Raw genomic sequence first — 66,002 nt, 5'->3', positions numbered from 1 at the left:
AATCTGCCCATTGTTTACCCCCCTTCTTCCCAGCTAGAATGCAAACCCCATGAGAACAGGGATTTTTATCTGGCTTATTCCTCTGTGTCCCCTGAGACTATGATTCTGCCTGGCACACAGTAGGTACTCTGTAAGTAGGTCCTGAAGTGAAGGAGCATCTGCTGTGTTCTCATTAGAACTCTTTCTTCTAATTTTGTTGTTTCTGCCGAGAGGAGGCCATGTTGGCAAGAGCCATCTGATTTAGAGAGGTGGGAGTGCCACACTGGCTTTATTTAAGAGAGACCTATTGGTTATTTCTCTGAGCCAGGCCCTGGGAGGGGAGCTGATATAGGATCTGAAGCCCATCATGAGACTGCACACCAAGGTTAGTGATTCAGACCAGAAAACAGGGCCCCTTTTTTTGTTTTTATTAATATTGCATGAAAAGTGTGTGTGTGTGTGTGTGTGTGTGTGTGTGTGTGTGTTGTACAAAGTGAAGTTTCTCACCTTGACTTTCTATGTTCTACTTCTCCCCATAGGCAACCCCTGACGATAGTTTTCTGTTTGTACTTCCAGGGATGTCTGATGCATATACAAGCACATGGTGCACTCTTCAGCATGCTCTTCTTTCACTTAATAGGTCTTGGAGGTGTTTCCAGCCCAGAGCACTTCCCTCTAGAAAGGCCACTGAGTACTCCATTAGGTGGAGAGAGCATAATGGAATTAACCCTCCCATACCCACGGGCACCAAGGTCCGGTCTAGTTTCTGCCCTATTACAACCAATGGCATCATATGTGTAGTTTGTGTAGAGAAAGAAAGGGGGTGAGAGTGGGGGGAGGGGAAGAAGAGAGAGAGAGGGGAGAGAGAGAGGGAGAGAGAGAGAGGGAGAGAGAGAGAGAGAAGTTAGGAGTTAAGAAGGGCAATCCACCCATGTGGCTTCAGAATTTATTTAACAAATGTTCATTGGTGCGTATTTTAAGTGCCAGGCACGTTGTTAGAGTCTGTGAAACTTTTGCCCCTGGAGCTAGTCTAACAATGAACCTCAACACCCTGCCCTTTTTTCTTTTTCTTTCTAGTAGAAATTCCTCAGGGATTCTCAGGTAGGGTGGGAGGAGGGGAAAGTCAAGAGGAAACTCCAGCTCCATTGGCATGCCTCAGTGGTTGAATGTCAACCTATGATCCAGGAGGTTCGATTCCCTGTCAGGGCACATGCCTGCAATGCAGGCTTGATCCCAGTGTGAGGCATGCAAAAGGCAGAAGATCAATGATTCTCTCTCATCATTGATGTTTCTCTCTCTCCATCTTTCTTCCTCTCTAAAATCAATAAAAATATACTTACTTAAATAAATAAATAAATAAATAAATAAATAAATAAATAAATAAATAAATAAGAAACTCCAATTTGAACCTCACACGCAACTGGGTTTTACAAGGCGATACTCAACCACATGCTGGGAGACTCTCCTAAATGTGCATCTGGGCAGCCTGAGGGGTGTGAGTTTGTCCGGATATATTTAGAATGAATCCTTTAGTGGTGCTCCAGGCCAGAGGGTAAATAGCTGCTTGCAGGGGCATTTAAAGCCAGCATAGAAAGAGGCTATAATTGCAGGGCTCCGAAAATGCTGTACTTGGGAGCTTTTCTGAAATGACATGCTATTTGACCCAATATTTTCCCAAATGCAGAGGCCTCTTTGATCTCTGCGGCCAGCCTCCCGGCTTGATGACTGGTTCACAGCAGGGATCTGGAGGAACTTGCTTAGGAGGGCTAGAGGCTGACAACTGGGAGGACTGGGCTGAGAGTTGGTGGAACTTCTGAGTTGAATTCTTCCAGGAACAGATAAGGATAGAGTACTGTTAGATGGTTTGGGAGGCAGTTCCTGGAAGCGCAAGGAGGGGGATAGGGAGAGGAGAGAGGGATGGGAAGGAGGCCCAGGCAGAGTGTAATGAGCAGTTACTGGGGCCCTGGGAGCCTGCACAGAGCATGCTGCAGAGTCACCCACCTGAGGGCAAGGAAAGTGGAGTATTTATTCCACCAGCGAGGATACATCACTGCTGAAGTTTACAGGGAGGGGGAGCTGGGTTCCCAGCCAGCCATGCATGCATGAGTGTCTGTGGTTGAGGAGAGAAGCTATTGGGTTGGCCCCTAGGGATTTTTATGCAAAACCTCCCAATTAAGAAATGTTAGCAAACTATCCCCACACTTTCTAAGTGCTAAGAGAGACAAACAACACAAATTGAACACCTGGGATGCAGCTTGTGCACCTTCAGGTGTCACTAGGCTGGATGAGGGCTAGTCCCCACTGCCTGCCCCCCTCCAAGGGGCTGGCTCTTCTATGTCCTGGCCAGGAGATCTCCAAATTCACAGGGCCAGAAATACCACGGAGCCCTGAGCGGCCAGTGGTTTTCTCCTGGCTCTTCAAATGATGTGCATTTACCCATCTGTCTGTCATCTTAGTCTTCACTTTAAAAACTCTAATGAATTTATCCGAACTGGAACCAAGATCCTTATACTTGAAATGTATGGGACTGGGGAAAAAAATTAGAGCATTCTTTACAAATTTTTAAAAATCTTTATTGTTTAAAGTTTTACAGATGTTCTCCCCCCTCATTGACCCTCCTCTTCATTCCCATTCTCTCCTGAGGCCCTCACCCCACTATTGTCTGTGTTCATTGGTTTTGACTATATGCATCCTATATAATAAAAGGGTAGTATGCAAATTGTCCCCTAGACCGGGAGGTTGTCTGGGAGTTTGACCAGGGGGTGGGGCCAGCCAGGGGAAGGGAGGGAGGCCCTGGCCAGCAGCCGGCAGTCACAAGGGACCCTACCAGTGCACAGGCCTCTAGTATATAATAAAAACATAATATGCAAATTGATGGAACAGTGTAACAGGAGAATGACCATCCTGACGACCTTCCAGATGACCTTCTGGTCAAAGCCAGGGCTTCCAGGGCCTGGGGCTGCGAGGGCAGAGGCAGCCAAGACTATGAAGGCCTACTCTTGCACGAATTTTGTGCATGGTGTCTCTAGTATGCATATAAACTCTTTGTTTGAACTTTTCCTCTCTGCCCTCCTCCTCTCCCCCACTTTTCTCTGAGGATCCTCAGTCTGATTGATGCGTGCTTCCATGTCTCCGGATCTGTTTGTTATTAATAGAACATTCTTTGAAAAATTCAAATATCCTTTGTGCAAGGCTCTGATTGAGGGTAATAACAAGAAGGACTTTGCCAGCATCGGAGACAATAGTTGTTTACGTGTTGTGATTTAGGTCCCATCACCAGCCCCCTTCACTTTCCCAAAGCCTCCCCTATCCAAGTGCCCGCTGGGGGAACAATGTCTAATGCTGACATCATTGTACCATTCTTCAGCTTATGGCCCAGTTAAAAATTCCACTAAATAAGAGAGGGCTGTCAATTACTTACACCTCAGTGAAGAGCTTTTCAGATTAAAACGGTATTTCTTTTTAATGAAATCTTTGTAGGCAAAATGATATGATACTTGGGATTTGTTTCAAAGTAATACAAGAAGTGAAGAGTGGATCAGGTGTAGCTGCAACAAGATTGATCTCGAATTGATAGTAATTGAAGTTGGATCATGATGGCCTTAAACTATTTTTGTATATGTTTAACATTTTTTATGATTGAATTTTGGAAGGAAACTTTAAAATTACTATTTTTGTCAGTGAGTAGATGAAATGTGATCATAGAATAAGAGCAGAACTGAATCGTGTGCTGAAGGTATACCAGGCCTCAGAGGAGGTTCAGTAGATGGAGTCAGCTAGCACCTTTCCATGCACATTTCACTCGAGAGTCTAAAGTAACCTTAATTTTGATTTTAGAAGGGGCTCTCAATTCTAGAAGAGAATTCAGGTTTCTTTACTGGATTGTAAGCAAATGTATTAGAGTGACTGTTGGTGCAGCATAGCCTCAAGAAAAATCTGATGTGGTTCTAGAATCACACGGGATGTGCAAGGTACTCTGGCCGTGGGGTGCTAGAGCCAGCTCACACCAGCTTTTAAGAACAGTAGACCTGTACACATTGTATTTTGTTAATAAAAGCATAAAATTCTACGAGAGAGATTGAGAGAGAGAAAGAGAGAGAGAGAGAGAGCGCGCGAGCGCGCAGTAGACCTGATTTTTCATGTACAGGGTGAACACCCAAAAGGGTGTCCCCCCAAAATATATATACACTTTAACAGCTTATAGTTCAATTTTGGAAATGAAATGTATTTTTATAAACACTGCCTTGATAATTATTCAAAATATGTGTATACATTTTTTTTGGGACAACCTATACACATACCATATGCTTTTGTGTCTGGCTTCTTTTGCTCAACAGGATGTTGCTGTGAATAGCTATCAATTGTTTAATCTCATCACTTTAGAAAACGCATGTCAAACTTGCAGCCGTGGGCTGTATGGGACCCACAATGAATATTTTTGTGGCACAGCAAATATAATGGTACGTAAGAAACGTTTTACAATAAAAATTTCATAACTTAACTTTTACAATATCCTGTTATACATAATCTATATATAAAGCCAGCAACCGGAGCACTGTAATAACCAGAAGGACCGGTCACTATGACGACCATTGCGGCCAGCCAACTGGGCTGATCAGGGGGTGGGGCCATAGGGCCAACCTCCCGAGGCTCTTCTGCTTCACTGGCCCTGCCTCTGATTGCCCACCCCCATCTTAATAGGGGGCGGGGCAAGCTGGCCCACCTCCTGCATCTTCTCCCCCAGCTGACCCTGCCTCCAATGGGCACCCACCACCCCAATCAGCCTGTGGCCCTACTCCAGCCAACTCCGCCCTGATCAGCCACCCCACTCCAATTCGGGGCAGGGTCAGTGGGCCAATCCATCCATGGCCCTTCCCCCAGGCTGCTGACTCCAGATCACCCCTCCCCCCCACCCCATTTAAGGGCGGGGCCAGCCGGCCCACTGCCCACAGCCCCTGCTCACAGCCAAACCTATCCTCCATCAGTCCCCACTACCCTGATGAGCCTGTGGCCCTTCTCCCCAGCCTGCTCCACCCCTGGTCACCCTCCCCCACACCAATCAAGGATGGGGCTGGCCAGTCAACCTCCTCCAGACCCTCCCCCAGTCCCATTCAGGGGCAGGGCCAGCCTGCCCACAGCCTACAGCACCTTCCCCCAGCTGGCCTGGCCCTGATTGGACCCTGATTCGGGTGGGCTGGCCAACCAAACTCTTGCTGTCTCCTCCTCCCAACAGCCGGTGGATTGGAGCCGGGCAGCCACTGATCTATGAATTCATGTACAGGGCCTCTAGTTATTAGCAATGAACTACAACATTTACTAATGACTGATTACTATAATTGTGTTGCATTCATTTTCCTTATGCACCTTTTCTGCACATTTCTATCCACTAATACTAGCAGTGAATATTTTAGCAGCAGATTGCTACATCATTGTCTTGGACTGACTTGTTTGGTGTTTGCAACAGAAAATATTTTGCTTTTGGAGAACAAGAAAAATAGGTTTATTTGCATTACACTTATTAATTTGCGCAGTTTTCAGGTCTGTAAGTTAATGTTTAGGAAAAATATTAATTTTTATTACAATGTTCTATTATTTTATGTTGATTACTCATTTATTTCAGCCCTTTGTATTCAGCATATTTCTATCAAAATAAACCTACATTTCTATGAAAAGTGAAGCTTTCTTTTTTTTTTTTTTTTTTTTGCAGCCCACATAAACTTAAACCTTGCTTATTTGGCTCATGTTAGCATCTGAGTTTGACATGCTTGCTTTAGAATATTCCACTGGATGGTGTTTATTTATTTATATTTACTTATTATGATTATTCTTGATTAACCTTTATTCAATTCATTTATCCATTTTACTGTTGATGGACATTTGAGTAGTTTCCAGTTTGGAGTGACTGCTGATACCAATGTCTCTTGCTTTCCCCTTCAGCCAACATTGGGGAGGGAGCTGTAGAGCTATGGGGTGAATGTGTGTGGGAACTGCCATTAATTCATGGAACAGGGTTTGTTTCTTGGGGGAGGAGGGGCAACATGTGGTTTCTAAGGCTTTTGAACCTTTCTATGTTGGGCACAGTTGCCTGATGTGGTTGATATTGAAGCATCCATCTTATATAAAAACTGCTGTTTGAAATTTTAACCCTGCTATTTGACTTCTGTAAATGCTTGCTTGCTTAAATAATAGGGAAAATAAGACTACTCCCACTTCATTGAGGCCATTAAACCTTTCCTGGAAAAAATTATCAGTGCTGGCACCAGGCCAGGCCTCTGGTTGAGGTCTCAATGCCCCAGCACATAGGGGTTCTTTAAGAACTTGCAAAAGGGTCAGAAACACCCCATATTTGGGAAATGAAGAAGGTAAAAACATATAAATAGGGAAAATTCCTCCATGTTGGGGCCCAGAATTTGAGAGACATTTTCCTCTGGACCTGCGCATAATAAAGTGGAGTATGCTTGATTTATTCCGGTTCTCTGTAACAATATGAGAAATGACTCACCTGCCCAAGTTTCAAATAAACAGAAGCATGGTGAAAATGAGACTTTTAATAGCACTCTGGAGAATGGGCATCTATTGTATAGGAACACACGTGGGGCAGGGAACATAGCCTATTTATTTAGACTGGTGGTCAGCAAACCATGGCTTGTGAGCTACATGCAGCTCTTTGGACCCTTGAGTGTGGCTCTTCCACAAAATACCACAGCCTGCGCGAGTCTATTTTGAAGAAGTGGCATTAGAAGAAGTTTAAGTTTAAAAAATTTGGCTCTCAAAAGAAGTTTCAATCATTGTACTGTTGTTATTTGGCTCTGTTGACTAATGAGTTTGCTGACCGCTGGTCTAGGGGAATCTTCCTAGGACAGGTGCTATTGGCCACTTGTATAGCTCATACCCTCTCCTCACTCCCACATCCCATTTGCTCTGGGGAAATTCAGTAGCCGCCTGGCCACATGCTGTTTCTTTCCTATGAAGATAAATCAGAGGCATGTTTCTTACAATTGAGAAACATTTTCATTTCATTTAAAAAATTATTATTATTTTAATCTTTATTGTTGACAGTATTATATATGTCTCCTTTTACATTTTCATTTTCAAGAAAGCTGCTGCATCTGCCCGCATTATGATCTCCAAAGAAACTTCCAGAGCCCAGATCCTGTGGGGCCACATTCCTTCCTTCCAACCCAGCTTAGGGGCAGGACCTGCCTCCAAGGATAGAGGGATGGAGCGTGATCACCATGATAGGAAGAAGAGGAGGGTGTGGGTTGGGTTGGGAGAGGGGGTTAGGAATGAGGAAGAGAAAGAGACTGAAGATAGAGATGAAGCAAATATGAATGAAACGTGGAGGCTGTGAAGTAAAACCAAATAGATTTGGGGGAGAAATCTATGGCTTCAAACAGATGACAATTGTGTTTTAACATCAAATTGTTGTGAAGTGAGGCTTCAATTGGAAAGGGTCACAAGTCTCAACTCAAAATGACTCCAGGAAAATGAGATAAGTGAGTCAACTTCAGAAGCAGCAGAAGGCTGGGCTGGAGGAGCAAGGCCTCCTGGGGGCTAACTGGAACCTTCTACCACCTGCCCCAGACCATGCTCCGAGGACAATGGAAGCCTTTCAGTCCTGCAGGCCCCTGGGGCTTAAGGGAAGAGACTGTAGAGTTGTTTTCTAGCACATATCTGTTAGAGCTTTCTCCTCTTCTCTCTGCACCAGTCTCACTTAGGGCTGGGCAGTGTTTCTAAATGTCAGACTCTTCAGAGGTAAAGACCATGACAGGAAGGCTATGAGGTGCTTGCCTTCAATGCAATATTTAATGGGGCACCAAGAGACTCAGTAATTAGGATAAATGTAGTATTTAAGAATCAAAAGTAATGTAAAAACAATCTATGATGAACAAAATACCAAAATCTTAAATGGAGGAAGGATCCAAACCTGCACTTACCTCCAGTCCTGGTTTCAATAAAACCTAGTTTATAAAAATAGGCAGCTGGCCTGCAGACCATAACTTTCCAATCTGTTTTTTTAAAACTATTGGGTTAGGTTGATATATATATATATATATATATATATATATATATATATATATAATCCTCACTTAAGGATGTTTTTATTGATTTTAGAGAGAGAAGAAGGGAGAGAGAGAGAGACAGAGAAACATTGATATGAGCGAGAAACACCCATCTGTTGCCTCCCAGATGTGCCATAACTGGGATCAAACTCAGAACCTGGGTATGTGCCCTGACCAGGAATCAAACCTACAACCTTTTGGTGTATAGGACGATGCTCCAGCCAACTGAGCCACTAGCCAGAGCTAAACATCTTTTTTTATGAGTTTATTAGCCTGCTGGGTCTCTGGGAGCAACAAGACCAGGACTTCAGGTCTTGTGGATATTGAGCTGACTGCTGAACCTGGCACGTGTAGGGCAATTTACAACAGCCCAGCCAAGGCTAAGAGAACTGAACTGAGATATAACTGCTGTCTAAAAGCCAGTTGGTAATTTTAATCTAGTACATTCATTGCTTTATAGAACAAATAAGCAAACACACAAACAAGTATCAACACTCTTCAGAGGAATATAATAGAATCTGGAGTCTCTACAAAATAGCATTTACAATGCCTAGAATACAACCCAAAATCATTTGACATAGGGAAACCTAGGAATGATCCTTGATTCTTCCCTGTCTCTCACTTTCTACAATCAATCCGTTCATGGGAATTGCCTACCTTACTTCAAGAACATTGCCTCCTCCTATCTGCTTCTGGATATCTCCACTATGACTTCCTTGTCCCAGCTACCACCACCATCTTCTGCCTGAAATACCACCCAAGGTTTCTCACTCGTATCCCTGCTTCCTCCCTTGTTCTTTTGCAATTCATGCCCTGAACAGCAGCCAGGACCATCTTTATAATGTACAAATCACATCATTGCCCTTGCATTTAGGATACAATCTAGCCTTCTTGCCTTGTTCCACAACACCCTGCAAGATCTCGCCTGCCTCTTTGGCCTCATCTCCTCCACTTAAACCCTTCCTCACCATTTTCCATCTCACTGGCTGCTGTTTGTTTCTCCAGTATCCTTAGCTTCTTTGTCCTTGTTGTTCTCCTCATCTTTCTGTTATCATTCAGATTTCAGGCCAAACATCATTTCCTCAGATAGATCTTTCAACTCTATCACCTCTCAAGGTAGCTGATAGTCACTATTACATTGCCTGGTTTTATGTTTCAAAATCAAGTCACTGCCTGAGTGTTGGTTTATTTACATTATCTGTTATTTTCAAGAGGAGTGTTAGCCTTACACAGGACTATCTTGCTTATTGATTATCTATAGTGCCTGGAATAACACTTAATACACAGCAAGTTCTTTTCCCAGCTATCTACTATGCATGATCTTCCCAAATCTAGAGACATAAAATAACAACCATTTCACTATGTCCATGGTTTTGGAGAGGGCCCAACAGGAATAGCTTGTTTCTGTTTCACGATATCTGGGACCTCAGCAGGAAAGATTGGAGTGATTGGGGTGACTCAAAGTGCTGGGCTGGAATGGAGTATCCATTTCCAAAAGGTCTTCCTCTTTCCCATGTCTCGTGCCTGGGCTGGAATGGTTAGGAGGCTGGATCAGTTGAGGATACTGGCTAGAACCCAGCCTGGCAATCACAGAGTCATCAGATTCTTTATATGGTGGCTTGGCCTTTCACAGAACTAGGCTAGAGTTGCGTAGCCTCAGATGTTACACAACAGAGCTTCTACCATATTCTTTTACATTGGTCAAAGTAGTTACAAGAGAATCTATACTCCAATTCTTAACGGAAGAAATGTAAAGTAATTTGTGATCATTAAAAAAAATGCAACAGTTATCAATAAATATTGGTTGGATGGATGATTGAATGAACAAATCTATATTAAGATTTCCCTAGGTGATTGGTAATAGAGAGGTCAACACTAATACTGAGCAATCTCTCCAAAGGAGGACATTTAGATAAACGCATTTTTCCTTCATGACAGCTTGATTCGAGGGTCCTTCCTGGTGTCTGCTCTGCTGGCCTGCGTGAACCTATCAGTGAGTAAAGACAGTTACTGCATTAAATTTTCTAATACCTTGACTTCTTCTCAAGGAGCTAATAGCACACACTGGGTCAGATCTGAGCAATGCAGCACATGGTAACTCTCCCAGTCCCCATGTGGAGGTGTCCCATTGATCTTGGTGCAGCACAGCCTATGACAGAGGACCAAATAGCTCCACTGACCCTAACACTTGGGTATTGATTATCAGTGACCACATGCTATACTATATTACTTCACATGAAATAAAAAGATGACAGATGAGGCTCCTGCTCACACCCCCTGGAGTCTCTACAAGTTAAAACCATCATAAGAATTCTAAGGCTGAAACTCAAGACTGGATCAAGAGAGATGATGTGTGTGAATGACTGCTTTGTAAGCAATTGTAAAAAATCTTCAAGAAAATGGTAAAAGAATGGAGAGGAGTATTTCTCCCAAAAGCTAATCAAATGAAAAAGATTATTAGTACCCAAATACAATTGTAAACATCCATTAAACATGGTATTAAAATGAAAGCTGAAGGTCTGTCAATGGGCCCTGGGGCCAGGCAGAGTACTGTGTGAATACACCAGCTTCTGGTCCCTGTTCATTTTAATCGTTTCTGGGCTCACTGTCCCATGTCTTGGCCTCCTGTTCACTCCTAGTGCATTCCAGTCTGCCCTACTGAAGGGCCTTCACTAAGCTTACCAGCTGCATCCTTGTTGCCAAATCTTTTTTTTTTTTTTTCTTGTTGCCAAATCTTATGGCACTTTGAGTCATTTTCTTGCTCAGCCTCTGAAGAACTGACACTGTCTCTTGGAAACTTTCTCCTCTCTAGATGAACCATGGAATCTTTCTCTTCCAGTTCACTCCCTTTCCTCTGAGTCCCCTTCTTGGTGTCCATCACGAGTCCATTTACACCCTCTCACCTGATTCTTTCCTGGCTTTTTACTTCTTCCCACCATCCTTGATCAACCAATTCTCCCCTACTCGTATATTCAACCTGTGATCCTCAAAGTGACATCACCAGCCCCAGTTCTCTTCCTGGCTTCCAGATCCACAGGGCCATCTGCTTACAAGATGCCCTCAGATGTTCCACGAACACCTCCAATTCAACGAGTCCAAACCAGAACTTATTAGCTTCCCCTATAAGCTTCTCTCTCAATCCCAAATTTCAATAAGTCCCCAAGTTCTTAAAGAGAGAGGCCTTATAGGATATTTCCTAAGTCTCTCTCCTTGATTTCCTGTTTGAACACAGTCTCCACTGTGACCCTACCATTTCTTACCCAGATTCCTGCAAGCACTTTCAATCCTGTCTTTCCTTTCTCTGCCTCCCCCATGCTGTAGTCATAGTGACATAAACCCCTTTGCTTAAACCCTCTAGTGATTGCCATCATGGTCAGGGGGAAAACATGTAAAGGTAAAAAAAATGACACAAGGTATTTATTGACCTGGCTTCACTCTACCTAGCTCTAACAAGGCTCTTCTACTTAACGGCTTTGTGATTTTTGGCAAATAACAGCCTCTCACGGCCTCATTTTCTTCATATCCAAAGTAAACAATAATTCCAATATCTGCTCTGAAGATGCAAAGAAAAATGCACACAAGTGCTTGATACCATGTTTGGCATAGGGTAGACTGCCATTGATCACTCTGGTCTTTATGGACAATCCAGGCTCTCCCCTCACTCTTGCATGTTCCCTGCACCCAGAAACGTCACCTCTCAAAGCTCTAAGGCTCTCTTTTTATTCTCCATACATGACTTAGCCTGTTACTTCTTCTTCTGCCTGGCATTCTCTTCCTCTTATTTCCCCACCTTCTTCTCTTAGCTGTGTCCTTCTCAAGACCCCACTCAGGGGTCCCATCTTTCAGAAAGCTTCCTACAACCTCCTGGCTGGGCTCCCCAGACACATTTTGTTTATGTATAGCAAATTCCTGGCTGTATGGCAGATTACAGTCCCTGACGTGTTTATTCTACACAAAGTTTTTCAAACTTTTGCATTTGTGACAACATAAAAGTTGGGAGACATCATATGGAAATCTGAATTTCTGGCAACTCTAGAAAAACTGAAGGAGATGGCCAAATCTCCTACTTCTCAGAGGGGCCTAAGTACTCCAGTTTCCCACACTCTCCACTGCTTCCTATTGATGACACCCAGCTGTCTCAGTTCCTCCCACACTGGACGCTGAGATAGAACTTGGGTGCAGGTAGTTTATTGGGAGGTGAATCTAAGCATCACAGGGTGTGTGTGGGGAGGACTAGAGAAGTAAACAAGGAGGACAGGAAGTCAATACTGGGTATGTTGATGAGCTGGCTAACTTTGGATAAATGGGGCTCTGTCTTACTGGGCACCTCTGGGAGACACTGTAGAACATGCCTTAGAATGGCCCCAAAGCGAATGGGAAAGCCAGAGTATTTAGCCACCAGCTGTCATCCTCATTGGTAGTGGGCCACCTCTGGAGCCACACAATCCCCTCATTCTCACCTTGCCAAGTGTGAGAGCACAGCAAATTTTTAGAGGAGCAGAGAACTGCAGTGTCTAAAGGGTGTCTGCTGCAGCCACAGATGAGCCCAGAGGTGGTTCAGGGGAGACAGGTTGGGACATCTCACAGCATCTCCCTAGACTCCGTAGACATGTTTGCAATCTCTGAACCCAATAGCATTGCATTTGTCTGGTTATTTTTCTTCCCCAACTAAACTATTGAGTTCCTTGAGGTAGGGACTATGAACTCCTTAACTCTAGTGCCTAGCACTGCTGGGCACATAGGTACTCAAAGATGTCTTGTTAATGTCTGTGTGCCTCAGTTTCCTTGTTGTGAAACAAAGCAGCCCCAGGTCTGTGACAGACACAGGAGTAGAACAGCCCTCCCGCCCCCCTCCCTGCCTCTGCAGTCATGCTGCACAACCTGTGAGTGGGCAGAACTCCCTACCCTTTGACTGTAGCCGAGGTGGAGAAAGTTCATGTACCTGCATGCATTCATGGACCCCCCCTGAGAAAGGTGGCCCACAAGCAGTGGTGAGGATACCACCGCAGACTGTGTGAACCAGGGAAAGGGAGTGGACCCAGAGGATCGGGCCCTACTGCTGCTGGGAGCGTGCTAGAAGCCTCTCCACAATTACATGTGGAGTTCTTGCAGTACGTTGGTCACCTGTAAAGGTGCTGCGGACCTTACATGCTAGTGCTGGGGAGGCAGGCATTTCAGAAATAAATGAAGATCTTTCTAGAAGGTGGTAAGCACTATGAAGAACATAAACAGGGTGATACGACAGGGGGGTGAGATGACTTACTAGTAGATTGAATGGTCAGAAATGGCCTTTTTGAAGAGGTGATGTTTGTTTGAACTCAAATATCAGTGGGAAAGGCATGATAGGTGAAGGGAAGAAAATGTACAAGAGCCCGAGGCAGGAACTAACTGGACTAACGAAAGGAATGAAAAGTTTTCTTATTGTTTTTATTGATTTTAGAGAGAAAGAAAGGGAGAGAGAGAAACATTGATCAGCTACCTCCTGCACACCCCCTACCAGGGATCGAGCCTGCAACCCAGGCATACACCCTGACCAGGAATTGATCCAGTGACCTGTTGGTGCATGGGACAACACTCAAACAACTGAACTACACTAGCCAGTGCCAGAAAATTTTTTAATTTTTTAAAAATATATTTTTATTTATTTCAGAGAGGAAGGGAGATAGAGATAGAAACATTGATGATGAGAGAGAATCATTGATTGGCTGCCTCCTGCACACATATTGGTAATCGAGCCTACAACTGGCATATGCTCTTGAGCGGAATTGAACCTGGCATGCTTCAGTCTGCAGGCCTACACTCTATCCACTGAGCCAAACCGGATAGGGCGAGAAAGAAGTCTGATGAAGACACAGGGAGAGAAATGCAAACAAGGTCCAAAAAGGGAACAGGAGCAGGTCATGTGGGACCTGCCGTCCCAGAGAGTTTGGGTGTCTTCTAAGTGCAATGAAAGGGCACTACAGTTTTAAGGATGTGCTGTCATCATCCAACGTTGTTTTTAAAGAATCCTTCCAGGCGGAAAACGGGCCATGGGGGCAGGTGTGGAAGCAGGTGCGTTGGCAGGAAAGCGGTTGTCATCTTCCAGACAAGACCTATGGTGTGGCATGGAGCTAAGGACGTGGGAAGCTGCAGATACATTTTGGAGTTAGAGTTGACAGGACGAATGATGAACTGGACATGAGAGTGAGGGAAGCAAAGACTGCACCTTTGGGGCCCAGAAGATGTAATCACTTCTATGCTAAGCCATTGGCAAGGTCCCCAAAAGGACAGTTGAAAGATGAGACAGAGGGGCCGGAGACCAGGACTCCAGGCTTTATCAGAGGAGAAGGACCTCTGCTAGGCTGCCTCCCAAAGGTAGAGAGCACATGTGCCGGGGTGAACATGCCTTGTGAGGGGAGGAAAGGGAAGGAATGGGGCTTAGGGTACTTGGCACATGCTGATTGGTGGTTTCATATAAGGCACATGCTTAGGCATGTAGGGACTTAGGAAGGGGGGACTTAGAGTATTTGGCAGGTGCTGATTGGTGGTTTAATGTACAGTCGATATAAGGTGTCTGGTTAGGTGCTCAGGAATGTTCACGCTGCAGTTACAGGTTACGTCATACTCCATCCATCAGTTGGGGGAAGGGAGGATTCCTTGTCACCCTTTCTGGGATGTTGGGACAGGGGCTCACAACTCTCCTGAGAGAGCCTCCCCATCAGACATTGTTTTTTTATTTTGTTTTTTAATGAAAAAAAAAGTTTTTTTCAATTACAGTTGAATATTATATTAGTTTCAAGTGTATGTATAGTGGTTAGACATTTATATAAATTACAAAGTGATCTCCCCAATAGGTCTAGTACCCACTTGGCATGTTGTTATTATTATATAATGTTATTGACTATATTCTCTATGCTGTACGTTACATACCCATGATTATTTTGTAATTGCCAATTTGTCAGACAGATTTTCTTAACCAGAGGCCAGGCTTCCCTTGATGGGCACTCAGGAATCTGGGGATAAGGGAGAGATGGGGAGTTTGAGGAATTATTTATAAGGGTTCTAAAATGCCACTAAGCGAGGCACTCCATGCTCCTCCCCAGTCCCCACCCCCTTGAGAAGCACCTGAATTACTGCAGCCCACTTAGGGTATGTTTGGCAGTATCTGGAAAAGTTAAATGTATCTTCACTCTTATTAGCCAGCAATTCCCAAGGTAAATGATAATACATCCACCTAAAGACACATACAAGAATGTTCTCAACAGCACTGCCTGTGATAGTCAACAAACCAATTAGTCAATTCATGCAATGGAATAAGATGCAGCTACTATTATATTGATAGAAAGGATGAATTGTTGCCTGCAATGCCATACACGAGACTCACAGACATAATGTGGTAAGAGCCAGGCACAGAAGTGTACATATGGCATTGTATCAAGTTCAACAGGCTAAGCAATCTCTGCTGCTAGTTGTCAGGACAGCAGATACCCTGGGGGAGGTAAGACTGAGGGATTTAAGGGACCTTCCGGCTGCCGGTAATATTCTATTCTTGCTTTGGGTGATGATTGCCTGGCGGCATTTCATTTCTGAAAACTTCCAAGCCACTCTTTTACAATTTGTTCACCTTTCTGTGTGTGCATTACACTTCAAAACAAAACAAAAACAACATTTTTTCCCAAGAGAACATGTTGCATCATATTCATAAGACTTTGCTTGAAATAATTTCATTCTTCCCAAAATTCAAATGGGCTATCAGAAGACAGAGATTTGCAATGTTGATGATATTTAAAAGAACATTTTAGGCGTTAGTGGCCATTCTGAAGGAGGAATTCCAGAAATGTTCTGAGCCAGGATTGAATGGTCCCTCACAGTGGCTCTGTCTCCAGGGGCAGTAAATTTATGTGGCAAATCAGGAGGGAAAGTCCATGGGCCCTCAAGTTGGGCCCTCTTGCTGGTAGAGGTGACCTAGAAGTGGCTCGGGGGTTGGGAATTTTCTGAAATTTCTTCCTTTGCTGAGGACCTGACCCTGTAAGCATTAATTATGGGACATTATTTGACCACTCACTTCTTAACTATTTAAAAACATTGCTGAATGGCTTTGGGAATGTTGATCCTCCGCCTGAACTGGAAACTCCAGGAGCATAGCCGGAAATGTCCCACAATGGGAGGCTCCTGAGGGACTCCCTGCTGCTTTGCCATCCTGGCCAGAGAAGGGCTTTCCCAGCTTCCCATAGTTTCCTCCGCTCCCACCCCTTGTCTGTGCAGGAAACCGCCTGCTCAGCAGGGACTATGGGCTGCTGCCCATGTTTGGGTATGGGAGCCTGCTGCCTGGAGGGTCCTGGCCAGTTCACAGGAACCCGGTGGCGGCTAAGGGGCCAGCGGCTGGGTGGGTCTCTGGTGGGCTGCTCTATGGGGGCCCTGGGAAAGTTTGCACTCCTAGAAACCCAGTCACAAGAGGCGCCACCTCTTCCAGCTTTCACCACAGGGCAGAACAAACAGTGCTCAGGGCAGCTACCTGAGCTGAGCCAAGAAAGAACAGCCGACTAGGACCTGTGACAAGACCAGAATCTGCCGCTGACGTCTAGGGGGAAGATATTGAATAGAAGTGGGCCCTCGATTTTGTAAGAGAGCTCTGAGCACTATCTGTCCACTACATTCAAGAGATATTGATTGAGCGCCTGCCTTCCTAGGCCAGGCACTGGACCAGGCTCTAATGGCTCATTGTAGTGGGTTGAAGTAATAAGTAAAATAAGCAAATCATGTAGTATATTAGGAGGTGATATGTGCTATGGAGAAAAATAAAAATAAAGCTAGGGTAGGGGTAGGGAATGCTGGGGTTGATGTTTTTGATGAGAGGGCCTCACTGAGAAAGTGCAAAGGCCACTGACCTCTTTGCCAGTGAGTAGGTGTGGCGAGTTGAAGGACTAACTGGGGTGAAGAGTGGTGGAGTGGGAGGGAGAAGAGGTGAGTAGAGAGGGAAAGGGCCTAGAATGTGCAGGGCCTCTTTGGGCCCAAAGAAATTTGGTTTTACTGAGTGAAATAAACTACGTGACCACTGGTATGAAAGGTCAGAGGGTCTAAACTGCATGACCAGCGATATTCAAGGGGAAGAAAGATTACGCTGGGAATGAGGTCCTTGTTTTTCCAGTTTTGCCTCTTGCTAGGCACCCAGGTGTTTCGTGACCTTCTGTGATTGGACTAACTCAAAACCACATTCAGCAGGTTGGGTCAATCTTTCCAGAAAGCAATTGCAGTAAGAATCAAAAACCTTAGAAATATCTGTGTGGATTCTCTACTCCTCCCTCTCCCTCCAGTTAAATCCATTTCTAGGCAGCTTTCCTAAGGGAAGAATGGGAAATGCTGTGAGGATTTATACTTAAGACTTCATTCATTCCATAAAAAAATGTATAGAGCTGCTCATAGAAAATTATTGCACATAAATTTGATGAATTTTTATAATTGTTAAACCCATTTTTCAACAATTTAATAAGGAGAAAACATAAGTAAACAGGGTAACTAATGTTTGCTAGGATCTCAATTAGCTTTTTAAAAATGTACACATGTGCATGCTATTGTTGGCAGCAAAACACGCCAGGTGTCAGAGCTTGGTTCAGCAACCTCGGTACTTGAATTCTGGCTAAGAAAGAATTCAGTGTCAAGACTCAAACTACAGGAGAAAGTTTATTTAGAAAGTCACAGAGATAGAAGCAGTGAGCTGTAGAAGAAATGGGCTCAGGGAACAAGTTACAGAAACAAAAGAAGGGTCCTTGGAGCTGGGGGAGGGAGGAGAAAGAGAGAGAAAAAGAGAGAGAGAGAGAGAGAGAGAGAGAGAGAGAGAGAGAGAGAGAGAGAGAGAGAGAGAGAGGCAAGGAAAGTGCACCTAGGGGTAGGGGGGGTAGAGAAAGGCACGAGCATGCTCCATAGAGAGCCACACTGGATCCTCCACCTTGAGGGTATTTATCTGGAGGTTTTAGGGAGGATCCCAATAGAATATTCATCAGCTTTCCAGGTGTGTCCTTTCAGGGTTGTGGTCTGTACTGATTGGCGGGGGTGGGGGAGTGAGGTGGGGGTGGGGGGGTGGGGGTTGGAGATCATTAGTCAATGCAGCTAGTCCTGAGTCAGCCACTTGTCTGGTTTTGCTGCTTTTCTGGGCTTGGAGCTGAAACACACCTGAGGCCAAAGTGTATTTGATACCAGTAAGAACCTCATTGCCTGGGGGCTTAAAGGCTATTCTGTGGCCCCTTTGTTCATTCCACCTCTAGTAAGGGGGTCTAAACCATATGACTAGCAATATGCCAGGGGCAGAAATGGCCCAGGAGGGTCCTAACACCATGACCAGCAATATGAAAAGTCAGAGGGTCTAAACCACGTGACCACTGGTATGAAAGGTCAGAGGGTCTAAACTGCATGGCCAACAATATGCTAGGGCAGGAAGGGTTACGCTAGGGATGAGGTCCTTGTTTTTCCAGTTTTGCCTCTTGCTAGGCACCCAGGGTATTTCGTGACCTTCTGTACCTGGCTCTGCTCATGTCTGTCTAACTGCCTATTACACTATCATGTGAAAGAGCCCTGAACACGCAATGATAAATGAAAGAAAGGGGCCAGTCACAAAAGACCACATATAGTATGATTCCCTTTATATGAACTGTCCAGAATAGGCAAATCCATAGAGACAGAATGTAGATTAGTGGCTGCCCGGGGCTGGGCTGGGGTGGGGTGTAACTACTAATGGGGTTTCAGGGGGTGAGATGAAAGTATTCTTAAATAGTGGTGATGGTTGCACAATCCCTATAGAATAAAAACCACTGAATTGTACACTTTAAAAGGGTGAATTTTATGATGTGTGAAATATATTTCAATAAAGCTGTTAACAAATGCATACCTGAAGAATGACTGGGAAGAAATACAATGAAATACTGGATGTTAGTGATTTGGGGGGAGTTATTTTCTCCCATATAGTCTCCAGTATTTCAGTGATGGCGATACATCTGCAGAAAGACAAAGTGACAGGTATGGTATGGAACAGAGTGTTCTCAGGGACTTCCTGTGAGTCTCACCCCCGCCTCCATGGCAGTGATTTGTGAAGTTTGCCCCAATTTCCCCCTCTCCCCGCTTCCAGCAGACGGCACTGCCTGGTCCCTTGGGGTTGGGTGGGACTATATAACTAGTTCTGGCCAATGGTTTGCTAGTAAAAATGACATGTTACTTCTGAGCCAGAGCATGTCACTGCCTGTGTGAGACACCCCTGAGCTCTCTTTATACTGAAACAACTTGACTTCCAAACAGTCAAGATGGGGGCTGCTCCATCATCCCATCCCCAGCAGACCTGGGGTGGGCAGTGATGTGAGTGAGAGATGGTGCTTTGTTCCTTTAAGTCACCGAGTTCTTGGGGTTTTTGCTATTGTTTGTCACAACCTAGCCAGTACAGGCTAATGCGTGCAAACAATGAGACTTGAGGAGCTGCTGCCGCCATTAGCCATCTGTAGCTGCTGTCCAAAATAAAATAACGTGGTAACTACACATTACATTGCTGTAGGGCACACCACCTCCTTTCCCATTTAAAATGCCTTTCTATTTTTGAGTTATTTTCAAAGCACAATTGGGAGAAAGTGGAATCAGGTATTTTTCTTATTTCGAAGATAAGTCAAATGATTCGTCTATGGTCCCAGAGCAAGTTAGTGGCATCATCCAGGGTCTTCTAACTCTCTGCCTAGTGTCCTGGCCACAGTGGCTGGTCCAAAAAAGATTCAGGGACTGGACAGGCCAAGCAATAAAACAGCATCATCTGTGCAACAAGGTTTCTTCTGAAAACAAGCCAGAGAGTTGACCATGGAGAGGAAACCAAGGCACAGCTATGAAGAATCTGGTAGAAATGTGTGGAATGGGTCTATAAAGACAATTACTCTCTTCCATTTCTCCAAGGTGAACTTGGCCTTCAGAAAGTAGGGGGAGAATGACAGCATGGAGGCGGTGAGAAAGGAGGTCCAAAGTCTCAAGGGGAGAAATCTCAGGGGCTCTTTCTCTCTGCCCAGAGGGACAGTCATGCTGTGAGACCAGTCCTCTGGGAGAACCCAGGGGAGGATGGGGTGTTGGCTGCACAGAACGCTGTCTGAAGATCCCCAATCCACTTGTCTCTAGGGCTCTAATTCTTTGTATTCCAAAATGTAAATGTCTTTTTTTCCCTTCAGATTTATAAAAGTAATGCTGCTAAAAAGTTCACATGATGGACTACTGTATAGAAGGAAAGATGAAAGAGATCCCACTCTCCAAGGATAACCATTGTTGACAGTTTGATGTTTCTCTCTCTGTCCTGACTTTTTCTATGCATACACCTATCGGATAGCCAGGATCTATTCAGATTAGATATCTATCTGTCATCTCTCTATCTCTATAATCTATTCAATCTACTATCTGTTTATATTGTTTATTCAAATGAATCCTTCTCTCTATAAAACCATTCTATCCTTCCACTGTCCTAGACAACTACACCTTCATTCTCGCTTATAGCCTGCCATATTGCACTGAGAAAACAGTGGCCAACAGAAGATAAATCCTCTACTCTCCCACCCCCACGACAGCCTACTTCCCTGGCCAGGAACCCCTGCTCTTCTTTTCCTCCAATGGTCCACTATGGGAGAGCTGTGTGTGCTCCTAGCCAAGCCAGTCCTTCCTCCTGTATCCTATCACTACCCAGGAGCACAGTGCCTGCAATGCTTCCCTCTCTACCCTATCACCAGAGTTTCCCTCTCTCTGGAATGGGCTACAAAAATACTGTACAGCATCCATTCCCAGTCCTCACTGCTGCTGCCCTATCATGCTGCTGCCCTATCATGCTGCTGCCCTAACAGCAGCATCGACACATTTGCCTCCTCCCCACTCCAGTGTGCCCCCCTGTAGCTCTCTGCTATCCCTCTGCCATCTAGACGGAATGCTCAGGTCTCACTCCCAGTGGCTCTACGTTCAAAATAGATCCTGGTCTGACCCACCGTCTTCTCTCACCTGGATTATTGCTAGGCTCCTAACTGGTCTCTCTGATCTCACCCTTGCCTCTTGAGTCGTCACTAAACACAGCAGTGATGCTTCTCAATGTATGTCCGATCACATGATTCTCTAATGATTTTTCCTGAGGGAAAGCCAGAGTCCTGCTGATGTCCCACAAGGCCCTACACCCCTTTCTGACCCCCATCATTTTATCTCTAGTCTTACTGCCTGATGCCTTCTGCCTGGCTCACTTCACTTCTGAACTCGTCAGGCACAACCTCCCTCAGGGCCTTTGCACTTGGCTGCTGCCTCTGCCTGGAATGGTCTTCTAATCTTCCCATGACTCTCAGCCTCATCTCTTTCTGGAATTTACTTAGCCTTTGTAAGGAGGCCTCCCTAGCTACCCTATTTAAAATTTCCCCTCTCCTCACTTTTATTTATTTATATTAGTCCTCACCAGAGGGTGTTTTTTTTCTTTATTGATTAAGGTATTACATATGTGTCCTTATCCTCCTATGCTACCCCCTCCCTATTCATGCCCTCACCCCTCTGGTGTTGGTGTCCATTGGTTAGGATTGTATACATGCATACAAGTCCTTTGGCTGATCTCTACCCCTTAACCCCCCCCTCCCCTACCTTCCTTCTGAGGTTTGAAGGAGTGATCAATGCTTCTCTGTCTCTGGATCTGTTTTTGTTCATCAGTTTATGTTGTTCATTATATTCCACAAATGAGTGAGATCATGTGATATTTATCTTTCTCTGACTGGCTTATTTTGCTTAGCATAATATTCTCCAGTTCCACCCAGGCTGTTGCAAATGGTAAGAGTTCTTTCTTTTTTTCAGCAGTGTAGTATTCCATTGTAGATGTACCATGGTTTTTTAATCCACTCACCTTCTGATGAGCACTTAGGTTGTTTCCAAATCTTAGTTATTCCTCACTTCTTTTGACCCCCCTTTTTTTCTTGCTTTATTTTCTTTATAGCATTAATCCTGAAACTAACATATAAGGTTGAGCCATATAAAATTGCCTATATTCAGTAACTTTTGATCTCCCCAAAAGGCAATTTCAGATCATCCAAATTAATATATATTTTAATTATTAACCTTTGTTTTCTGCCTGTCCTCATTAAAATGCCAGCTTCTGAGAGAAGATGGTTTTGTCTGCTATATTATCTGCACCCATAGAACTTTACCTGCACATAGCAGGTGCTCAGTAAACATTTGTTGGGTGATTCTTTTTAAATAACCTACTTTCCTCTTTAATGTATCAGAGTTATCTTTCCATCACCATTTGAATTGGTCTCTCTTATCCCTTCTAATTGGTTTCTCTTGTCCCATACCACCTGTTTGTCCTCGGTGGTATGACCTTTAAGTCTCTGAGAGCACCTTTAAATCACCAAATAAACACTCTACCAGCACTCCAAGGTGGCTCTGCAGGTAATGGGTACAGATTTAATGTCAGGCAGCCTAGATTGAAACGACTTGCCAAGTCATTGTGGCCATGCTACTTAACCTCGTTGGTCCTCAGTTTTCCCATGTGTAAGACAGAGAAAATACCCCCGGACTCACACCTGGAGGGTTGGGGAATGGTAAAGTTCCTGGTGTAGTGTGTGCTGAATCAACTGCTCATATTTCTGTTTGTAAAGATTTAGAGCAGCAAACATTTTAAAATTGTATGTACGTTAAAAAAAATTATATGTGTATTTCCAAAAACACTTGCTAGGCTTATCTTCGTGAGTCAGCTTTCTTTTAGAGGTATCCAAGAATAAATCACCCATGCCACCCACAACTGGTCACACAACTGATATCTCTTATTTCGCTTTCTGAGATTGTCATCATTTTGTCCTACCTTCTCCCACCCTGAGTCACACTTTTAAAAAACTACTCTGTTCACAGCTTAGGTTGCGCTGTTCTCCCCACTTGATCCCCCACGACAGTTGCTTGGTTTTCATGTATGAGCCATGGTGATTTATTACCATAATTATTACCATATACAAAAATATCATTATTACCATATACAAAAATATCACTCAGGGTGATTTCTAAAAAGCAAGTAAAGTAGGAGGTTCTCATTATACTCAGGCCTCATGTGGGAATTCTATCAGTTAGCTATAGCTGCATGACCAATGTCTCCCAAAATATAGTATCTTAGAAAAATAAGACTTGTTTATATGAGTCTGTGGGTCAGTTGGGTGGTTTTTCTGGTCTGGGCCAGCTATGCCTGATTTCAGCTGGACTCTTAGATCTGAGATCACCTGATGGGTTCGCTGGTCTAGGAAGGCCTCCTAACATGGATGGAGGTTGGGTGGCTACCGGCCAAGGCAATGGGCACATCTTGGTCATGCGCCTCTCATCTTCCTGGAAGGTAGCCCAGGTTTGCTCACATGGTGGTCAGGAGAGCAAGAGAAGCCTAGGCTCGCAGATGTCACAATGTCACATCTGCCCCAGCTCCCACTGACTGCTGCAGAGTGCTAACCTTCCTCAGGCTGGAGACCCTGCAGTGACTGGCTTCTCAAACGGAGCCAGCTACCAGCTCACACTCAGCTTCTATCTGGGGCAATGGGAGGAGGCTTCTTACTCTACAGACTCCAGCCTACCCCTTACCTGTTCCTTCAGGGTCCCACAACTGGCTCTTTCTGGGCCAATTGCGTTTGTCTTCCCCCTTGAAGCTCCTTCTCTCTCCTCTATCAGCCTTCTTCCCCTCCTACTTCTCCACCCTCTGCTTATTCAACCCTGACCTTCCCCTTTTAACACCAAGCTGAAATATCACCTCTTCCTAAGAGCCTTCCTTGACCACTCTCACCCATAGCCAGCTCTCCTTTATAGACATACCAATACACAATCTGTGCCACACATTTTAATACCTAGGTGTTTAGAGCTACCCTTGTAGGAAGCTCTTAGCAGGTGCCAAGAATTTTAATCTTCCTAATGCTTGAGTAGATACTCTTATCATTATCATTTTACACTTGGGCAGCTGAGCCCACAGGGTGACTTTCGAAAGGTCTTAGATTGGGTGGTAAGGGGTGGATCTGTTTTCTAAGCCAAGCTTGTCCTGCTCCAAAACCCAGTGTGGCAGAAGCTGTGGGCACCCTGCTCGCCATGTGCCCTCACTCTTTCCCCTTCAATGCATGCGGCTGGCCTGGCTTCCAGCTGCCAGTGCCTGATTTCTCTGCCTGACTGCTTTCTCAATGAGTTTCATTTTACCCACGTGGCAGGCTCAAGAGCTGAAGGATTAACTTCCTATAGGAGCAGCGCTCCACAAATGACTGATAAGAGTGGTGTTTAGATACCCCAGGGTGGGGTCACTAAATGCCTGTCTACACTGGCTCCTGGAGTTCCCGGCAACACTGAGGTCCAGTTGCTCACAGTGATAAGAGTAATGGCACACTTTTATCAGCTGTTTTGCCCTCCCAGCCACATTCCTCCCTCCCCTACCAGCATTTCCTGGGAGCACTCCTGAATAAGCTATGACCCCTCAGACCATATCTCAGGGTCTGCTTCAGGGTGGGGGGCTCAAACTAAGATACACCTCCTAACACCTTGGCTTTTTGCCCTCTCTTTTCCAAATCGTCTCTGATTAAGTTCTAAGCTCCTTGAAGCTAGAGGAACTCATACTTCTCTTGCTTTTTTCATAGCCCTCCTCAGAACCTTAGACACCCCATAAATTCAAATCAAAATCACTTATTGATTCATGAATATTTTCAGACTACAGATATTGAGCCAAGAGTCAACATCTGGTCCCCCCTTCCTTGCAGACAGCTCAGCTCCTGTTTATGATGCTGGTCAAATCCGTGACAATTTAAATATTCTCAGGCACCAACTCTTTCCCAAATCATTGAAACAGCTGCCCTGCAGAGTAGAAGATGAGCCTTAGACTGAGTGGAGGGCACAATGCAAGCCCACTCCTCCTGAGTGTCCTTGAAAATGCTTTTGGGGCTCCATGGGCTAATGTGACCCTAACAAGATCCCAATAAAATCTGAAATAATCTGATTTTCATTAATTATCCTTTTCTAATCACCCATTAAGAAGTGTGTCTCTTGTCCTAGCTGATTTGGCTCAGTGGATAGAGCGTCAGCCTGTGGACTGAAGGGTCCCAGGTTCGATTCCAATCAAGGGCATATGCCCAGGTTGTGGGCTGATTTCCAGTAGGAGGCATGCAGGAGGCAGTTGATCAATGATTCTCTCTCATCATTGATGTTTCTATCTCTCTCTGTCCATTCTTCTTTGAAATCAATAAAAAATCTTTTTTTTTTTTTTAAAGAGTGTGTCATACAGTGTTCAGTACTTGCATGTGGGACAGAACTAGATTGGAGAAGCTGATAGCTGGGCTCTCTTCCAACTCGCAGCTGTGAATTCTCTCCTGAGTGCCACATGATGACCAAGCTCTGAGGAGGCTCGGCTCGAGGAGATTTGAAGAACAGGGACAGTGTTCCTGCTATGCATCATGGTCCTATTAGTACCTAAACAGGTACTATTTCAGTTCATTCGCCTTGCAAGGCAGAGTAATTGCCTTATTGCCCCTCCCCCTTTACAGGTGAGGAAACTGAGGCTTAGCAGCATTGAGTCAACTCATCCAGGATAATGAGGCACTGGCTGTAGCTCTTTTCTTGGTGTTAACAGAGACAGGGTAGAGCAAGGGGAAATGTGCCTCAGAACTGGCACACTGTCATTTCAGGCTTGTGACACTGGCCAAGTCTACATTTGGGAGTTTCTCTGCCTCTAGTGGAACTGCAAAATCTTACCACAAAGGTGGGGCATACAGGGAGAATTGAAGAATTGAAGCAATAACTTTATCTACGAAGACAAAAATTGACACAAGGGAGTGAATAGCTGATGGGAAACATTACCAGTGTCTTTGAGGGAGATTCTGGGGAATCAGGTATGTGAAAATAGAGTGAGGGACAAAGTTATTTCCCTCTCTTCTTTCCCTACAGCCAACCAGTTTATCTTAGAAATGGAGTGACTTCCAGTCCCATGGCGATTTTAGTGGAGAATTGCTTTGTGCAGGAGGGAGCAGGGCAAGATTCTGGATGGTCAGAACCTGAGCTCTCAGTAGACAGAGCTATTCAAATCTTTGGGCCAACCAATTGTCTCACCTGGAATCCTTCTCATTGGACTCTTTTTTGGGAAGAGCTAAAGAAGCAAAGCTGGCGAGTTAAAAAGACCGTAATAGAATCATCCCAGTCATATTATAAATTTAGGAAATATAACAGCCATGAAGCATTCTGGGAAAAAATAATGACCTTAATTGAGTATTGGTGTCCTGATATATTTCCACTTTTTATGAGTTCAGAAGATTCCTTTCCCCTTTGGAGTTAGGTATGACCATGTGACTTGATCAATGAAATAAAAACATAAGTGGAGGGATCATTTTGGGCAGAGGCTTTGAAAGACAGTATGTAATCCACCATGGCTCCCTCCCACAGAATGGTACTCATACAAACACACACTGAGAAAGAATCTCCATCAACTTAAGTCTCAGAGTTACTACAACAGACAGCGCTCACATGATAGTATCTGAACATGAAGCTGAGACAGAAATCAACTTGTTGGCTAATTCTTGACCCTCAGGAGCTACGTGAGATAAACTTATTATTTCAGCTACTGTGCTTAGGGTTTATTTGTTATGCAGCAATAGATAACTAATACACTGACAAAATGTAATTCTCATTTTTAAGCAAGATCGTCATCCTTTTATACAAAATATATGCTGAGATGTTTGTCAGGATGTAAGGGGAATAATGGTCACTTCTAGGTTGTGGTCTTTGGGTCATTTTCTTGTGTTTATCCTTTTTATATATTCATGAATCAATTTTTTTGTAACAAGCATGTATCATTAAAGTTAAAAGCAAAAATAATGACTCTGAGCCTGGGCCTAGGTACAGAACGTGTCATTACACAGGCGGCTGAGCAAGGGGGTGTATTCATAGGAAGCAGGAGCACCACTCCTTCAGGCAGTTAGTGCTCTCCTGTGCCTCACACTCCGTGGCACCACAGCAACAAATGAGCCACCTCTGAAACTCCATTTCGTTCTTGTGCATCAGAAGAAACTGTCCCAGGAGGGTGTAGGCCTGTGGAGAGGGGATGGGGCCAGGAGAAAAATGGGAAAGGTTTAATAAACTTGATCAGATGTGCTCTTCCTCCTCCAGCATGAGGAGGGAAGGGCAGGTCACATTTGAGGGAGACTGGTGGTTCCCGAAATCCCGAGTGGGCGATGGGGATTTGGGGACAGGCCCTTGGTGAGAGGTAAGGCCAAGGTAAATGTCCATCCCTCAGGGCAGGGTTGGAGGCTGTCTGGTCTGGGATGAACCAGAGCCTGTCCTTCTCAGCTTCATGAATCATGAGCACATGAATCACATGGACTCTTGTTAAAAGGCAGGTGCTGTCTTAGTAAGTCTGGGGTTGGGACCTGAGAGCCTGCATTTCTAACACTCCTGGCTGATGGTTGTCCAAGGACAACATTTTGAGTAGCAAGAGCCTAGCATTCCTCTTACGCTCCCTTTTGGTCTCTGAGCTCATATTTCTCTCCTACACACACACACACACACACACACACACACACACACGCGTGCGCGCGGTGTTAGAGATGCTCTTTACTCTGCTACTTTCTCAATTATTCTAGCAAAGGGTTTCTAGCCATTGGAACTGTTGATATACTGTATAAGTGTCTGTTGGAAGGGTGTCCTGTGCAGTGTCCCTGGCCTCCACCAACTAGACGCCAGGAGCACACACCCATTCCCCTGAATTGTGACACTCACAACCATCTCTAGACATTACCAAGTGTACCTTTGGGGGAAAATATCTCCCTAGATTTAAAGCCACTACACATGGGACTAGCAGCTGAAGGGCATCTTAGCATCAATTTGCTTCTGCGTGAGAACCCACGGAACCTGGGCCTCAATTTCTGCATCTTTGAAGGCACGTAGTAGACCCTGCCCCATCCTACAAATGGAATTGAGTGAGTTCAATGTGAGAGCATTTGAATAGCATAAATTCCTTTTTCCTGCTGGAGGCACAGCCCTGGGGGTGGAGCAGAAAGCACAAAACACACCCATCTTTCCTTTCTGAAGAGTCTCTGAGGATGAAAAACACATGTAAAATAAAGATTCCAGGATTCCTAGTCTATGCCATTCCTAGTTTTCTAACTACTTCCCCCCACAATGTTTCATTTATTTATTTTTCCCACTTTAATCACACTCTGACTGATGAGGAGCAAGGAGCACGTGGAGAGAGGGGCTTCCAAGACCATATAACCACTCTGGCCAATTTTGCTCAGTGGTTAGAACATCAACCTGCAGGCCGAAGGGTCACTTCTCTCTCTTGTTCTCTCCCTGCCCCCTCCTATCTCCTTTCACTCTGTCAGAAAATCAATAGGAAAAATATCCTTGGGTGAGGGTAAAAAAAGAAAAAGAAAGGCCATATGGCCACAGGTTGGCCCAGCCCCCAAACAATGAAGCCTGTTAAGTGCCCACCTCTGGGAGTGGCTTTGAGGCTCTCCAGCCTGGAATGGAGGAGAACCAGTGTCCACCCCTTGAGTCCTGGGACCTCTCCAGGAAAACCCCTGGCCTCTGTTTACAGTTCCGTAAAACAAAGTCAACTTCATCTTGACAAAAAGGAATGTATTTTTCAAAAAGAAATGAAATAAAAGCTGAATCCCAGTCGTAAAACATGCCCAAGCATCAGAGTTTGGGCTTTTTACTTTGAGTCATAGTCCAGTTGTTGAAAAGAGAAAAGGCCAGGATTTTATGGACATTTAAAACTGCTATTTGATATCATCCTAAAAAGCAGTTATAGTTGCTTAGAATGATATCATTTTACTTTATAAGGATTCTTGAATGTTCAGTGGAGGATTTTACTGAATTTGTTTGTTTGTTTGTTTGAAATATATTTTTATTGATTTTTTACAGAGAGGGATAGAGAGCTAGAAACATCGATGAGAGAGAATCATTGATCAGCTGCCTCTTGCACACCCCCTACTGGGGATGTGCCCACAACCAAGGTACATGCCCTTGACCGGAATCGAACCCTGGACCTTTCAGTCCGCAGGCCAATGCTCTATCCACTGAGTCAAACCGGTTTCAGCACTGAGATGTTTTTTAATTGAACATTTTTTTTAAAAATTAAAATTTATTGAATTTAGTTAGTTGAGCCAATTGCTGTAGTGGGTGTAGGAGGTACAGATGTGAATATAATAGGATCAAGAAACAGAGTTTTGTCCAAGGAGAGGGAACCTTGATGATGATGATGATGATAGTAAGTGGCACTTCTGAGTACCTTTGGTTGAGCTCCAGGCCTCAGGCACACATTAATTCCTCTGATTTCCCCATGTGGCCCTTCCCATTCTCCAGATAGAATCACTGAGAATCAAAATGTTACGACTCCTGTTTTCCTCAGTCCCATATTTGCACACCCCAACTGTCCACAGTCTGGCCTGGCATCTATGGAGTCCTCTGCCATTTTGAAAGCTGCGCTGCGAGCATTCACCAGGGAGGTAATCGGAGCCGCCATGTCCCCAGCAGGTTCAGCAGCCAGAAAGCCAGGGAATGCATGGTACGCAAGGCCAGAGGCAAACTTTCCAGGAATGCTGCAGGAAGAAGGGCCTCGTCTTGCAGCCTCCAGAGCCAAGTTGCAACCTGACGCTCCCTTCTCCATTTTCTCTCTCGTTCCACCCTGCTACCTTCCATCACTGGGGAGGGAGAGTTAGCTTACTCCACCCTGCTCCCAAGGGAAGCCAGAGTTGTGTACTCCTATCATGGCTCTGCCAGAAGCCTGCTCAGCCCCTCTCCTGGCTCCAGCAACTCAGCCCCTAACCCTGGAGAAGAGAAACTGCCCTACTCCCTCCTTGGGCCAAAGTTCAGGAAAATCTAGCTGAAGGAATGATGACGTAGAGACAGAAATCCTGAGCAGACAGCCCCACACTCCTACGACCTGGACAGTGGCCACCTTGAAGCCAAGGATGTTCATTCTTTCCTGTGACAGCCATGACCATGTGGCAGGATGGTGGCCCACGGGCACACTTTCCCTCAACTCCAAGTCCGAACAGTGAGCAGGTCTGGACCTCCCCCTCCGGTTTGCCAATTGATTGCTAAACAGAAGTGATATTTGTGTCTGCAATGGGGTTGGGTTCCCTTGTGTGTGATCCAGGCATTCACATGAGGCCCTGGGTTTCAGGGCTTTGGTGTCTTGGGAGAGTGCGCATGGCTCAGGGCTCAGGGCTCAGGGCAGCCTCGTGGTCTGCATCCCAGCAGGCCCTCAGGGAGGGTGCAGAAAGAACCAGCACCCACGAAACAAGGGCAAGAGAGCTGTTACCACTGCAGCCCGACTCTGAGTAGCAAGTTCTTGGATGCCTGAGAATTTCTCAGTCACCCTTTTCCTTGTCTTAAACGTCCCTGTCACCCACCTGCAATTCTCATTAAAAACACAGTGAAGCTGGAAAAGGCAAAACTACGGGGATAGAAAACAAACAAGTCAGTGGTGGCCAGGGCCTGAAGGTGGGGACTATGAAGACCATGGGGCACATTTCTGAGTGACAGAATTGTTTTATGTCTTGACTGTGATAGTAGCTACATGAGTGCATGCACCTGTCAAAACTTGCAGAACTGAGTACTAAAAAGGTGACATTTACTATATGTAAATAAAATTATTTTTTAAACTGGTGACTATGGCTGACCAACAACAAAACCTCACCATTATGGAAACATTACATCAATGGTGGTAGTAGCCAGAATACTGGTTATGTCTTTATGGGAGGGAGGGATGGCATTGATCTGGAAGAGGCACAAGAGAACCATCTGTAATTCTGAAAGCATCTAACCATTGGGTCCAGGCAATGGGTCCATGGATGTATAAATATCTGTCAAAAATTCATTGAGCTGAACTCTGCATATCAATGGAAGTATGCTACACCACAATAGAAGAGTAAGAGGGACAATCATTTCTTTCTTAAAAGAATGTTTAATTTAACATGTCTCTCCTAGTCAGACTTGCCTACTCTATTACATGCTGGGGAGTGGTGTTATCTCCTTTATCTGAGAGGAAAGAGTCAAATGTACCTCAGTGGTGAAGCTTCAACTTCCTAACTATACCACCTATTGGATACTAAATTGGCTGCTAGCTTGGGGTGTTAAGAGTATTTAACATCTGGTGCAAAGCAGCGTGCCCATCAGAAAACCACAGGCCCAGTAGCTCAGACAACCTCCTGGAAACAGCTGCACACAGTACGTGTGCGAACCAAACTGCTTGTCAGCTGTGCACGCAGCAGTTCCCAGCCTCCATGGGTGTCTCTGCCCTACCCTGCCTGGTGGTGGAGACTGATGTTGAAAACTGAAGGGAGTAAGCGGCACTTCAGTTTGTCGGTGGTGCCTTGCGCGACAAAGCGTGCAAGGCTCTGTGTGAATTCCTGCCCACCTCTGTGTGTGCTCACTTTCTTTCCTGTCCTAAAGTTCCATGCAGCCTTATAATAGCACCATAGAAACAATTACTAGTATACAGACAAGAATGTTCAGATTCCATCAGCTATCCCTAAGCCCATTCTTGGGTTGTGAGTGACATCTTTGAACAACTCACGTCCTCTTACTCTGGTGTTGACCCTCGGCTGCTGTTATTCCGCCTGCCATCCCCAGGCTGGTGCCCTGATGGAGCCAGGGAGACTCTGCAGGTCTCTTCAGGGATGTGGGGAGTGCATCCAAACCACCCATCCTAACAGCTCAGCCCCAGACTCGGGTGGCTGGCTCACTTCTGTGAACCGCCTGGGTGTTTGAACATCAGATGAATCATGCCTGGCTCAGCTGCTCTAAGCCAAAGAGATCCAATTTTCCCATCACCCACTGGTCCTTGAGGCTGCTCAAGCGTGTGGGTGGGGTCTGTAGCACAGAAGCATGTGGTGCCCTGCCAAGTGGCAGCTTTGCTCTCTCATGGCCACTTATAGGCACATGTGGCAGTGGCTGCCACCTGGCAGGACTAAGGGAAGAGAAGTTGGGGAAATAAGGAAAAAGGAATTACCTTGTTGAAACCTTTGGTGACCAAATTGATTGCAAGTTCATGGCTGATCCCATCTACACAGACAACATCCTTTTCTCCAATGGGTTCAGAGAGGAAAGCTCTCAACCTGGGAGACATGTGATTCATTCTCTGCAACAGTAGTGAAGGAAAACCGTTAAGAAGTGGCTGACTGCTCACAGTGTGAGTAGACATTGGGGAACTCCCTTAGCTTACCAAGAGACAGGGAGGGACAGATGGCAGGCTACCTTTCACCTTCCAAATTTATTGGGGCTTTTAGATCTCAGGTGCCATGCCTAGCACTGAAGGCCTTTGCACATCCATTTCCAACTGGATGGACTAGGGGCTAATGATGGCCGTAGATGAGTTCAATAAAACCCCACAAAAAGGATGTGCTTGAAACTAAGACCTGCTTAAATGCTTAAACAAACATTGCTTCTCTTAGCTAATGATCCGACCTTCTCAATCACCCGACACTTTGTCATACTTTTATTTTATGGAGCATTTATCACTCTCTACAATTGTTGGTTGTTTGGTTGCAAGTAACAGAAAACTCTTAAGTTGGGTCAAATATTAAAGAAGACAATATAAAATCACAGCTCCATTTCTCTGATTCTTTCCATTTTTCCTCTTTGTGTTTGCTTCAGTGGTGGTTGTTTCCCCTCATGTGGTGAAATGGCTGCTCCAACAGTGGAACCCCAAAAAGAAGAGTTCCAGATAGAGCCTCATTTCATCTCAAAGGTCTGCATGGAGACACTGTGCAAGCTTAGTGACAGCTCTATGCCCCAGTCCTCAACCTAGGAGTGGAACTGGCTTTCTCTAAGCCATGTGTAAGCTGAGTTCAAGCATAGTTACCTGAAGAAAATCAGGATTATTATTCAGAGTTGGGGAGATGGGTGTTAGAGCGGTAACTATAACATTCCACTATGGTCCACCCTTTTGATGAACTAACATTCATATATGATACTCTCCTTCCTTTACATAATGATCAGAAATACCCTCCCTTTCCCCCAACCTTTCAATTCAAGTTAATGATTTTCTGGAAGATGCATCATATCATAGCATCATGTCTGAAAGTAGCTACTCATGGAATGGTAACATATGAACTAAATTCTGAAGTTCACCACCATCAGCCTAGCCAGCTGGGCCAAGAAAAACCCAAGATACTTGCATTAAGCATATCCAGAATGGGAATTCTCCACTTGGAGAAGGGGAGAATGGGAAACACATTTGGTTGTCATTGGTCAATAGTACATACAATGTTGAGGCAATAATGAGGATTCCTTATCCTGATGGTAAAGCACGTTCCTCAGCCAGACAAGATAGCAGCTCCAAGTTTTGGGTTTGAGAGTATCTCCTCCGTCGACTGCCTTGTTAACATTGAGTGGGTATGAGGTTGCTGCTTCCAAGGAGAATCATAGTTTTAACACCCAACTTCTTGTAGGTAAAAGTTCACAGACTGGCCACTTTCTTTGACAATTTAGATCCCCTAAGAATGTAATTGGTTTCTTCTATCTAAGTTCATGGGCTGGTAGTTCTAGCTGAGATACTGACCTCAGTATCTTTCATCTGGCAGCTGGCCTCTGTGTCTTGCCCACTGCTCTGCTCCTCGGATCCTCAGATGAGTGGCATATTCCTTCATCTCTGAAGTAGGGAACTACCCAAATTTGTTCCTTGTCGCCAGCTGGATCCCAACTGCATCTTCACAATAGGTCAACTATCCCCTTTCTCGATCTTGACGTCCTTAAGATGCTCGGAAGAGATGTGGTAACTGGAGCAATGCTATTCTGGAGCCCCAGTTTTTTTCTTTTGATGTCACCCAACTTGTTGCCTGTGTTTGAACTTTAACCAGAAAAATCAGCTTTTCAATCCAGCAGAACTTGCTCATCAACGTCCAGTCACTTTCCATTGCAGGCTACAGGCAGAAGGGCCCTCTCTAAGCAAAGCTGTATTTTCATCTCTCTCCACTCTCAAATAGGCCACCTTCCCCCTAAATATGTCTTCTAGGACTTTAATGAAGACTACTGGAGGTAGTCAACATCCTGAATATTTCCATATCTTTAAGTGTCATGTCTCATACTCAGAAGGTCTGTATCCCAGAATACAACACCCCTCTCCCCTAATACCAGCCATTTTCTTAACCAGGATCTCCATCTTCTAGTTGGAGTAAAGACGTCCTTGTTGCTCTCTACATGAACATCACTTCTCAGCCAACCTACATTTAAGGTTTGCTCATTGTCACATCCTCTTAGTTTATGATACAAGCAACAGAAAATCCAGAACAAACTAGCTTGCACAGTAGGCGGCTTTATTAGCAAAAGCTACCCAAAAGTCCAGAGGTAAATCACATGAAATATGATCAAGACTCCAACTTGATTTCCCTGCAACATTGTTGACTCAACCTTTCTTTACATATTGGCTCAATCCTCAGCTTGACTCTTCATGGAAATAATAGGGCTGCAGCAGGGCCTGTTATGTTTGTTTTTCCTTTCTTTAAAAATATGTTTTTATTGATTTCAGAAAGAGGAAAGGAAAGATATAGAAACATCAATGATGCCCTCTGCCCACCCACCCCCTGGGGATTGAACCTGAAACCAGGGCACATGCCCTGACTGGGAATCAAACTATGACCTCCTGGTTCATGGGTCGATGCTCAACCACTGAGCACACCAGCCAGTGAACTTGCACCATCCTCCTTCCCAAAGAAAAGCACTGTTTTTGCATAGAAGCTACCAACAAATATCTTCTTCAGTCCAAACCATCATATGCCAGGCTCTAAAACATAATCTATGGCTTAAAATAAGTGTCTTACCTCTGGTTCAGAAAGTGAGTATGTTACCTGCAAAGCGCATAGGCTGTAGAGTGGAGATGGGACACAAAATCGGGGTAGTTGTCATATTATTGCAAATAGTTACCCTATATCACAATACCGGATGAAGTTAGGAGAGCAACTCAGCATCTATCACATATCCCCAGTAGATCGTGAGGTTCCAAGGGCCATGACTGCCTCTAAAAGCCTTTGCTCCCCACTGAGCCCCAGTCTCAACAGCAATGATGACATAAATGACTGATGCATCCATTGCCTTCAAATGTCTCTCTTTCACAGTGCTGGTTTCATGCCTGTCTCCATGCTCCCAGTTCTCCTCCAGACTTTTCTGTAAAGTCCAGCTCCCCTGTAAGCCTCCTGCCCCCAGATGTTTTGTAACTTTAGATGAAATTAAACTGGATCTGGCCCTGGTTGGTGTGGTTTAGTTGGTTGAGCATCATCCCACCAAAATAATTTGGGTTCAATTTCTGGTCAAGGCACTTGATCACCAGTGGGAGCAGCTGATTGATGATGTTTCTCTCTCTCCCTCACCCTTCCTCTCTCTCTCAAAATAAAAATTTAAAACGCTTAAAATAAAAAGCAGCACTGGATCTGAAGGCACTGATTTCAGGAGTTGGGGAGTTCCTAAGGAAAGTGGTCTCAACGTGTTGGCTGATTCTAGGAAAGGATACATAAGGCAAGAGAGGTTGTCCAGGGTCCCCTGTCTCTGTGGGTCTCAAACATATGAATATGTGAGCTGCAAATACATTATTATACAAAGTCATTGATTTCTCTCTCTAGCAGCTAAATATGAAGATTGCTCTTAATTTATGAAAACATGTTAACAGGTGAACTCTGCAACACCCATCACCTTGTGGCCAATGAACCAGGATTGGTGGCTCAGCTCAGGGAGGGCAAGTAAGAGATTGGGATTTCTGAGTACGAGGAAGAGTGCAAGCACGCTGGCAGGGTTCCCCTACTCCTACTCTGCTCAGGGAAAATTCCATTCACTATCCATGTTGGTCATCTGTTAAGTTAAACAGCTCAGCCTATTATAGGAATAAATGGAAACTACAACATTGTTATCAGTTTACCAACAGCATCAAAGACAGGTAATTACTAGCAACACCTTGCATTTGTTTGCTTTTCTCACACACCTGATCTCACTTTGATCCTTGGAACACTTGGGAGGATGGGCAGTGATTTTACCCACTAACTAAAGGTATTTGCAATAATTAGGACACCTTTTTCTGAGTAAGTTATTCTAAACTATGGTACTCCCCCTAATACTTGGCAATGTTTCTGGGGACACTTTCGATCGTAACAACTGACGGAAGGGAAAGTGTGGTTGGCATCTAATGGATAGAGGTCAGGGTTGTTGCCAAACAGTCTATAATGCACACAAAAGCCCCTACCCCCAAAGAATTATCTGGCTCCCATGTCCATAGTGTCAAGGCTGCTAAACCATTGGCTACAAGTAACAGAAACCTTTATTCAAGCAGTTAAACAATAAGTACATTTCTAATCTTACATAAATAGAAATCCACTGGTGAGGTGGACACAGGATTCTGTCTGTCAGTGCTTTATATTATCAAGGACCAGTCTAGCTGCCCCCCAAGACCCCAAGATGCTGACATGGAGACTTTCAAAGCAAGGAGAGGCCATTTCTTCTTGGTGTGCCCAGAGTGTCTTCTGTAGAACTTCCCTTAGTTTTGTTTGCCAGAACCAGGCAACACGTCCACCCACAAACCAGTAGTAATGTCCACGGGAGTGGGACTCCATGGGAGTGGATGAAGTCAGCCTCATAAGCATGTGGCTGCTCAGAGAATGTAAGCTTCTGTAAGAAGTTGGAGGAGAGGGAGTTGATGCTGGGTAAATAAACAACCTAATGACCATTCCACTGTGTCTTCTAACCCTGCTCCAATATTCAGTCCATCACAACTAGTCCTTTTCAAAGTTTAATGTGTGCACAGACCACCTAGGGGTTCTTGTGTGGCTCAGTGGTTGAGCATCAACCCGTGAACCAGGAGGTCGCTGGTCGGATTCCCGGTCAGGGCACATGTCCAGGTTTAGGCTTGATCCCCAGTGGGGGGTGTGCAGGAGATAGCCGATCAATGATGTTTCTCTCTCATCAATGTTTCTATCTCTCTATCCCTCTACCTTCCTCCATCTGTCTCTCTCAAAATAAAAGCAGGTTTTGATACAGCAGGTCTGAGATGCTGCATTTCTAACAAGTTTCTGAGAAGATGCCAATGCTGAGAGCCCACAGATCGAGTAGCAAAGTGTTACATGATGCCACTCACTCTTTTTATGTTACTTTATACTTAATTGTGTTATTTTAGATTTAAAGTACAGTAGTCTCCCCTTATTTGTGGGGAATACATTCCAAGACCCCCAGTGGATGCTTGAAACAATGGATAGTACCGAATATACTAGTATTACTAGCAATTTTCAACTGGTGTGCCACAAGAAATCTTAAATTGTGCAATACCTGACTATTTAGTCATGGTCACTGATCTCTTTTCCCTTAGATTGTCAAATTAAAAAATGACAATAGCCAACACAAGAATAGCCATCCAGTATGAATGAATCAACATGATACCTAATTTTTTGTTAGATTGGCAAAAAATATATTTTTTGGTGTGCCGCAGAATTTTAGTAATTAGTTTATGTGTGCCTTGAGATGAAAAAGGTTGAAAATCACTGATATACTTTATTTTTCCTACACACACATACCTTTTCACTTAAAGAAAGCATTTACCATTTCTTTTTGGCATCTTTGAATTTTCAGCATCCTTGGTTTTGGGGGCCATTGTTAAGTAAAATAAGGATTATTTAAACACAAGCACTGCAATACCAACCAATGGTCTGGTAACCAAGAGGGCTACTTAAAAGATTAATGCGTGGGTGGGGAACATGACAGTGTGGAGACACTGGACAAAGGGATGACTCACGTCCCATGTGGGATGGAGCAGGATAGCACAAGATTTCATCACACTACTCAGAACGGTGCACAATATAAAAGTTATGAATTGTTTATTTCTGGAATTTTCTGTTTAATATCTTTGGAACCTGGTCAGCTGTGGGTAACAAACTGTGGAAAGCAAGCCTGCAGATAAGGGCAGACTACTGTACACATAGCACAAAACTTACCATCTTACCCATTTTTTTCAGCTTACTGTTCAGCAGTATTAAGCATATTTACATTGTTGTGGAACAATCTTCAGAACTCTTTTCATCTTGCAAAACTGAGCCTCTGTCCCCATTAAATGACTCTCCATTTTCACCTCCCCCAGCTTCTGGCAACTACCATTCCACTTTCTGTGTTTAGGAAGTTGACTTCTGTAGGTACCTCATATTTGTCCTTTTGTGACTGACGTATTTCACTCAGCCTTTAATGTCCTCAAAGGTCAACCATGTTGCATCATGTGTTAGAATTTTCTTCTTTTTAAAGGAAGTTCACCACATTTTGTTTATCCATTCATCCATCAGTGGACACTTGGGTTGTTTCCAACTTTTGGCTATTGTGAGTAAGACAGTTATGAACACTGGTATACAAATATCTCTTCAAGGTCCTGCTTTCAGTTCTTTGAGGTGTATACCCAGAAGTGGGATTTTGGGATCATAAGGTAATTAATTCTGTGTTTAATCTTTTGAGAAACATCCATACTGTTTTCCACAGTGGCCGTACCAATGTTACTTATTCTTAAATTTGACAGAACAGTAGACTCACATTGGGAGATGTACAAATTACAGATGTTTTGGTGACCTCTTCCAAGGTTTGATTTAATTAGCATAACATATGGCCCGGACATTGGGATTTAAAAAAAACTTTCCAGGTGATTCAATATGCAGCAAAGTTTTGAAAGCCACTGCTTGCTTGCCATTTGCTACTTTCTCATAAAACTATGAGTAGGCTTTCTAGGATATTGGGACTCCAGCCCAGTGGGACTTTCTGGTGGGCTCTCTAACATCTGAGTCACCAGATGGCATATGCTCAGCAACTCACAGGCAATGTCTACCCCCACTTTCACCCCCAATCACGGAAGCACATCTTATCCTCATTAACCTTCAATAAGAAGATGTCACTATGACCCCTGATGGCTTTGAAGTCAGAGAACTCCAGAGCACACAGACCTCAATACCAGCCTACCCACCCCTTTCCTTTTTAATTAAAAAAAAAAATGGATCTTCAAAGGAACATTTACCTGGAGTCCCTTTGAATAAAATAGATCAAAGCAGAATTACTCTGTTAGATGGGGAATGGAGTGATGGCAACAGAGAGGCTCCTCCTCCCCCCAAACACAAAGTCATCCCCACAGTCCCCTTGAACTCCCCCAGACCTCTCTGATCTAGCCTAAACCTCTCATTTTACCCATAAGAAAATGGAGGCCCAAGAGTTATAGTGACCTTCTCAAGATCATGTGCCGAGCAAAGCGCAGCTGGCTCCATGCTTCCCAAGGGAGCAGCCCCCTTCTCAATCACTCAGCATTTTCTGGATGAGCTTCCAGGTGGGCTGGGCTGTGCTGTGGGCAGCTTAAGCACTTGGTCACCATCTGACAAAACTACTGCAAATGTCTTAAAGAGTCCTGCAATAGATTCTTGGGTTAAAGGGTGTACTCTCAATTACTTTATTTTGAACTACAAAGCACTGTTGGGGGATCAGGATGGAGGAAGCCCATTGGCAGGAAATAACCTCAATCAAGTCTGGTTTTAGATGCTCAGAGAAATCACCTCTTTAAACAGGAATAACAGAGTCAGTGGAATTTAATCATGGTTCTCAAAGGAATGACCTCCTTGTTGCAAATCCTTGACTTTGTTTAAAGATCATTTTTAAAAATCTATACAATAGGTCTTTATGTGGAGGCATCACAAATATGCCCTGTTAGATATGTGGGGTGGGAATGAAGGGACTGCTCTAATGCTGCACAAGTGGAGATGTGTAGCTTGGGATACAATTTTCTGTGAGGATATTATAGATGAATTTTAAAAAAATGACATCTTTCAACAGCAACCATTAGTTGGAATTGAAGTCATTATTCTTGGAAAACCTTACAAGATGATTCAAAAAGTGACTACAATGATGTGGACAATACATGAATATAGTGAGCATACTATTGTTTTATTGAAATATAAATGGGAAAGTGCCATTATTTCAAAATATATTATTTTATATGTAATTTTAAATGGATGTAATAAAATTATGAAATAAAATGGTATAAGTAGACTATTTATACCCCTAAAAATTTCTATTCAAATGGCCAAACATTTTTGGAGGGGTCTTCTTGCTAAGAAAATAAGGTATTATCATATTTTCATGCTTACTTTATATTTGGGCATATATGGAATTGCCCCAGGAACTGAGATGTTAATAGTCAAACCTTACGTTTTGCTCTCAATCTTTACTGAGGGTGGTAACAAGGGGTAATTTGCAAGGGATGGGAAAATCTTCACATGTTTACATTGTTGAGAATACTGCTGTCCTTACGTTGCTCTATAAAATGTCACACGTAATACATTTTTTGGAATTTATGCAAATAAAAAATACCTTTCAAAATTAATATATTTCTACCTTTATGATAAAAAGAATTTGTAAACATATTTCTTTTTTTACTCAGCCTAATAGGGAGCTTTGAGCTAAACATGCTGACCATATAGAGAAACTAGCATGAATTAAAACCTCCCTCCCTTCATAGTTCTCATTACTTCTGTTCAATGCCTCCATTTTCTCTTCCTACCTTTACTTTAAAACTTAAATACATGTACTCAAAATACTCAACTCTTTATTAAAAGCTGCCTTATTATATGTTCAAAGCCCCAAACATATGGCAAGATAAAAAGTTCCTAAACTAAGCAGATTTATGGGAAAATTCAGGATCTAATTCTATGTTCTCAAAACTCTGCAGCCTTACAGCACGAAATGAAAGCAAGAGAATGAAGGTGAGAATGATCTCAGATTGTTCCTACAGAGGCCCTTGGCCTCCAGTGAGAGGATGGTGAGATGATGGACTTGGACTAAAAGGGAGTGAAGAAATCACACACTTCTCACCAATCAGGAACGTTGTCTGTCAAACACCACTCCTGACTCTCAGTATCTCCTCCCCAACCCTCAAAGCTGCATCTTCTCCTTTCAGAAGATCAGGGCTTGTCCCTCTCCAGTCATTCATAGAGAGAGGATGAAAAGAAGGGCGGTAGTGTTTCTAATGACATTGAGATCTGACCCTGAGGAGCCCGTTTTCCCTTTAAGCTTTTAAGCATCCGAGGAGATCCTGCAAGGTTACCTCCCTTTCTGAATGGAAGCTAACGGCCTTAAGACATAGAGCTCCAGTGTGTAGAGTCAACTAGAATTACTTTCAAGGCACCCATGCTCATCACAGTGTCCTGGGGCTGGCAAGTAACCACTCTTCACCTTCTCAGGCCACACCCTGGTACACCTATCAATGACTCTCTTATGAGAATTTCCCACCACCAATGGATAACTATCTGAGGAGGATATCACAGAGAGAAAAGCAGATCTGAGAGAAGGAAGCCACCAGCAATGCAGGTAGGTAGAAGAAATGCCTAAGTGGTGGTGTCAGCAATAAAGGCAGAAATGCCTGACTGTGAGATCTTGAGAGGATTCCTGACCTGAGAGGATTCAAAAGCTCAATTTCCTCATCTGTAAAATGAGGATCATGTCATCCACCCACATGATAGCTGTGTAGATCGAATGAGTTAACTGAATGTAAAATGCGTAATACACTGTCTGAATAGAGTAAATACCACTACAGGTGAGCTGATTCACTGGGATTATATTTAATCATCATTTCTCAAGCCTATTATTAAACAATTCTCTATGGTAGGGGTGTCGAACTCAATCAGAGAAGGGGCCAAAATCTAAAATCCAGCCTAAATCGCGGGCCGAATGGTTTACTGAACAGTCATAAACTGTCATTGTGATGGAAACGCAGCAGAGTGCAGTGATGACAGCGCGGTGCGGGCCACATTGCAAGGCCTGGCGGGACGGATTTGGCCCGCGGGCCTTGTGTTTGACACATGTGCTCTATGGGTATATGATCAAATTGATTTCTGTTTCTTCTAACACTGTTATTTTCTAAAACATGAGCTTACTGTGTCCTTCCATATCATAGAAAGACCTTTTGGCATCCACCCCTGTAAGAGATGTCTATTATCTACCCTGCTGAGCAGCCACACTCTCTACTTCTGGGACCATCACCCCCACTCCCCAGTAGGGACAGCTTTCCCCCAAACTCATTCTCTATCTTCCCAACACCCTCGCTCCAGGGGGCAACAATGTTCAGGACTGGCCAGTGAAACTAGAGTATCACTTTGGCTATAGTGATTGGTTCAGAAATGGGTACACTACCTAGCCTAGGCCAAGTCTGGAAATCCTGTTAGAATTATTGGTAAAAAGACTGTCTTTCTCTGGGAAGATTGCTGAGCTGGCAGGATGTGAGTGCAGAACTGCTGGTGACCATCTTTGCATTACCTGTGCCTAAGAGCCTGCCTGAGAAGGAAGCAAGATATAGAAAAGCAAATCTGAGGGAAGGAAAGAGACAGATTCCCAAATAATCACTTGCAGATCTGATTTAGCCATGCCTGAAGGCATATACCCCTGAACTTTTCAATTATGTTAGGCAGTATTTCTCACTCTTGTTTAATCCATTTAAGTGTGGATTGTGCTATTTGAAACAAAGAATTCTAATTAAAACACCCCAATTTCACCCTAGCTGGTTTGACTCAGTGGATAGAGCATTGGTCCATGGCCTGAAGGTTCCCGGGTTCGATTCCATCAAGGGCACATGCCTGGGTTGTGGGCTTGGTCCCTGTTGGGGGGTGTGCAGAAGGCAGCTGGTCAATGATTTTCTCTCATCATTGATGTTTCTATCTCTCTCTCTATCTCCCTTCCTCTCTGAAATCAATATAAATATATTAAAAAAATAAAACACCCCAATTTCATGCACTTACTAATTCAACAAGTGTTGATAGTGTGCCTACTTTATGCATCTTCATTTTGCCTAGAGACCTATGACAAAACTAGTCCCAAGGTTTAGGCATCAGAAATGAAAAAATCATTTTTCAGTGATCATTAATGTTTATTATTCAAAAATAAAGGTAATATTTTCCTTCCTTACCCTTAGATCCAAGTATATAATGACAAATAAGATCTTTGATGGCTGTCTTATACATGACTCTTTAAGGCTGTTATTTCATTGTTTATCTGAAATGCAATTGAACCGGGCATCCAGAGATAAGGGGGCATTCCTAAGACAAGAGTTTACCTCTTCAGAGAACTAGAAAGGAGAAGGAGGGTTGAGTTCATGGATTCTAGACTCCATTCAAAGGGCAATCTGAGTCTGAAGGTCACTGCTAGATTTCTTCTGGGCATGCTGGGCTGGTGGTGAGAGACCTGACCCTGATATTAGCTCTGCCCATGCGCAGCGGTGTAACCTTGGGCAAGTCACTTTTGTTTCATATTTATAAAATGCTGGATGTGCTGCAACCCATTGTCTGGTCCCTTCTAACATTTTTTTTGTTGTCGTTGTTGTTAATTTATAGTCTTTAGATGGTATAAAATTCATACCGGCCCACAATTCCTATTCTGCCATTTTTTAATCCAAAAGGTTCTGGAAACCAGAATATTTTTTTTAAAAACTACTTGGCAGCAAAACCTGGCCTGAACTGACATGAGGCTATTTATAGTCTTTATTATCCCACTTAGTGTGAATATTTATACATTTGTCACAGGAATATTAATAGGTTTATTTACAGGGTGCTGAGCCAGACTCCAACTGGCACTGTTCTGTAATATACAGAACGTGCACCATTTTGCCTTTCAAAAATTAAAAAAATTAAATTCTCCCAAAACATCTGGATCCAATGGTTTTGAGGAAGGTATTATTGACCTGTGCTAAGATCACTGTGCCTGCAGCCAAGACAACTACAAGGATCCCCTGAAGAAATCACTTGTCTCCCCAGCCTGTCTGCACTCTAGCTTTCTCATCCATGACTCCAAGCCTCCCCCATCTTCTTCCCCTGGATAGAATTGTCCCCTTTCTCTAAAATCCTACCTATGCTAGACATCCTTTGCCTGAATAGTGGTTCTAGCGTGGGCTGTTTCTGATTGCATCTTTCCCTCATAATGTTACTCCCTCTCCTTCTGCACCCAATCTCTGCAAAGGATCAAGGGCTGATCTAAGAATGTCATCACTCTAGCAGGGGGTTTCAGTTTGTTGGAGTGTTGTCTGGCACACCAAAAGGTTGTGGTTTGGATTCCTGGTCAGGGCACATCGGTTGCCCTAGGTTGGGGGTTTGATCACTGGTTGGGACACATATGGGAGGCACTGATCAATTTTTCTCTTTCATATTGATGTTTTTCTCTCTTTCTCCCTTCCTGTCTCTCTAAACACCAATAAATCTTGTTCTTGGGTGAGGCTTAAAAATACTTAAAAAAATTAAAACAAAGCAAAAAAATAAGTCATCTAAGGGAATGGGTACATGTATTAGTTACCCTCCATGGACAAGGCATTTATATTTGCCATCTTAACCATCTTTAAGTGTGCAGTTCAGTAGTGTTGAGGATATTTACAATGTTACATAACCAATCCCCAGAATATTTTTTTTCAAATTTATCATCATTCATCAGTTGATGGACATTAGAGTTGCTTCCACCTTTCTGCTCTGGGTTTACTATAACATATTTTTAAACATCTTGAATTACACTTCCTTCTCCGTGAGCTTTTTGATTCCCCCTTTCTCTGCCATTATAGCCCCAGAGAGAAGGTAAAAGCAATGTTGTCTTGGGAAGCAGAAAGAGTTTCCCCAAAAGGAAGAAAGAAGAAGGGGAGTACTTACCTCTTCTGCCCTTGAAAGCTTGCCCCATTATCCACAAGAGAGATGATGATGTTTGGGAAGTAAGCAATAGGGGTAGGGAGAGACAAAAATCCCAAAGTGGGCAGACACATCAGATTCCAGAGGGCAAGGTCTGGAAAGTTGCTGTGCCATGGGAATACCTCACTGGGCTTACCAGATGACACGAACAGACCACTTCCAAAGTGTTTCGGGCAGTGGTACAGTAGCCGCGAACAATGGTTGCATAGATGAGCCTGTGCACCGGGTAGAAGACGCTTTGAGGCCTGAGGGGTGAGCAGAAGCCTGGAGTCAGAATGGAGAGGTCCCATGAATGGGGACTTTATAACCAGGGCAAATGACTCTATCAGTGGGTGCCAAAATATCCCTATAAGACCAAAAGGGGTTGGTTATCCCTGCAGACCAGAGCAGGCACACTTCCTCAAAGATCAGGCCATCATCTTGTTGAGACCACAAGTATTTAAAGCCTTGTCCTCCCACTGCCATAAAAATGCATAGACATTTCTCCCCACATCAACAGCCACCTAACACCTTAGGGAGGGTACGAGGGACAGAGTGATCGATAAGGAGACATATTTCCCAAAAGAGACTATTTAAAGTAGCCTGGGTAGCAGATTACTCATACTGAAAGAATACGGTGTGAAGCTACAGAGAAAGAGAGCATAGTAGGTGTTATTGGTGACATGCCCAGTTCCTTGGACCAGCTGGTGCATCCATTCCCAGCTACTAAAACTGCTCCTTAACACAGTGATGCCTCTCCGGGGAGTATTGGCTTCCATTGGTGATGGAAACAGCCACACCTGGGAGATTAGGAGGCCCAGGCCCTGTCTGAGGGCAGCCAATGACCCCTGACATTGAAATACAAAAACTGGTCCCCTTGTCTCTAGGTGGGACCAACTCTCTGACACAATCCTAATCCAGAGCTACTGTGGAGTCAGGGGAATGCTGATTCCAGCCAGCACAAGCCTTGCTCAGCTCCTTCCCCTGCCCTTCTTCTCTCCTCTTTCTTTTATTGGGCCACGTACCTCTGAATCCTGGTCACAGGGAAACTAGCCAGAGATCTTACACTTTGCTAACTTAGCTACATTTCCCTATAGTCTATTGTCTAAGAATGAACAAGTGTTTTCTTTGCACATCTAAGTGTATATAACGCAAGTGAATTTGTGACTGTCTCCACTGTACAGTTATCAATGTCTTAAGGGGAAAAACGACTAATGGGGGGTTTACAGGCCCTGGATAAGGCCCCCAGGCATGCAATCTGGAGGTGGGTAGGGCTTCTTTGCACCTCGTTGCTTGCAGGGCTGACACGAGGATTTGTTCCCCCAGACTAACATGGGCAGATTTAGGAAATAAAAATACAAGATGACCAGTTGAATTTGAATTTCAGATAAACAATAAATAATTTTTTAGTATATCCAAGTATTTAACAAGACATACATATACTTTAAAAGTTATTCATTGTTTATTTGAAATGCAATTGAACTGGTCATTCTGCACTTTTTCTGGCAGCCCTCTTCCATACCATCTGACTCGGCAGAAGCCCCTAGATCTGCCCACACCCCAAGCCTCAGCTACTGAGTGAGCTGCAGGAGTCAGATATTTTTTTCTGCTGGGATTTTGCTTCTGGCTTGGCCCGTTTCAAGCAAGCCACATATACCTCCTACTGTAATTCTAATGAGAGCCACAGACTCATGAAGTTCGAAGATAAAGGGGAAACAACATGATAATTCACAGCTAGAGAAATCATTGTGGTAGGACAACCTGTCACTCACAAGTCACCTCAGAGGCAAACACTAGTTTGGATATCAGTATGTTCCTGCTCAGCTGGAGAGCGCGTCTAGCCCCAGCTGAGGCTTACCCAGAGACTAGGAACAGAATAAGGATGGCAGGCAAGTGGAAAAAACAGAACCAATGGGGGTTTACATTTGCTGAGCACCTACTACGTGCCTGCCTCTTTATAGCCACCATCACACTTAATCCTAAAATTAATTTGGCAGCACCAGGGAATTGTTCCTATTTTGAGAGATGGGAAAATTGAGGCCTATTGGGGGGAGGGAGGGGGAGAGAAGGTATATCTAGTAAAAGGCAGTGTTGGGATGTAAGCTGAGGTCTGGGTGGTTCCAAAACCATGCCCTTTCCTCTGCAGATCACAACCAGAACAACAACGAAGGCAATTTCAGCAGAGGCCACCCCTGCCTGCCCACATCTCCTCAGGGCTCACAGTCCCCGTGCAAGCACCTTTGGATACAACTCTGAGACTTGTTCCACACCACCTCCCAGGTGTCCCACAGGACCAGGCCTCGACTGCCTGTGGCAGTACCTGCTCATGATCACAGTCATCCCCTTTCTGTCTTGCTTCCTCACTCTCCTACTTGTGTGACTTGAATCCCCTCCCAAATTAACTACAAATGCCCCAACTTATGATGGTTCGACTTATGATTTTTTGACTTTATATGATGGTGCAAAAGTGATATGCAATCAGTAGAAACCATACTTGAATTTGTATCTTTTCCCAGACTAGCGATATGAGGTAGGATACTCGCATGATGCTGGGCAGCAGCTGTGTCAAATTATGTTTGATGATTTTGTCCAACTATGGGCTAATGTCAGTGTTCTGAGCATGTTTAAGGTAGGCTAGGCTAAGATATGATCTTCAGTAGGTGAGGTGTAGAAAATGCATTTTGACATACCTTACGTATTTTCAACCTACTATGGGTTTAACGAGACATAACTCCATAGAGGGTCCAAGAGTATCTGTACTTGTACTTAAATTAGATTCTCAAAGTTGGTGACCAGGAAACCCAGCCTGAGATCAGTTAGTGCTTCTCCAGGCTTCCTAAGGCAATGGGTGAAGCACTTCTGCTGTGTTATCTCATTTAATCTGTGAAGAGGTAAAGTTCTATGATTATCCCCATTTTACAGAGAAGATACATTAGTTGACTCAAGGCATTGCTGCACCTCAAACACAAGTGTATCTCAGCCTAAATCTGTGTTCTCCAGCACTGGGTCATCAAGAAAGACTTTCACTGGATTTCTGGGCTCCGAGCAATCGTTTTCTCTCCTTCTAGCTCTGGACTGAATTCCTCTCCCAAGGTACAAACTGGGGTTGCAGCATTGGCTGTCAGCTAGCAAGGGACCTCTTATTGTATTGGTGGAACTGTGCAACTGGGTGGTGTTTTAAGCATTGCATTGGTTCCATTCTAAGGTATGTAAAGCCCACATTCTAGGTGTTCTCTACTTGTTCTTTGGCAGACATAGTCCAAGATTGAATTTTCCTTTATCCCTTCAGCTCTCACATTTTATGTACCTTCTCTTGTCTGCTGATCCTCAGCACAGCAGTTCAGTTCCTTCTAAGGACCTTTCAGTTCTACATGCCATAACTCTGGGTGTGAGGATATGAGGATATGCATCCATGCATCTGTGAGTCTTTATTCAGAAATGGGCTTTAAGTGACTATGACTTGCCCAATCTTTCCAAATGCAAAGACCTACCTAAGACTTAAAAATAAAAATAATAGCCTTGTTGGTTCTGACTTCAGAAAGGAGGTCTCAGCAAAAGTTGTGTTCTCTTTCTGATTTGTCTATGCTCAAAAGCCAGGTTTTCAAGGCCATAAAGAAAAGACCTCCCAAAGATTGCATTGGTTTCATTGATGGCATTCTCATCTAATCAGATAATGAACTATTTGTATTACAAACAGGACTCTTATGGAGACTGTATGAAGGAATTTCAGTAATTTCTGCAGACCTTTTAGAGCTTTGTAGCCATCAAAAGATAAGCCTGTTTATTTGTAAGCACACTCATGGACACAGAATATAAACACATTCCTTAGGGGGAAGAGATTCTGGGCTCCTTGGCCTGGGCTGGGGCAGTGGTTTTCTCTTACTAAGGGTCTGTTCTCAATGCTGGATTGTAAGGGAAGAGTTTAAGCTGGAAGTGTTCTTAGTCTCAGTCACTGTTTTGAAAATAGATACCTTTTGGAAATCTATTAAAAGATCAGATTAGAAGTTACAAACACAAAAATCAGGGAGTCCAGGCAAGTGAAAAAAATAAATTAGTGAGGAAAGACAGTGCAAGAGCAATGATAAACAAGGACTGACATTTGGCATTCATCAGGGAGGTTACAAAATGGTATGGACTGTGGCTGCCTGGGACTCACAGCTTACCTACAGGAGTTAGCTGCCTCTTGGGAATGTGGGCCAGACCTTGTGAGTTATTTTAAGAGAAACCCCAAATTTTTATCTTTATGTGCAAGTTCCCAATTTTAAAATATTGGGTAATGATTCAGATATCTATTACACAACGTGGACCCAACAAAACGAAGCCACACCACCAGTTAGCCTCTCTTACTATAGACTTTCCTTCCAGAAAACTGCCCAAGTTGCACATATAAAGTTCGGCTTCAAGTTTCAGGGAACGGTGGACCAAGTTCCCAGGTTAGGAACCTCGTTGTCAAGTTTCAATTCTTATGAAACCCTCATCTTGGACTGAGTGGTTCTCATCTTCAACCTTGGACATGGTTTCCTAGGGACATGTTCTGATCTTCCCAGGGGTATCCTAAAAATTGGTGGTCACCATTCTTGCCTCCACTCCATCTTCCACTTGGTGGCCAGGCATTATTCCTAGCACCTTTCCTTAAATCGTGACTGGGATTTTCATCTCAAAAGCATCCACTGCCACTGAACATCACTACTCATCAGGAAATGCAAATCAAAACTACAATGAGATATCAACCCATACCTATTAGAATGGCTACTATAAAAAAGATAAGAAAAACAAGTATTGACAAGTATGTGGAGTAAAGGGAACCCTTATGCACTGTTGGTAGAAATGCCAATTAGTGCAGCCACTATGGAAACAGTATGGAGGCTACTAAAAAATTAAAATTAGAACTATATGATCTAGCAATTCCACTTCTGGTTATTTATCCATACAATATTAAAATACTAACATGAAAACATATATGCACTCCCATGTTCATTGCTGCATTATTCATAATAGACAAGATATGGATGAATGGATAAAGAAAATGTGGCAAATATGTAGTACAATGAAATATCGAGTCATAAAAAGATGGGAATCTTGTCCTGGCCAGTGTGGTTCAGTTAGTTGGGCACGGTCCCATGTACCAAAAGGTTGCTAGTTTAATTCCCCATTAGGACACATATCTGGGTTGCTGGCTCAATCTGGTAGGGGGTGTACAGGAGGCAGTTGATTGATGTTTTGCTCTCACATTGATGTTTCACTCTCTCCCTCTCCATTTTTCTCTCTCTAAAATAAATTTTTAAAAAACCTTAAAAGAGAGAGAGAGAGAGAGAGAGAGAGAGAGAGAGAAGAAAATCTTGCCATTTGTGACAATGTGGATGGACCTTGAAAGCATTATACTAAGTGAAATAAGTCAAAGAAAAATAAATAGCATGCAATCTCACATATATGTGGGATCTAAAAGATTAAATAATAAAATTAAACCAAGCTCATAGATTCAGCAAACAGATTGGTGGTTCCCAGAGGTAATGGGTGGGGAGTGGGAGGGAGGAAAAAAATGAGTGAAGGTGGTCAAAAGGTACAAACTTCCAGTTGTAAGATAAATAAGTCATGGGAATGTAATATACAGTATGGTGACTATAGTTATAATACTGCATTGTATATCTGAAAATTGCTAAGAGAGTAGATCTTAAAAGTTTTCATCCTAAGGAAAAAATATTGGTAACTGTGCATGGCTATGGATGTTAACTAGCCTTATCGTGGTGATCAATTCACAATATAAACATATATCAAATAACTATGTTATACACCTGAAACTAATGTAATGTTATGTCAGTTATATCTCAGTTTTTAAAAATAAAACATGTGCTGGTGAAGACTTGATTTCCAGAGCCTTCCAGTCTCTTCCTCTCGGTGGCCTTGAGAGCTGATGACTGATGCCCACCCAAGTTATGCTTGGCGCTGACTGTTCTCACACACATCCCACCCTGCTCCACATCTAGTTCTCTGTCTGGCCTTTGGATAGAGTCACCTGAAAGTGACCAAAGAGACACATATACGAACCCTTCTTTTAAGTAGAGGAGGACTTGGAAAAGCCCTTTGCACCCTCTCTGTGTACCACATCTGCTAATGAATGCCGCTTGCCTGAGTGACAGTGCAGGGAAGGCAGGAGCCAAGCCAGGGCATCTTTCATTTTATTACTATTATTTTTGTTTGTTAATCCTCACCCAAGGATTTTTTTCCATTGATTTTTAGAGAGTGGAAGGGAAAGGGGGAGAAACAGAGGAGGAAAAAACATTGTTGTGAGAGAGATACAATGATTGGTTGCCTCTCACACATACCCTGACTGGGGCCGGGGGCCAAACCTGCAACCAAGGTACATGCACTTGACCGGAATTGAACCCATGACCCTTCATTCCACGGGCTGATGCTCTTTCCACTGAGCCAAACTGGCCAGGGCTTATTTTATTTTTTAATTTTCACTCAAGGATATGTTTTCATAGATTTTTAGAGAAAGAGAGAGAAAGAGAGAGAGAGAGAGAGAGAGAGAGATCAATGTGAGAGAGAAACAAAGATCGGTTGCCTCTTGTATGTGCCCTGGGTGGGGGATTGAAACTGCAAACTAGATATGTGCCCTGACCAGGAATCAAACCCACAACCTTTTGATGTACGGGACGATGTTCCAACTAACTGAGCCACCTGGCCAGGACTGGCCAGGCCTGTGTTTTATCTTGGCTTTGTCCCTTACTAGCTGGGAACTTGAACCTGATCCAACTTCTTCATTCCCTCCATCACATAAGTAATCATTACTATCCATGTGTTAGGCATGCTTCTACTTCATAGACATTATCTTATTTAATCCTCAGAACAAAGTTTGAGGCAGGAATTCATTTTAGCCCCATTTAGCAGGTGAAGAAACTGAGGCTTAGAGAGTTAAATAACACATCCAAGTTGGCAAGAAGGAGAGTGTGAATCCTTTGTGTTTAGCTAATACTTGTAACTTCTGCCAACTAACTGATGTCCAGTTTATTTTCTGTATAACTACGGGTCATTAAGTGTCATAAAAGGAGCATGTATGAAGTGTCCTGTCTAGAGAGGTCCTCAAAAATGATTTTTTCATAACAATCACCTGATGTCAGCACGCCATAGCCCTGACGCATCATCTGTCTTGATTTAAAGAGCATGCCTGTCTCCAGGAAAAATATTTTTTTTCTGGCCCCTCCTTCCTGACACTTTCAGTGCCCTGGCTGCTGCTGATTCTTCCACTTTTGGCCAAACATCAAGCCTCTCAACCTCATCAACGGCGTCATCTAGCAGGTCAGGTGAATGTGTGCTCTTAAGTTCAGTCCTTTGTGGCTTTCTGCACTTCCAGCAGTTCCCTTCAGGTCTGCAGCAGCAAGGGACATGGCCCAAGCAGGGCCAGCGCTCTGGGCACCTGTAGACCCTCACAGAGGACGTGCCACAAAGACTACGAGCAGTTGTTCAGGGATGACTGTAAGGAAGGGGAATAAACACCCTCCCAAGGGAAGGAAAACAACCGGCACTGGGTCAGGGCTGCCCTGAGATACAAGGTGCTTCTTCTCTGCAGAATCAGATCTGTCACAGTACAGCAATTGGGGATAAGCCTGACATTAACTAGTTTCATGATCTTGCCCAAGCCACTTTCCCTTTCTTGGCCTCACCCTTCTTCTATACAATGGGTGGGATGGAGTTAGGTTAATAATTTCCCAAAGTGTGGTCAACAGAACAATAGCCTCTAATCTTCCACCCAGTTCTTGGACATTCACAGTGTATGTCAACTTATTCAAGGCCTTACATAGAGAGGCCTTGCTAATGTTCTTCTTTACCTCAGTGGTACCTCTGTTCTAAGTCCGTTCTGGAGATAGGCGGCCTGGTTAGCTGTGAGGCTCCTGGAATTGATAAGACCTCTGCCCTCTGCTTTTCCAGCCACCACAGAACATCTATTCTCATGGCTGATTGTGGTGATTTCTTGGCTTCCCATTAGCTCTCCCTCAGTTCCAGTTTTACATGGAGAATCAGACCTTTCTTGTCTCATTCCACCTGGCTTGGGTGGGGCAGGCCTCACCACCTGGGTCCAAGAGAGTATACATGACCCAGGCCTACCCAATGAGGTTATACATCCTCCTGGACGCAGTGATTGGTTCATTGTGGGTATGTGACCCCGTGAGGCCAAACAGAAAGAACTCAGGCATTTTTGCTGGATAAGTTAGAAAACAAATGGTCTCTCATTTTACTGTGGTTGCAAAACAGGAGGTTGTTTCTTCCTTTACTTGGGGAGAGCATGCCTGAGATAGGAAGGCATAATGAAGATGATGACAAATAGATTCTTGACAACATTACTGAGGGCCTAGATACAACCAGTCCTGAAGCTATGATGCTATAGGCAGTTAGACAGACATGAGCAGAGCAAGGACGATGGGCCAGGTGCAGAAGGTCACCAAGATGGAAAGCCCCCAGATGCTTAGCAACAGACAATCAATTGTAGGGTGGGACCTTGCCCCCAGTGGGACTTTTCCTTTCTAGCATATCACTGGTCATGAGGTCTGGACCCCCTGGCCTTTCCTCCCCAGAGATAACATCTATTCCTCAGTTGTATTTCAGCTCCAGGTCCAGAGAAGCAGTTATGGCTGATGTCAGGACAAGCTGCATGGAATACTGACCCCCTGGCCTGCTGCCAGCCAATCAATCAGTAGAGACCCAAATCCTAAAAGGACATGCCTGGAAAACTTAGGAATATTCTATTAAGATCTTTCCCTGAGACCTCCCCTAAAATCTACATCCTTAAAACCCTTAGGATGGAGGACCCAGTACACTCTCCCTTTGGGAGCACGCCAGTGCCTTCCCTTTCCCCTACTTTCCCCAGGCATGTTACCATTAGCTTCTTCCCTTCCAAGCTCCAAGGGCCTTCCCTTCACTTCTATAATTTGTTTCCAAAGCCCATTTCTTCTAGGGATTACTTCTTCTACCTCTGTGATTTACCCAATAAATGTTCCCATACAGTTTGGGTCTTGGCTCTGAACTCTTTCCTACCCAGAACCTAAGTACCAAAGTTGCCGAACCCAAGTTTGGTCTGATGAGGTCAAGAGATGAAGTCACAAAAGTCATCGGGGCTACATCCAGTTTTTGGCCACTAGCCACATGAGGCTATTTTACATTAAATTCAAACTTAACATTAGAACTTAGTAAACTTAAAATTAGAATTAGTAAAATTAAAATTAAGTGTAATGGAAAATTCAGGTCCTCAGTCTCACTAGTCATGTCAAGTGCTCAGTAGCCACATGTGGCTACCATATGGGACAGCAGAGATGAGAACATCACTATCAAGTTCTATTGGCCAGCACTGACTATGGAACAAAGAAGAAGTATGGCCAAGGTTCAAGGTCAAACTGTATGCTCTTGGTCTTGGTACTTCATTAAATCCATTGGGGTTCCAGTTTCCTCCAGGATTAAATGAGGCTCTTCCAGCCCAACAGCAGGTCCAAATTATCCACAGCAAGATGCCAAAGTCCATGAGCAGCTAAACCGGGGTCTTACCCAGAGGGCACGTTCAAGGCCCCATCCATGGTAACTGGCAGCAAAGAGGCCTGTTTAACAAACTTCTTTGCAACCTCACTTGGGCTGCCAATTTGGGGCTCCCTGATGTGAAAAAAAGGACAGAGCATGGCTACTATTTCAGGGCAACATGCAGAAGGGAAATTGCTACAATTAGCCAAAGCTGATTTCGATTAGCATATTTTCTTCCTTGGCGCATAACATCTGTTGGTGTGGAAACAGCCGCTCCATCTTTCCCATCAGGGCGAGAGGCATGGGCAGTGAACCAGGCAGGCCCACAGGAAGCCCAACATCATCCAGGAAATAAATCAATGAGGGGCTAGATGATAGTCCCCAAGGAAGTGGGGGAGTCACTGGCAGTTTGCCTTTAGGAAGGATAAATAGGAAGATGCTTCCTTGCACATACTGGGAGGCAGCAGGTGCAGGTGCATTCTCTCCTTGGAGTTAGAGAGACCCGCACTGAGTATTTGTGGCATCTTCACACCTTTCCTAACATCTGGAACATCCTCATCTGAGAAATGGGGACGATGACAGCCACCTGATGGGCTGGGGCTGATTACATGAAATAATCTCTGAACACAGTTGGCATACAATAAGTGCTCAGTAAATGTTGGCTAAAGCATAATTTTGATAGGAAAATCTTGGAAAATGAAGAGAAGATGGGTGAAGGGATGTCTGAATAGTATTCAAGCTTATTTCAATCCAGGGCCATCACTCTTTCCTTTATCCATTCAACAAGTATTCATCCTGAAAATTGGCTCTGTGGCCTTAAACCACTGCCTAGCCTCCTGGCTCCTACCTGGGCCCAGCAGGTCCATGAAGCTGATCAGTTACTTCCAGTTTTTCCCTCCTCACAAAGTTCACTGGGTTTGAACTTGGAGGATTGGCAAGATATCAAGACCCATATACTACAATCTGAGATTTCGAACGGCCTTTAAAGATCTTGTGGGCCAGCTCCCAACTGATCACAAGGATCCTGTCCCAACCCTGCTGATGGTTGGTATCTAGTTTGCCTGAATACCTTTCACAGGCATACTCTTGTCTCCCTTCTACTTTCAGAGTGCTCTCATGTTGGGGACCCTGGTCTCTGTGTCTAGGGCATATAAATTCTAGGTTAATGTCCCTCTTAAAATGTGCTTCATCACAGGTAGAGCTAAGCTGTTCTCAGTAGAGGTTTGTGTCCGCCATCACAATCAGACCAAGGAAGAGGGCACAGCCTCAGGGTAGAACATTTATCCCACTATTCACCTTGCTTCCTGCCTTAAACACCCAGGAAATGCCAGAAGCTGCTCAAAATCTTGGGCCCTTTGAAAAGCCACTCCCGTGTGGGAGGTGTGTGGCTGCACAGACCTGTTGGTTCTCACCAACAGCGCAAGGCCCGTCTGGATGCATGAAGCTGATGGATGGAGAGGCTGTGGGAGTGTATGACATGGAGGAGGCTGGCTCTGCCTCCTGTGTGCCCCTGTCCCAGTCCCTTCGGTTGGCTGTAGACGTCCTCAGACCACCCTCACCCAGCTGCTGGAGGCCCAGCTGGGAAGAGCCAGGATCCTCTGAGAAAGATGGCTTTCAAGCCTTGCTTCTATCCCCTTACCTGCTTCCGTTCTGTCTGCTCTACTGGTGTTCTAATCCATCTGCCCACTTCCCAGCAAGGTCACAGATCTCTTTCATTGTCCCTAGAGGGAAGGGAGATATTTGATACCCTGGGGCCCATGGGGAGCTGGATTTAAAACAGCCAAAGAGAGAAGGTAAAGTGTAGGAGAGAAGGGGCTATCATGCCCGGTTGTGGAGGGAAGGTGATTGTGGCATGCCTTCCAGACCACAACGCTAGGCCTGCTCACACTACTGTGAGGAGCTTTGCTGGGCCAATGGCTGCCTGTGACCTCGGCTGGCACTTAGAGCAATGCTCTAGTGGATTTCCCATCTGAGAGCCTGGCCTCCCTCCCGTGAGCCTCTATCAAGCCCACAGTTGAGCTTTGTCCAGGGAGCTGGAGCAGGTGGCAAAACAGGCCCTGGAGGTGACTTCCTGCAACCAGAAAAGCACTGGTCCAGCCCACCATTGGCTGTATTTCTTTCCATGATTCTCAGGAAGTCTAAATACTCACCAAGAGCGCCTGGTGGGTTAGTGCTTGTCTCTGTTGCCGTGGCCCTGTAAGCCCTAGGCGGGTAAGCTTATATCCTGAGCCCAGGGGCAAGTCAGTCCCAAGATCCTGAATGGACTACATTGTGATGTCACACCACTGGGGTGGCCCCCGCAAGGCCTGCTGTCACTGCTGGTAGCAGGGGACTGAGAGCTCCTCCTGAAAACAAAGGAACACATCTGGGTACTGTTCGGCGCTGGCACAGCAGGAGAAGCAATGAGAGGTGCCTGCTCTGGAAGAGACCATCAGTCAGCCTGGGAAAAACCACCCCAATGCCATATGTTCCTACCCAGGCATGGCCTGGGTCAGTGCAGTTACACCAAGCCCCCTTTCCCCACACAAATTGACTGGGGCGAGTAACCTAACCCCTAACTGTTTCCTTTGCACATTTCCTATGATTGATTTAAAACTCCAGGGCAGACTCCTGACTTTTCCCCTATCTCCCACCTGGTGTGTTCATAGGGCAACTGAAAGAATTTAAATATTAGCTCAGGAAAGCAAACAGGAGCATAAATCTCCCCCATCCTCTGTCTGTCCTTTTAGTCAAATCCAAAACAGATATCTTTCAGGTTATCTTCTATAGTATATACATCTGTGCTCTCCATTGGAGGTCACTGGTAATTAGGCACAACATATATTTAATAAGCCCTCTTCTTCCCCCCAAAAAGAAAAATCACAAAAAAGGGCCAAGGTCTAAAGGAACTATTTGACATTGAAATTGGGACTCAAAAGAACTGTTGGCCCAGAAGGGAACTCACTACAGACTGATTAATTTGCCTCTCAGCGTAACCATTATGGCTTGTCTCAGTTTCAGTTCTTACAAGGGTATTTCTTGGATCACATGATCTCACACATCTAGAGGAAATAATGAACAACATAAACCAATGAGCAAAAACAGACCTAGAGAAAGAGAAGCAGCGATCAGACTCTCAAAACTCAGAGGGAAAGTAGGGGAGGGTGGGGGTAAGGGAGAGAGATCAACCAAAGGACTTGTGTGCAGGTATATGGGCCTAGCCAGTGGCCATGGACAACAGGAGGATGGGGGCATATGTGGGGAGGGGTTTGGGATGGGAATGGGGGGATGAGAACAATTATGTGATACCACAATCAATAAAATTTAAAAAAATAAAAAAATAAAAGGTTTGTAGAGGCTTCATTGCCTTTCTCCTCTGGCGCTTCAGGTTGGCAGTGAGAAGCATTCTAACCAAACAACAAATGGCCGTGGGAGACTGTCCTGACATTTAGAGACTAAAATAGTGGTTTTCAAACTTCAGGGTTTGTTCAAATGGAAGGCTTGCTAATACACAGATTCCTGCTCTTCCTCCCCCCCCTCTCCCCCCAGAGATCCTGATTCAGTAGTTCTAGGGAAGGTCCCAAGAGTTTGCATTTCTAACAAGTTCCCAACCAATGCTGCTGTTCATCCAGGGAACACCATTTGAGAACCATCGCTTGAATATGTGAGGGTGTTGGACTCCTGGAAGAGGCCATCAGTCAGCCTGGGAGAAACCACCGCAATGCTGTTTGTTCTATCTTACATAGCACTGCCCGCTGAGAACAAATGGGAGCCGAGCTCCCTGAGTCCAACCAGCCTGCTTCATTGAGGATCTGCTCATTGCCAGGGCTGAGCCATGCTGGGAAGGCACTGCTGATGTTGTCTGTCCCTCTGCCTATCGCCTCTTGGTTTTATCACTTCAGCGCACAAATGCAGCCTGGCTTCCTGCTGCCAGTAACTGTGTCTCTCTGCCAAGGGACTGTCTCAGGTTGCTGGAGCCCACCCTACCTGCAGGTGGTGCAGATGCAAGGCCAGGAGCTAATGTCTCCCTAAGAAAACCCTCAACTAATGGCTGTTAAGCAGTTGGTGGATAAATGCCCCAGCTCCCTCCCGCTCAGAGCGGTAAAGTAGAGGTGTTCCCAGTACCATCGCCCAGAGCTCTTCACAGAACAAAGTCTCAGCTGCCCACAGGGGTAGCTGGCTTGATAAGACCCCCTATCTTGCCGCCTTCTCTCTCCTGGCTCACTTCTTCACTGACCCACCTGAGTTTTCTGGGGTTGCCCCCTAAATAAATGAGTTGCACTTGAGTCCTTGTTTTAGGCTCTGCTTTTGGGGGAACCGGAACTAAGACATCATGAATAAGTAATGGTTTTTGTCCTCAATAAGTTCACATTTAGAAGGGGCAAGACAAATAATGTCGCTTTGTATGACCAGGCATTTCTGGGAATAGTGTCAGGTAAGTGTGTGTCAGGTCTCTGGGCAGGTGAAGGTATTCTGCTGGTCTCCCTTTAAAGTGTCATGAAGGACACTTTGAGGAAATGCAGGAACCCAGCGGATACTGTCAGGGGGAGGCAGGCAGGGAGAAGGAGCCTAGCAACCTGGGCCAAAGACCTTTTCTTCCGCATAGGAAGGCCTGTATGTAGTAACTGCAGGGCACTGATTTGCCATGCAAATTCCTCCTGCTTTCCACCTCTCCGGACAATTCCTCCTGAGGTAAGAATATGCAGTTGGACCTGGTACTGTATAAAATATGACTCTTGTTTAGGTTCAGGGGGCTGTTGAAGAGGGTCTCTGCTGGCCTAATTGGATTAATATGATTTCCTAGGTGCCCAGCCCCAGTCATGGCTGCGCCCAGTCTCATTCCTACAGTTAATCCAACTCTTCCATTGCCTCCAAATGGGCCATAGTCCCCCCGACTCCTTCCACATACACCTTCCCATCATAATCAGCAGCCCTCTCCTAGTCCCTCCACACAAACATACAATCCAAATGAAACATGCACAGAGCATAAAAATACTCCTCAAGCCCAGGGAGTGCAGCTCAGTGGTTGAGCATCAACCTAGGAACCAGGAGGTCATGGTTGGATTCTGATTAGGGCACATGCTAAGTGGGAGGCATGTAGGAGGCAGCCAATCAATAATTCTCACCACTGCCGAAATCAGTTTGGCTCAATGGATAGAGCATCGGCCTGCGGACTGAAAGGTCCTGGGTTCAATTCCGGTCAAGGGCATGTACCTTGGTTGCAGGCACCTCCCCAGTAGGGGGTGTACAAGAAGCAGCTGATCAATGTTTCTCTCTCATCAATGTTTCTAACTCTCTATCCCTCTCTCTTCCTCTCTGTAAAAAAAAAAAAAAATCAATAAAATATATTAAAAAAGAAAAAGAAAAAGAAAATGGATGACATAAAATTTATTTAAAAAAAAATTCTCACCATTGAGGTTTCTTTCTTCCTCTCCCTCTCCCTTTCTCTCTCCTTTCCACTTCCTCTCTAAAATCAATAAAAATATATTTTAAAAAATACTCCTCAAATCAATTTCCCACCCCTTCAATCAGACTCTTCATGCACAGGAATTCTGAAACTGCCACTGAATGGACCCAATTGCCACTTGGTCTGACACTTTCACAGATCATTCTTAGGGGGCAAAGCACTCCAAAAGTTCTTCTTTCCTCACATTTCAACTTGGTTAGAAGGCGAGTGAAACCTATTGTAGAGGAGCATTGTGTCAATAACAGTACTACCCTTTCCAGCATTACCCAGGACTCAAAAAATAGCTGGCTACAGTACAGCCATTAGCTGTGTCTCTCAATTAAGGGGTCACATACATGAATTCTGACAAAGCTAAGAGAGTAAAAGGCTTGTGCCTTCAAAGTTAGAGTCTCATGTCCACCTCATATTTTACACTCCCAAAGCCACAAAAATGCATTTGGCCCAATCATTTTACATTTGTGATTGATTTAAATGCAATAATCTAAAATGCTGTTTTATATAGAATAGATATAGAAATATTTCTAAGTAGCTTTTTAAAAATCTGTGCACTCGTGTTAATTTCAGCATTATTTAGAATTGTGGGAAGTTGGAAATAATTTAAATGTCTAATAGAGGAATGATTAAAAAATTGTAGAGAATTACCTTGTTGTAATATTAGGAGCCATTAATGTAATGGTCATGAAGTTTACAGGGTAACAGAGAAGAATAGTCAGATTAAAGATAAATTAAAAAAAAAACAAACACACACACACAGCAAATACACATAATTAAACTCTGAAGAAACTTGCCTGTGAAAAATGCCCAACATCATTAATGATCAGGGCAATACAAATTAAAACCACTACACACTCACAAGAATGGATAAAATAAAAAAGAGCAGCAGCACTGAGTCTGTGAGGTTGTGGAGTAAACTGAACTCTGATGCACTGTGAAACCGTTCAGCCACTTTGGAAAATGGTTTGGACTTTTTTTTTTTTTTTTTATAAAGTTAAACATACAGATCTTCTGCTCTATGACCCAGCACTTCTACTTCCAGGTACTTATTTAAGAAAAACAAAAATATATCCATGATTGTACAAGAATGTTCATAATTATTTTATTCATAACATCTCCAAACCAGAAAGATTCCAAATGTTCATTAACAGGTGAATGAATAAACAAATTCTTACGTATTCTTATACTGGTATACTAATCAGCAATGAAAAGGAACAAATGACTGGTTCATACATGATAATATGATAAAGCTAAAAAACAGACTGAGTAACAGGGGCCAGAGACAAATGAGTATATACTTTTTATTCCATTTATACGAAGTTCTGGAACTGGCAAAAGTACTGAAGGCTAAGGCTGAAGAAATAAGTTTAGTGATTGCCTGGAGGAGGGGGCCAAGGGTACAAGGAAATTTTGGGGAGTAAAGAAGATGTTCTAGATCTTTAGCACAGCAGTGACTACCTTGGTGCACACATTTGTCAAAACTCATTGACCTAAATACCTAAAATGTGTGAATTTTAAAGCATGTAAATTATACTTCCATAAAGGTGAGACTATATATATGTGTGTGTGTTTTGTGGTATGTATATATATGATATATAACACACATATATATATATTTACATACATATACATGTAAATACACACATTGCTTGCTTAGGGGAAAAATCTAGACAGAAATATACAAGAATGTGAAAAGTGGTTGTGTTTCATGAATGAGATTATAGATATTTTTCTCTCTTCCTAGATTTGCCAAAATTTTGTCTGTATGGTTCTATTTTTATATAATAGAATAATAAATGTTCATTTAAAAAAATCTGAAGCTGCTGGAGGCAAGCACCTATGGTTGTCTATAACACTCCAGGTTTTATTGTACGCTTGTGTGATGAAGTCCTATGGATTTTTTCTTATACATCCACCAATCTAAAATTTAAAGCCTGGCTCAAATCTCACATCCCCTACTAAGTCATCCATAATGTCTTTGCCCAAAACCAGTATTGTCTACAATCATCCACCATTTTCTCACATACAGTCTAACCTCAGTTCTGCATCATCTCCCATCTGGAACAATTCAGTTCTTGACCAGATTGTGTATGGAAAAAATGCCTCCATTGTTCCAGACCTGACAACCTTTTCATGCTGATACCTGTATGATTAGTCTTGTGTCTCAGGCAACAGAAGAGAGAATGCACAAGTATGAGTCAGTTTCTGCTAAACTTTGAGTTGTTAACATCTTAGGAAACTGTGCTATGAATATTTTTTTTGCTTTGTTACTGCTTATTATTATTGAACTAGAGGCCCAGTGCACCAAATTCATGCATGGAGGTGTGTGTCCCTCAGCCCAACCTGCACCCTCTCCAATCTGGGACCCCTCGGGGGATGTTCGACTGCGGGGCCTAAACAGGCAGTCGGACATCCCTCTCACAATCCTGGACTGCTGGCTTCCAACTGCTCACCTACATGCCTGATTGCCCCTAACTACTCCCCTGCCAGCCTGATCGTCCCCAACTGCACTCCCTTGACAGCCCGGTCACCCCCAAATACCCTCCCCTGCATATTCCCTCTTTATTAGATAGGGCTTTTTCTTTAATATATTGGACAGCCCTAACTGGTTTGGATCAGTGGATGGAGCAATGGCCTGTAGACTCAAGGGTCCCAGGTTCAATTCCAGTCAAGGCCATGTACCTTGGTGGGGGGCACATACCCAATGGGGACTGTGCAGAAGGCAGCTGATCGATGTTTCTCTCTCATAGATGTTTCTAGCTCTCTATCCCTTTCCCTTCTTCTCTGTAAAACATCAATAAAATATATATTAAAAAAAGAAACATAAGATTCCTCTATATCTGCCTGGCTGGTGTGACTCAGTGGCTGAGAACTCAGGCTGGGTCGGGAGGGGATATCTGCGTGGGTTCGTGCACGCCTCTGCCAGCCTGAGACCCCCGGCTGGGAGCTCGGCCCGATTGCCATGTGAGTGGTGGGTGCTGGCGCCACAGCTGGCCTGAGACCCCAGGCTGGGGGTGTGGACCCAAACCATCACTTGGTGCTGGAGCATTCCCAAGTGGCTGCAGGTGGGGCAGAAGGTCCCTGTGTCACTATGGTGACACGGGGACGTTCCTGTCCTGCCCCCAGCCACTTGGCGCCTGCACTCATAGGCTCTGAGTGGCCAGGGGACATTCTGGGAACCCTGCTGCTTAGGGCCTAAGGACCTACAGGCTAGGAGCAGCCTATGTCCAGAGGATATTCTTGTTGCCTGGGAAACCCAAGCCTCCTTCCTGCTCTCTGTGGCCATAGCCATCTTGGTTGGGTTTATTTGCATACTCACTCTGATTGGCTGGTGGGCGTGGCTTGTGAGTGTAGCAGAGTGATGGTTAATTTGCATGTTAATCTTTTATTATGTAGGATTCCTACAGTAAATCACCATGGGTCCTAACAAGGTTAGTGATAACAGCAAAGTGAAAAGGGAAGTTGTGAAAACAATGATAGAGCTTAAAAAAGAAATAATTACAAAGTATGATAGAGGTGTTTGTGTGTCTGATCTGGCTACTGAGTATGGCCTGCTGAAATTGACAATTAGCACAATTTTGAAACATAAAGAGGCCATCGAGAATGCTGATGTTGATGAAAGAACAATTACAGGCAATTGAATTTTATTTCCTTTTTGTTAAATTTTCATTTACATTTCATGTCCTTTTTGTTTTTAAAGTGTTTATTTATAGATTAAACAGTGCATTAGACACGCTCTATACATAAGAAAGGTTAAAACAGGGAATCATCTGTGGTCTGGAACAGATTAATTCAATTTACATTATTTCTAATGGGGAAAAAATGATTCGGTTTTCAAACCCATCACTTCTCAAACAGCCTCCTGGAACAACCTAAGTTTGAGAACCAAGGTTTCACTGTACTATACCTCCTTAACCACATCATGTGCTCACCAAGGGATGGAATAATATCCTCATTCTTTGTATTCCCAACAGCCTCTGGTGCAGGAAAGGCACAGAAATTTGGAGAAAATATTGATAGACCGAGCTGGCCTAGGGTCTCTATGTACAGTGACACAGGCTGTGCACGGCACAAACTCTAGGCAAAGGCATGAACGGCTCCCCTGCGGCACAGATAGCATCCTCCGGAGTTACACAAACACAGTCCTGGGTCAGAGTCCCTGTCCCACCACTTCCTAGTTTTTCAACCTTGAGCCCCTTTTCCTTATTTACATAGCAGGGTTGTTTGGAATGACTAAATTGAGATAGTGTGTGTTCAAAGCCTTCTGCAACTATAATAGAACACACTTTACATTGTGAGTTGTGATGCTTCTTATAATGAATCTGGTCCCTGCCTTTCTTAACCCTTTACTTACTCACCAGCTTTCACTCAGTTTCCTAAAAACTGTCAAATGTGTTCCTGCCGCAGGGCCTTTGCACATGCTGATACCTCTGTTTAGAAGACACTAGTGCCCACCCACATCTTCCCTCAGCGAGTTCCTTTGGGTAATGCAGATTTCCATTCCAGTGTCACCGGAGGCTTAACCTAAGCATCCTAAAATAGCTTCCTCCCCACTATCATTTTCAATCTCATCTCCCTGTGTTATTAGTACCTGAAATTATGTTGTGCAGAAAGTATATGTCTATTTTGTTCGCTGCTGTACCTCCAGCCCCGGGAGTGTACTAGGTGCTCAAAAATGAACAAATACTCATTGATAACGAGGTGACACCATTTATTCAGTTCAGTCTGCCAACTGTTTTTCCAAAAACAAGAGCCTGTGAGGCAAACACGACTTGTTCCCACCTCTGCTGAAAGGGGGAACCCACCCCGGCAGCCGGAGGAATTTGCCCGAGACGTGCTTGGCAGCCACAGGTCCAAACATTTGCCACTGACGCTGTGCTGGGTAAGGCTCCAAGTCAGCCACCGTGCGGTGAGGACACGGGGAATAAGGGGAGCATTGTGTGGCCCACGGAGATGGAGGTTCTGAGAAGGGCTCGGGGAAAGTACCCCCTCTGAGGGGACACACCTCTTCCAGCCAGGTGCTTTGTTCCTGTCTCTTTTCCTCCTTTCTTTTCCGGACGGGTAGCGATGAAATCAGGCCAATCAGCCTCACCTTTGTTCCTCGCAGCTCTCAATGTGGGGTTTCTTTAAAGTTCTGCTGCCTCGGAGGAAGCCCTGCCAGCGCCACAGTGGAATTTTCTAATCCATGCCAAAGATGGAGCTCATTAATTTTCCTGCCTGAAAGAAAGAAAACACTTCTTTTTAGGACCTGGCGTGCTCAGTGCTCTGCTGAAGGAGAGCGAGGCCTCTCTCTGCGAGGAAGATTAATCTAGGTTTTTAGGTGGGTCATTCAGGGAAAACCCAGCACATGGCAAAGAGCTCCAAGGCCTTTGAGGCCCCTGAGCCTTATTCACATCCCTGGCCCAGTGCTGCCCCTGGGCTGAGGGCCGGGCCGGGCTGCTCGGAGACTTGAGCAGAGGCAGGAATGCACCTCCATCTCCCGTTAAAGTGTCCACCCAGTACATTTCCAGAAAGTTCTGTTGCCTTCTCTCTCTTCCTTCCTCTGTTGGAATGTGCATGACTTCTGGAGGGGGTCACACCCAAGACCCTGCTTTCAAACTGGAAATCAGGTGGGCCATCCCCAGTGCCTGGACCTGACACTGCCAGGTGAATAGCCAGAATCTTTTTACACAGTGGAAACAGGGTGACACTTCATTGTCTATTAAAATAAGCAATGTGTATTTATTAACAGAAACTAATGTAGAAAGGAGAAAGTGAAAAATATCCCATGGGGCAGTTGGGACTTCAGGTGATTTTCTACATTTTTCTTGAGATATTTTCCTGTGTTATGTGTTCTGATATGTTACTCTTATGTCATAAAAATAACAAGGAAATGGTTTCTTTTTTGTTTGTTTGTTTTTGTTTTGTTTTTAGAAAATCTGTCTTTGCGGATATATTTTGGAGAAGAATGCAAAATTCACACGGATCTTTAATTTACCAGGTGTACTGGTTAATAATGTGGATTTTGTAATAAAAGAAAACACAATCATTTCAAGAGAAACATTAAAACTGCTTTATTCAAAGTCATGTCTATCACTAGCTACACATTTCCCCCATCTTTCAGGTAATTTGTGGATACCGTCCCAATAGAATTTTTCTAGTTTTGAGGTAAACCATTCAGAGACCAAATTTTCCATTTCTCTGTATGTTTTGAAGTGCTGCTCAGAAAGTGCGTGTGCCATTAATCGGAACAAGTGGTAATCTGAAGGAGCAAGGTCTGGTGAATACAGTGGGTGGATTAATACTTCCCAGGCAAGATCTTTAAATGTGTCTTTAACTGGTTTTGTGTGATGGTGTGTTATCAAGAAGCAAAATTACTTTGCCATGTCTTCTGGCACA

At 44.1% G+C, this 66,002-nt stretch overlaps 1 protein-coding gene across 1 annotated transcript; it reads right to left on the bottom strand.

Moving 5' to 3' along the window:
• Positions 1-26,563: 26,563 nt before the first annotated feature.
• BANF2 (BANF family member 2) lies at positions 26,564-64,958 on the bottom strand. Its single transcript, XM_045574401.1, has 3 exons — positions 64,717-64,958; positions 32,005-32,133; positions 26,564-27,074 (listed from the first exon to the last, which is right to left on the bottom strand). The coding sequence occupies exons 2-3, from the start codon at positions 32,128-32,130 to the stop codon at positions 26,928-26,930; spliced, it is 273 nt and encodes a 90-aa protein (XP_045430357.1). The 5' UTR covers positions 32,131-32,133; positions 64,717-64,958; the 3' UTR covers positions 26,564-26,927.
• Between the last annotated feature and the right edge of the window lie 1,044 nt (positions 64,959-66,002).

Source organism: Pipistrellus kuhlii, unplaced genomic scaffold (genome assembly GCF_014108245.1).
Source record: "Pipistrellus kuhlii isolate mPipKuh1 unplaced genomic scaffold, mPipKuh1.p scaffold_m20_p_6, whole genome shotgun sequence".
Taxonomy (NCBI): domain Eukaryota; kingdom Metazoa; phylum Chordata; class Mammalia; order Chiroptera; family Vespertilionidae; genus Pipistrellus; species Pipistrellus kuhlii.
The sequence above is the reverse complement of the archived record's forward strand: the minus strand, read 5'-3'. Positions and strand labels throughout refer to the sequence as shown.

What these genes read in the sequence shown, in the direction of transcription:
- BANF2 (XM_045574401.1), bottom strand. Translation starts at nt 32,130, where the DNA reads ATGAATCACATGTCTCCCAGGTTGAGAGCTTTCCTCTCTGAACCCATT. An exon ending in TCACCAAAGGTTTCAACAAG is followed by an intron (nt 27,075 to 32,004) that starts GTAATTCCTTTT and finishes CCCTCTCCACAG; the next exon opens with GCCTACACCCTCCTGGGACA.